General features: G+C 39.3%; 1 long non-coding RNA gene across 1 annotated transcript; it reads right to left on the bottom strand.

Annotated features, from left to right (window-relative positions):
- Positions 1-26,227: 26,227 nt before the first annotated feature.
- On the bottom strand, positions 26,228-30,389 carry LOC104007750 (uncharacterized). The gene is made up of 3 exons (XR_682031.3): positions 30,204-30,389; positions 28,375-28,505; positions 26,228-27,455 (listed from the first exon to the last, which is right to left on the bottom strand). It is a non-coding gene; the product is annotated as an uncharacterized LOC104007750 (long non-coding RNA).
- Positions 30,390-72,089: the final 41,700 nt, after the last annotated feature.

Raw genomic sequence — 72,089 nt, 5'->3', positions numbered from 1 at the left:
GGCTGGAAGCAGTGGCTCACGCCTGTAATTCCAGCACTTTGGGAGACCAAGGCAGGAGGATCACTCAAGCCCAGGAGTTAGAGACTAGCCTGGGCAACATATGGAGACCTGTCTCTACGAAAAATGAGGTGGAAGGATCCTTTGAGCCCAGGAGTTGGAGGCTGAAATGAGCCATGATTGTACCACTGATAGAAGTATCCTGTGTTTTGATTGGGGTATGACAACACAGATATAACATTTATCAAAACTCATCAGATTATACAATTAAGAGCTGTGCTTTTCACTGTGTGTAAATTTTATCTCAAAAATATCTAGCAGCTGATCATGACAGAGAGATGATAAGCATAGTCTGGACCATTACATGTAAGGGAAAAGTTCTCTAAATATTTCAATAATCCAAGTCCATACCATAATTATGAACTTAAGGAATCAAGAAATGGTTAATTCTTTCTCAGAATCTTCTTTTAATAATTCAGGACATCTATTTCAAAATATTATAAATGTAAAACTAATATTAAAGAAGTTTTTATATTTAAATATATTTATATTTTAAATTTTATATTTATACTTTACTTAGAATAATTTACATATAAGAAACCTCTAATAACTGACAATGTGTGATGTGTTTATATAAATACATAAATTCACAAAACAAATGCACATATGTATATGTGTCTGCCTCAGAGTCATAGAACAAAGCCACAGAAAACCATATAATTGCACTGTAAAAGACTGATATGTTTTCTTGGGCTTCATAGTCTTTTTTTTTTCTAATTACATCAAAATATACACCCAAAACCTCAGCTGGAGTTGCACATTGACAGCGGAATACTTGTGAGCATAGATTTATACCTGCTTTGGGATTTTTCTGAACAATCCTTTCGAGCTTCTCAGGCTCTGACAGAGGAAGTGTACAATCAGCCAGCCCTACTTCTGCCCTAGACCAGTCAGCAGAATCCTAAGCAACTCTATTTTATGCTCCCTGATTCTTTCTGCACCTTGCTATTGAAGCTCAGACCTGCTTATGTATTTATTACCCATGACAATCTTGCACTTCTATCAGCATTCAGTGGGGATACCAGGAGGAGAAATAGTGCTGCTCCTTGCTGTTGGAGGAATACATAGTTTCCAGAGAACCTGTCAAACCACCTTCTTCTGGATCATGAATAAGATTCAGAGTACTAGGCCAGGCACAGTGGCTCACGCCTGTAATCTCAACACTTTGGGAGGCCGAGGCGGGCGGATCACGAGGTCAGGAGATCGAGACCATCCTGGCTAACACGGTGAAACCCCGTCTCTACTAAAAATACAAAAAATTAGCTGGGCGTGGTGGCGGGCGCCTGTAGTCCCAGCTACTCGGGAGGCTGAGGCAGGAGAATGGCGTGAACCCGGAAGGCGGAGCTTGCAGCGAGTGGGGATCGTGCTACTGCACTCCAGCCTGGGCGACAGAGCCAGACTCCGTCTCAAAAACAAAACAAAACAAAAAAAAGATTCAGAGTACTGCATACTCCCCAGTGTTTTATGGGAAACGAGTTAGCACACTATGGACAGAATTTGGCAAGCCTACTTTGTTATTGGGGCACACTTATTTACTCTTCTGTTTCTATGTGAGGGTTTCCATTTGTGTAGCTCTGCTGGGTTTGCCCAACCGTCACTGCCCCTCACGAGGAGTGCCTTTTCTTTTTTTGTTTTTCCTATTTCAATAGGTGTTTGGGAAACAAGTGGTGTTTGGTTCCATGAATAAATTCTTTAGTGGTGATTTCTGAGATTTAGGTACACTCCTCACCCAAGCAGTGTACACTCTACTCAGTGTGTAGTCTTTTATCCCTCACCCCCTTTCTACCCTTTCCCCTGAGTTCCCAAAGTCCACTGTATCATTCTTAATGCCTTTGCGTCTTCACAGCTTAGCTCCCACTTATGAGTGAGAACATATGGTTTAGTTTTCCATTTCTGAGTTCACTTAGAATAATGGTCTCCAATTCTATCCAGGTTGCTGTGAATGCCGTTATTTTGTTCCTTTTGTGGCTGAGTAGTATTCCATGGTATGTGTATATACATTTATATCTCACATTTTCTTTATACACTCATTGATTGATGGGCATTTGGGCTGATGAGCAGTGCCTTTCCTGACTGGTGAGCTGGAAGAATGAAATGAACACAACTCAAATCCTTCTCACCATTTTGTAGCCATGTCACAAGCACAGATGAGCTGGATCTGTCACTGCGGAGTGGCCTGCAGTTTCAGGGAATTTTTTAATTCAGAATTTTAACAAGCCGATTTGCCCAAAGACTTAAGTCATAATTTTTATCTGATGTTTATGCTTATCTTTCAATTGGATCTGTAATCAAGTGGAAAGGAGAAGGTTGCCACTTTCAAAACGGAACCCTCTTGTCTGGGAGCTGTGAACTGCCACTTTCAATCTTATCTCCCTTACTTTGTAAACACGTGCATCTTCGTGAACTTTAGCACATGAATACAGTTAACTGCAATATCTTGAAAAGGAGGGATATTACATACTCCTGGTGATCTGAAATTTTAGTATGGCCATAATATCTGTATTCTGAAAGCCTTCTGATTTGCATGTAATTTAAGTGTTCAACTCGTTTCTCATAGAAATCTTGTATTAGTAATTAATAACTCCTATTAAGTAGAAGTAGTCTCACATCTCATCAATTCTTTTGAATTATTTTCCTTATAACTTTTCTAATGTTTACGTTTGCATTTTTTCTTATTATTGGTCATCTTCTGTAGACCAGACACTGTGGCTGATTAATATCTATGAGGAAGTCATCAAATACTAGAAGGAACATAGGCAAATATCACTCCCTAGTTGATGCCAGAATATTTGAAGTATCAAGAAAGAGGTATACACAAAGATCCTCAGGAGTACAGAGTAAGGAAATATCACCTTTTTGACTGTGGGTGTGGCCCCTCATAGGCTGAATATCAACTTCAAATGGTCAGAAAAAAATTTTTAATCCTGATCTCAGATATGCATCCTGCAATATAAAGGGTTACCTTAGAAATGTGTCTAGAAATATGCAGATAAATAAGTGAGCATCTGTAGGTTCCGAAGAAAGTTTCACACACTCCAAGACAGTCTCCCATTAGGCACTCTATGGGCCAATCCATTGGATTAAGCCATTGAAAGGCCATTACCTTTACCAAAAACAGCAGCCCAGTTGACAACATAGTGGATTACCTTGGATTGTCTACTCCTGGCCTATCAGAAAATAAAGTATGAGGCCACGCATGCTGGACAGTCAGGACTATAGAGAAGGCTTAGAACACTTTTCACTGGAAATGTTCTCCCAGGGGCTGAATGACCACCTGCCAAAGGTACTGGGGAGGACACAACTGTCCTTGGTAGAAAGCTGATAAGAGTACATATCTCTGAAGACCCTTTCCACTCTGAAAATTCTACAATTCTGTGCTATGACGGTGCATGTAAGAGCCCTTACCTGATGTCATTGGGTGTTTAGACTTTCTTGTAAATTTTTTTTTTTTTTTTTTTTTTTTTTTGAGACAGGGTCTTGCCATGTTATCTAGGCTGATCTAAAACTCCTCAGCTCAGGCAATCTTCCCACTTCGACCACTCAAACACTGGGAAAACAGGCATGAGCCACAGTGCTCGGCCACCTATAGAATTGTTGATGCTCATTTACATCCCTTTCCAGAATCAATCTTGATTCAAAGGACAACCCAACAAAAACAGAAATCAGCCCTGCACACTTACATTGTTCTAAATTGCAGAATCCCTACTCCATTCCCAGGATATTCTTCTAGAATTCTGATTCATTTCTCCTGAATATTTCATACAGAATTGTTTTAATCTCTGTTTCCCTGATTAGAGATCCTACATTCTATTTAATTACTTTAATAAGCTCTTCATTGTATAATGACATAGTTCAGAAAAAGCAAATACTTAAAGAAAATATAATAAAAATCCATGCATGCATCCCACATAGCTTAGCAAATAGAACAATATAGGTGAAGCCGTCCATTTCTTCTCCCCTGAATATACTTCACTCTGTCCCCACCCACCCACCCAGTGTTAACTACAACAAAATCTACTACAAAAAGTCCCTTTTCTTTTCTGTTCCATACAGCTATGCTATATTTACCAACTTCCCTTGAATGTAAATGAATTCTGACCAACAGAATGTGAACAAAATGAGGTACATAATTTCTTGATCTCACCCAGAAAAACCTCCTGAGTAATCTTCCTAGCTTTTTCCTTACTTGGCTGCATAAAGAAGGTCCTGAAGTTCTCAAGGAGGGGGAAATACAATGGACAATATTGGGTCCCTGAATGACCATATGGAGGAGTTTCTCACCACCAAGTTCACTGGACTATGATCTAAGTGAGAGAAAAACTTGTATTGAGTTAGCCTACTCTGACTTATATGATGATTATTTTTTCCGTGCAGTTCTTTAGACTTACCACATAAAAAGGAATCCCTAATCAATATATAATTTGCGTATTTTCCAACTTAATATAAGTGGTACCAAATTGCATGTTTTGGTACCACTTTTTTTTGCATCTTTTTTTTCATTTCTTATTGCCTATGAGATCCATCGATGGTAGTACATGTTGTTCTCTCTAGTTGAGAATTTCACTGCTGTAGAGTTCTCCATTGTATGATTATTATGCAGTTTGTGTATTTATTTATTGCTGACTATTTAAATTGTTTTATTACTAGCATAAACAGTACTGTTATGAACAGTCTAAAAGCATACATACCTGGTGTGGGCCGGGCGCGGTGGCTCACGCCTGTAATTCCAGCACTTTGGGAGGCCAAGGCAGGTGGATCATGAGGTCAAGAGATCGAGACCCTCCTGGCCAACATGGTGAAACCCCATCTTTATTAAAAATACAAAAATTAGCTGGGCATGGTGGCGCGCGCCTGTAGTCCCAGCTACTCGGGAGGCTGAGACAGGAGAATTGCTTGAACCTGGGAGGCAGAGGTTGTAGTGATCTGAGATTGTGCCACTGCACTCCAGCCTGGCAACAGAGTGACACTCCATCTCAAAAAAAAGAAAACAAAAAAAAATACACATCTGGTATATGTGTGTGTGTGTGTGTATATATATATATATACCCAATGTATTTAGTGAATTGTTTTTTGCTTCATGAAACCGTCTCAAAAAATTAGTGACTTAACACAACCACCATTTATATAGCTCACAATTCTGTGGGTTGGTACTTTGGCTTGAGCTCAAGCTCTGCTGGTTTGAGCTGGGCTTTTCATGCATCTGTGTTTCCTGCCAGGGAATCTGGGGGCTGGCTGGTCTAAGATGGCTAAGCTGGGATGGTTCATCTCTGTTCTACATGGTCTCTCATCTGCCAGCAACTTGGCACAGGGCTTATATGCAGCGTGGTGGGGTTCCAAGACCAGTAAGAACACAAACTATAAGGTCTCTTGAGGCCTAAGCTCAGAGCTGACACAACAACACTTCTACTTTACTTTCCTGGACGAAAATTATGAGAGCAACCCAGATTGACAGAATGGGAAAATAAACTGCACTTGTTAATGGGAGAATCTTGAAAGCATTGCACTGATTTTTTGCAATATGTCACATCCAAGATGCAATTTTTGGGTTGTATAGTATGCATATGTTCAATATTACTGTATTTTTTAGAGTTAAAAATATTTTCCTAAAGTGGTTGCATACATTCTTGCAAAAAAGCATGTTGAATACTGGTTAAGAGCAAGGACTCTGGAAGCCTACAGCCTTGCTAGAATCACAGCAGTGCCATCTATGACTGTCACTTTCTTTTTCTTTTTGGCTATTCTTTTTTTTTTTTTTTTTTTTGAGACGGAGTCTCGCTCTGTCGCCCAGGCTGGAGTGCAGTGGCGCTATCTCTGCTTACGCCACTCTCCTGCCTCAGCCTCCTGAGTAGCTGGACTACAGGTGCCCGTCACAGCGCCCAGCTAATTTTTTGTATTTTCAGTAGAGACTGGGTTTCACCATGGTCTCGATTTCCTGACCTTGTGATCCACCTGCCTCAGCCTCCCAGAGTGCTGGGATTACAGGCATGAGCCACCGCGCCTGGCCGACTATTCTTTTTTTAAACAATTTCAATAGTTTTGGGGGGACAGGTGGTTTTTTGTTATATAGATAAGTTATTTAGTGGTAATTACTGAGATTTTGTTGTACCCATCACCCAAGCTGTGCAGTGTATAATCTACCCAATGTGTAGTCTTTTATCCCTCACACCACCCTCCTCCCTTCCTCCCCTGTACCCAAAGTCCATTATACCATTCTTATGCCTATATGTCCTCATAGCCTAGCTCCTACTTATGAGTGAGAACATATGATATTTGGTTTTCCATTACTGTGTTACTCTACTTAAAATAATGGCCTCCAACTCCATCCAGTTTGCTGCGAATGCCATTATTTCATTCCTTTTTATGACTGAGTAGTATTTCATGGTGTATATATACCATAATTTCTTTATCCACCCATTGGTCAATGGTCATTTAGGCTGGTTCCATATTTTTGCAACTGAGAATTGTGCTGCTATAAACACGCATGTGCAAGTGTCTTTTTCATATAATGATTTCTTTTCCTCAGGGTAGATACCCAGTAGTGGGATTGCTGGACCAAATTGTAATTCTACTTTTAGTTCTGTAAGGAATCTCCATACGGTTTTCCATAGTGGTTGTACTAGATTACATTTCCACCTGCAGTGTAAAAGTGTTCCATTTCCATCACCCATGCCAATATCTATTCTTTTTTGATTTTTTAATTATGCCCATTCTTGCAGGAGTAAGGTGGTATCTTGTTGAGGTTTTAATTTGCATTTCTCTAATAATTAGTGATGTTGAGCATTTTTTTCATATGTTTCTTGGCCATTTGTATATCTTTTGAGAATTGTCCATTCATGTCCTTTGCCCACTTTTTGATGGGATTATTTGTGGGTTTTTTTTTTCACTGATTTGTTTGAGTTCCTTGTAGATTCCAAATATTAGTCCTTTGTCAGGTGCATAGTTTGGTGAATATTTTCTCCCATTCTGTGGGTTGTCTGTCTACTCTGTTGATTATTTCTTTTGCTTTGCAGAAGCTTTTTAGTTTAATTAGGTCTAATCTGTTTATTTTTTGTTGTTGTTGCATTTGCTTTAGGCTTCTAGATCATGAACCCTTTGCCTAAGCCAATGTCTAGAAGAGTTTTACCAATTTTATCTTCTAGGATATTTATGATTTCAGGTCTTAGATTTTAGTCTTTGATTCATCTTGAGTTGATTTTTGTATAACGTGGGAGTTGTAATTCAGTTTCATTCTTCTACATATGGTTTGCCAATTATTCCAGCACCATTTGTTGAATAGTGTGTCCTTTCCCCACTTTATGTTTTTGTTTGCTTTGTCAAAGGTCAGTTGGCTGTAAAGTGTCTGGCTTTATTTCTGGGTTCTCTATTCTTTTCCTTTTGGTTTATATGCCTATTTTTATACCAGAACCACAATATTTTGGTAACTGTAGCCTTGCAGTATAGTTTGCAGTGTGGTGATGTCATGCCTCCAGGTTTGTTCTTTTTGCTTAGTCTTGCTTTGGCTATGCCAGGTCTTTTTTGGTTTGATATGAATTTTAGGATTGTTTTTTCTAGTTCAGTGAAGAATGATGATGGTTCTTTGATGGGAATTGCATTCAATCTGTAGATGGCTTCTGGCAATATAGCAATTTTCATTATATTGATTTTTCCTATCCATGAGCATGGGATGTTTCCACTTGTTTGTGTTGTCAATTATTTATTTCAGCAGTGTTTTGTAGTTTTCCTTGTAGAGATCTTTCACCTCCCTGGTTAGCTGGATTCCTAGGTATTTTATTCTTTTTGTGGCAACTGTAAATGGGATTGCCTTTATGATTTGGCTCTTGGTTTGGCTGTTATTGGTGTATAGGAAGGCTAGTGATTTATTTTTTCATTGAGTTTGTATCCTGTAACTTTACTAGGAGCTTTTTGGATTAGTTTTTAGGGTTTTCCAGGTATACAATAATATCCATGGTGAGCAGTGACATTTTCACTTCCTCTTTACTGATTTGGATGCCCTTCCTTTCTTTCTCTTGTCTGATTGCTCTGGCTAGGACTTCCAGCACTATTTTCTTTTTATTTTATTTTATTTTATTTATTATTATTATACTTTAAGTTTTAGGCTACATGTGCACAATGTGCAGGTTAGTTACATATGTATACATGTGCCATGCTGGTGCACTGCACCCACCACCCACTAACTCATCATCTAGCATTAGGTATATCTCCCTGTGCTATGCCTCCCCCCTCCCCCCACCCCACAACAGTCCCCAGAGTGTGATGTTCCCCTTCCTATGTCCATGTGTTCTCATTGTTCAATTCCCACCTATGAGTGAGAATATGCGGTGTTTGGTTTTTTGTTCTTGCGATAGTTTACTGAGAATGATGATTTCCAATTTCATCCATGTCCCTACAAAGGACACGAACTCATCATTTTTTATGGCTGCATAGTATTCCATGGTGTATATGTGCCACATTTTCTTAATCCAGTCTATCATTGTTGAACATTTGGGTTGGTTCCAAGTCTTTGCTATTGTGAATAATGCCGCAATAAACATACGTGTGCATGTGTCTTTATAGCAGCATGATTTATAGTCCTTTGGGTATATACCCAGTAATAGGATTGCTGGGTCAAATGGTATTTCTAGTTCTAGGTCCCTGAGGAATCGCCACACTGACTTCCACAATGGTTGAACTAGTTTACAGTCCCACCAACAGTGTAAAAGTGTTCCTATTTCTCCACATCCTCTCCAGCACTTGTTGTTTCCTGACTTTTTAATGATTGCCATTCTAACTGGTGTGAGATGGTATCTCATTGTGGTTTTGATTTGCATTTCTCTGATGGCCAGTGATGATGAGCAGTTTTTCATGTCTTTTGGCTGCATAAATGTCTTCTTTTGAGAAGTGTCTGTTCATATCCTTTGCCCACTTTTTGATGGGGTTGTTTGTTTTTTTCTTGTAAATTTGTTTGAGTTCATTGTAGATTCTGGATATTAGCCCTTTGTCAGATGAGTAGGTTGCAAAAATTTTCTCCCATTTTGTAGGTTGCCTGTTCACTCTGATGGTAGTTTATTTGCTGTGCAGAAGCTTTTTAGTTTAATTAGATCCCATTTGTCAATTTTGGCTTTGGTTGCCATTGCTTTTGGTGTTTTAGACATGAAGTCATTGCCCATGCCTATGTCCTGAATGGGAATGCCTAGGTTTTCTTCTAGGGTTTTTATGGTTTTAGGTCTAACGTTTAAGTCTTTAATCCATCTTGAATTGATTTTTGTATAAGGTGTAAGGAAGGGATCCAGTTTCATCTTTCTACATATGGCTAGCCAGTTTTCCCAGCACCATTTATTAAATAGGGAATCCTTTCCCCATTGCTTGTTTTCCTCAGGTTTGTCAAAGATCAGATAGTTGTAGATATGCGGTGTTATTTCGGAGGGCTCTGTTCTGCTCCATTGATCTATATCTCTGTTTTGGTACCAGTACCATGCTGTTTTGGTTACTGTAGTCTTGTAGTATAGTTTGAAGTCAGGTAGTGTGATGCCTCTAGCTTTGTTCTTTTGGCTTAGGATTGACTTGGTGATGCGGGCTCTTTTTTGGTTTCATATGAACTTTAGATTTTCCAATTCTGTGAAGAAAGTCATTGGTAGCTTGATGGGGATGGCATTGAATCTGTAAATTACCTTGGGCAGTATGGCCATTTTCATGATATTGATTCTTCCTACCCATGAGCATGGAATGTTCTTCCATTTGTTTGTATCCTATTTTATTTCCTTGAGCAGTGGTTTGTAGTTCTCCTTGAAGAGGTCCTTCACATCCCTTGTAAGTTGGATTCCTAGGTATTTTATTCTCTTTGAAGCAATTGTGAATGGGAGTTCACTCATGATTTGGCTGTTTGTCTGTTGTTGGTATATAAGAATGCTTGCGATTTTTGCACATTGATTTTGTATCCTGAGACTTTGCTGAAGTTGCTTATCAGCTTAAGGAGATTTTGGGCTGAGACAATGGGGTTTTCTAGATATACAGTCATGTCGTCTGCAAACAGAGACAATTTGACTTCCTCTTTTCCTAATCGAATACCCTTTATTTCCTTCTCCTGCCTAAATGCTCTGGCCAGAACTTCCAACACTATGTTGAATAGGAGTGGTGAGAGAGGGCATCCCTGTCTTGTGCCAGTTTTCAAAGGGAATTCTTCCAGTTTTTGCCCATTCAGTATGATATTGGCTGTGGGTTTGTCATAGATAGCTCTTATTATTTTGAGATACGTCCCATCGATATCTAGTTTATTGAGAGTTTTTAGCATGAAGGGTTGTTGAATTTTGTCAAAGGCCTTTTCTGCATCTATTGAGATAATCATGTGGTTTTTGTCTTTGGTTCTGTTTATGTGCTGGATTACATTTATTGATTTGCATATATTGAACCAGCCTTGCATCCCAGGGATGAAGCCCACTTGATCATGGTGGATAAGCTTTTTGATGTGCTGCTGAATTCGGTTTGCCAATATTTTATTGAGGATTTTTGCATCAATGTTCGTCAAGGATATTGGTCTAAAATTCTATTTTTTGGTTGTGTCTCTGCCAGGCTTTGGTATCAGGATGATGCTGGCCTCATAAAATGAGTTAGGCAGGATTCCCTCTTTTTCTACTGATTGGAATAGTTTCAGAAGGAATGGTACCAGTTCCTCCTTGTACCTCTCGTAGAATTTGGCTGTGAATCCATCTGGTCCTGGACTCTTTTTGGTTGGTAAGCTATTGATTATCGCCACAATTTCAGCTCTTGTTATTGGTCTATTCAGAGGTTCAACTTCTTCCTGGTTTATTCTTGGGAGAGTGTATGTGTCGAGGAATTTATCCATTTCTTCTAGATTTTCTGGTTTATTTGCGTAGAGGTGTTTATAGTATTCTCTGATGGTAGTTTGTATTTCTGTGGGATCAGTGGTGATATCCCCTTTATCATATTTATTGCATCTATTTGATTCTTCTCTCTTTTTTTCTTTATTAGTCTTGCTAGTGGTCTGTCAATTTTGTTGATCCTTTCAAGAAACCAGCTCCTGGATTGATTAATTTTTTGAAGGGTTTTTTGTGTCTCTATTTCCTTCAGTTTTGCTCTGATTTTAGTTATTTCTTGCCTTCTGCTAACTTTTGAATGTGTTTGCTCTTGCTTTTCTAGTTCTTTTAATTGTGATGCTAGGGTGTCAATTTTGGATCTTTCCTGCTTTCTCTTGTGGGCATTTAGTGCTATAAATTTCCCTCTACACACTGCTTTGAATGTGTCCCAGAGATTCTGGTATGTTGTGTCTTTGTTCTCGTTGGTTTCAAAGAACATCTTTATTTCTGCCTTCATTTCGTTATGTATCCAGTAGTCATTCAGGAGCAGGTTGTTCAGTTTCCATGCAGTTGAGCGGTTTTGAGTGAGATTCTTAATCCTGAATTCTAGTTTGATTGCACTGTGGTCTGAGAGATAGTTTATTATAATTTCTGTTCTTTTACATTTGCTGAGGAGAGCTTTACTTCCAAGTATGTGGTCAATTTTGGAATAGGTGTGGTGTGGTGCTGAAAAAAATGTATATTCTGTTGATTTGGGGTGGAGAGTTCTGTAGATGTCTATTAGGTCCGCTTGGTGCAGAGCTGAGTTCAATTCCTGGGTATCCTTGTTGAGTTTCTGTCTCGTTGATCTAATGTTGACAGTGGGGTGTTAAAGTCTCCCATTATTAATGTGTGGGAGTCTAAGTCTCTTTGTAGTCACTCAGGACTTGCTTTATGAATCTGGGTGCTCCTGTATTGGGTGCATATATATTTAGGATAGTTAGCTCTTCTTGTTGAATTGATCCCTTTACCATTATGTAATGGCCTTCTTTGTCTCTTTTGATCTTTCTTGGTTTAAAATCTGTTTTATCAGAGACTAGGATTGCAACCCCTGCCTTTTTTTGTTTTCCATTTGCTTGGTAGATCTTCCTCCATCCTTTTATTTTCAGCCTATGTGTGTCTCTACACGTGAGATGGGTTTCCTGAATACAGCACACTGATGGGTCTTGACTCTTTATCCAATGTGCCAGTCTGTGTCTTTTAATTGGAGCATTTAGTCCATTTACATTTAAAGTTAATATTGTTATGTGTGAATTTGATGCTGTCTTTATGATGTTAGCTGGTTATTTTGCTCGTTAGTTGATGCAGTTTCTTCCTAGTCTTGATGGTCTTTACATTTTCGCATGATTTTGCAGCGGCTGGTACCGGTTGTTCCTTTCCATGTTTAGCGCTTCCTTCAGGAGCTCTTTTAGGGCAGGCCTGGTGGTGACAAAATCTCTCAGCATTTGCTTGTCTGTAAAGGATTTTATTTCTCCTTCACTTATGAAGCTTAGTTTGGCTGGATAAGAAATTCTGGGTTGAAAATTCTTTTCTTTAAGAATGTTGAATATTGGCCCCCACATTCTTCTGGCTTGTAGAATTTCTGCCGAGAGATCTGCTGTTAGTCTGATGGGCTTCCCTTTGAGGGTAACTCGACCTTTCTCTCTGGCTGCCCTTAACATTTTTTCCTTCATTTCAACTTTGGTGAATCTGACAATTATGTGTCTTGGAGTTGCTCTTCTCGGGGAGTATCTTTGTGGCATTATCTGTATTTCCTGAATCTGAATGTTGGCCTGCCTTGCTAGATTGGGGAAGTTCTCCTGGATAATATCCTGCAGAGTGTTTTCCAACTTGGTTCCATTCTCCCTGTCACTTTCAGGTACACCAATCAAACGTAGATTTGGTCTTTTCACATATTCCCATATTTCTTGGAGGCTTTGTTTGTTTCTTTTTATTCTTTTTTCTCTAAACTTCCCTTTTCGCTGCATTTCATTCATTTCATCTTCCATCGCTGATACCCTTTCTTCCAGTTGATCGCATCGGCTCCTGAGGCTTCTGCATTCTTCACGTAGTTCTCGAGCCTTGGTTTTCAGCTCCATCAGCTCCTTTAAGCACTTCTCTGTATTGGTTATTCTAGTTATCCATTCATCTAAATTTTTTTCAAAGTTTTCAACTTCTTTGCCTTTGGTTTGAATTTCCTCCTGTAGCTCGGAGTAATTTGATCGTCTGAAGCCTTCTTCTCTCAGCTCGTCAAAGTCATTCTCCATCCAGCTTTGTTCCATTGCTGGTGAGGAACTGTGTTCCTTTGGAGGAGGAGAGGCGCTCTGCTTTTTAGAGTTTCCAGTTTTTCTGCTCTGTTTTTTCCCCATCTTTGTGGTTTTATCTACTTTTGGTCTTTGATGATGGTGATGTACAGATGGGTTTTTGGTGTGGATGTCCTTTCTGTTTGTTAGTTTTCCTTCTAACAGACAGGACCCTCAGCTGCAGATCTGTTGGAATACCCTGCCGTGTGAGGTGTCAGTGTGCCCCTGCTGGGGGGTGCCTCCCAGTTAGGCTGCTCGGGGGTCAGGGGTCAGGGACCCACTTGAGGAGGCAGTCTGCCCGTTCTCAGATCTCCAGCTGAGTGCTGGGAGAACTACTGCTCTCTTCAAAGCTGTCAGACAGGGACATTTAAGTCTGCAGAGGTTACTGCTGTCTTTTTGTTTGTCTGTGCCCTGCCCCCAGAGGTGGAGCCTACAGAGGCAGGCAGGCCTCCTTGAGCTGTTGTGGGCTCCACCCAGTTCCAGCTTCCCAGCTGCTTTGTTTACCTAAGCAAGCCTGAGCAATGGCGGGCGCCCCTCCCCCAGCCTCGCTGCTGCCTTGCAGTTTGATCTCAGACTGCTGTGCTAGCAATCAGTGAGACTCTGTGGGCGTAGGACCCTCCGAGCCAGGTGCGGGATATAATTTCCTGGTGCGCCGTTTTTTAAGCCCGTCGGAAAAGTGCAGTATTCGGGTGGGAGTGGCCTGATTTTCCAGGTGCCGTCTGTCACCCCTTTCTTTGACTAGGAAAGAGAACTCCCTGACCCCTTGCACTTCCCAAGTGAGGCAATGCCTCGCCCTGCTTTGGCTCGCACACAGTGCATGCACCCACTGACCTGCACCCACTGTCTGGCACTCCCTAGTGAGATGAACTCGGTACCTCAGACGCAAATGCAGAAATCACCTGTCTTCTGCGTCGCTCACACTGGGAGCTGTAGACCGGAGCTGTTCCTATTCGGCCATCTTGGCTCCTCCCTCCCACTGTTTTCAATAGAAGTGGTGAAAGTGGTCATCCTTGTCTTGTTTTGACTCTTGGGGGAATGTTTTCAAGTTTTCCTCATTTAGTATAATGTCAGCTGTGATTTTGTCATAGATGGCTTTTATTACCTTTAGATATGTCCATTCTACACCAATTTTGCTGAAGGTTTTAATCATAAAGAGATGCTGGATTTTGTCAAATACTTTTTCTGCATCTATTGAGATGATCACGTTTTTGTTTTTAATTCTGTTTATGTGATGTATCACATTTATTGAGTTGCACATGTTAAATTATCTCAGCATTCCTTATATGAAACTCACTTGATCATGGAGTAGTCTTTTTAATATGCTTTTGAAGTTGGTTAGATAGTATTTTGTTGAGGATTTTTACATCTATGTGTTCATCAGGGATATTGATCTGTAGTTTTATTGTTTTTTTTTTTTTCTTTGTCATGTTCTTTCCTGGTTTTGGAATTAAGGTGATACTGGCTTCACAGAATGATTTAGGAAGGAGTCCTTCTTTATCTTTTGGAATAGTTTCAGTAAGATTGGCACCAATTCTTCCTTGAATGTCTGAGAGCATTCAGCTGTGAATCCATCTGGTCCTGGACTTTTTTTGTTGTTGTTAATTTTTTTTATTATAATTTCAATCTCGCTGCTTGTTATTGGTCTCTTTAGAGTTTCTATTTCTTCCTGATTTAATCTGGGAGGATTGTATATTTTCAGAAATGTATCCATTTCTTCTAGATTTTCTAGTTTGTTTTCATAAAGCTGTTCATAGTAGCCTTGAATGATCTTTTGTATTTCTGTGGTATTGGTTGTAATATCTCCCATTTCATTTCTTTCTTTTCTTTTCTTTTCTTTCTTTCTTTCTTTCTTTCTTTCTTTCTTTCTTTTTTTTTTTTTTTTTTTTTGAGACAGAGTCTTGCTCTGTCGCCCAGGCTGGAATGCAGTGGTGCCATCTTGGCTCACTGCAAGCTCTGCCTCCCAAGTTCACACCATTCTCCTTCCTCAGCCTCCCAAGTAGCTGGGACTACAGGCGCCTGCCACCATGCCCAGCTAAGTTTTTGTATTTTTGGTAGAGACGGGGTTTCACCATATTAGCCAGGATGGTCTCAATCTCCTGACCTTGTGATCTGCCTGCCTCAGCCTCCCAAAGTGCTGGGATTACAGGTGTGAGCCACTGTGCCTGGCCATCTCCCATTTCATTTCTAATTGAGCTTATTTGGATCTTCTCTCTTCTTGGTTAATCTCACCAATGGTCTATCAATTTTGTTTACCTTTCAAAGAATCAGCTTTTTGTTTCATTTACTTTTGTACTTTTTTTTTTTCATTTATATTTACTTCTGCTCTGATCTTTGTTATGTCTTTTCTTCTGCTGGGTTTGGACTTGGTTTGTTCTGGTTCCTTGAGTTCCTTGAGGTGTGACCTTAGATTGTCCATTTGCACTCTTTCAGACTTTGTGATGTAGGTCTTTGAGCTTTCCTCTTAGCATTGCTTTTGCTGTATCCCAGAAGTTTTGATAAGTTGTGTCATTATTGTTATTCAGCTCAAAGAATTTTTACATTTCCATCTTCGTTTCATTGTTGACCCAAAGGTCATTCAGGAGCAGACGATTTAATTTCCATGTGTTTCTATAGTTGTGGGGGTTCTTTTGGAGTTAATTTCCAGTTTTATTTCACTGTGGTCTGGGAGGGTACTTGATATAATTTTGATTTTCTTAAATTTATTGAGACTTCTTTTTTAACCCATCATATGGTCTATCTTGGAGAACATTCCATGTGCTGAAGAAAAGAATGTATATTCTGTAGTTGTTGGTAGAATGTCCTGTAAATATCTGTTAAGTCCATTTGTTCTAGGATGTAGTTTAAGTCCACTGTTTCTTTGTTGACTTTCTGTCTTGATGACCTGTCTAGTGCTGTCAGTGGAGTATTGAAGTCCCCCACTATTATTGTGTTGCTGTCTATCTCATTTCTTAGGTCAAGCAGTCATTGTTTTGTAAATTTGGGAGCACCAGTGTTAGGAGCATACACATTTAGGATTGTGATATTTTCCTGTTGGACTATTCCTTTTATCGCTATATATATAGCATCCCTCCTTGTCTTTTTTTACTGTTATATATAATGTCCCTCCATGTCTTTTTTTAGTGTTGTTGCTGTGAAGTCTGTTTTGAAAAAAAAAAAAACAAACAACAACTCCATTAAAAAGTGGGCAAAGGACATAAACAGACACTTCTCAAAAGAAGACATACATGTGGCCAACAATCATATGAATAAAAGCTCAACATCACTGATCATTAGAGAAATGCAAATCAAAACCACAGTGAGATGCCATCTCACACCAGTCAAAATGGCTGTTATTTAAAAGTAAAAAATAACATATACTGGTGGAGAAAAAGAAATACTTATACACTGTTGGCAGGAGCATAAATTAGGTCAAGTATTGTGGAAGACAGCATGGCGATTCCTTAAAGACCTAAAGACAGAAATACTATTTAACCCAGCAATCCAGTTACTGGCTTAAATGGTATTGATATTACCCAAAGGAATATAAATTGTTCTATTATAAAGACACATGCATGCATATGCATTATTGACAATAACAAAGACATGGAATCAACCTAAATGCTCATTAATGATTGACTAGATAAAAGTTGTACATATACATCATGGAATACTATGCAGCCATAAAAAATAATGAGAATATGTTTTTTGCAGAGACATGAGTGCAGCTGGAGGCCATTATCCTTAGCAAACTGACACAGAAATGGAAAACCAAATATGGCATGTTCTCACTTGTAAGTGGGAGCTAAATGATGAGAACACATGAGCACACAGAAGGGAACAACAGACACTGGGACCTATCAGAGAATGGAAGGTGGGAAGAGGGAGAGGATCAGAAAAAATAACTAATGGATACTAGCCTTAATACCTCAGTGATAAAATAATCTGTATAACAAACCCCCCATGACACTCATCTACCTATGTAACAAACCTGCATGTCCTGCACGTGTACCCCTCAACTTAAAATAAAAGTTAAAAAAAGTCTGTTTCATCTGATATAAGAATAGCTACTCCTGCTCACTTTTGGTTTTCATTTGTGGGGAATATCTTTTTCCATCCCTTTACCTTAAGTTTATGTGAGTCCTTATGCATTAGATGAGTGTCTTGAAGACAGCAGATACTTGGTTGGTGGATTTTCACCCATTCTGCCATTCTGTATCTTTAAGTGGAGCATTTAGGCCATTTACATTCAATATTAGTATTGAGATGTGAGGTACTGTTCCATTCATCATGTTAGTTGTTACCTTAATACCTTATTGTTATTGTTGTTTTCCATTGTGTTATTGTTTTATATGCCCTGTGAGACTTATGCTTTAAGAAGGTTCTATTTTGGTGTATTTTGAGCTTTGGTTTCAAGATTTAGAACTCCTTTTAGCATTTTTTGTAGTGCTGGTTTAGTAGTGGTGAATTGTCTCAGCATTTGTCTGTCTGAAAAAGAGTCTATCTGTCCTTTGTATGTGAAGCTTAGCTTTGCTGGATACAAAATGTTTGGCTGACAATTATTTTGTTTCAGGAGGCTGAAAATGGGACCCCAATCCTTTCTGGCTTGTAAGGTTTCTGCTGAGAGGTCTGCCTTTAATCTGATAGGTTTTCCTTTATAGGTTATCTGATGCTTTTGTCTCACAGCTCTTAAGATTCTTTCCTTCATCTTGACTTTAGATAACCTGATGACCATGTGCCTAGGTGATTATCTTTTTATGGTGAATTTCCCAGGTGTTCTTTGAGCTTCTTGTATTTGGATATCTAGATGTCTAGCAAGGCCAGGGAAGTTTTCCTCAATTATTCTGTCAAATAAATTTTTCAAACTTTTAGATTTTTCTTCTTCCTCAGGAACACCAATTATTCTTAGGTTTGGCTATTTAACATAATTCCAAATTTCTTGAAGCCTTTGTTCATGTTTTTAAATTCCTTTTTTCTTTGTCTTTGTCTGATTGGGTTAATTTTAATTTGAAAGACTTGTCTTTGAGCTCTGAAATTCTTTCTTCTGCTCATTCTAGTCTGGTGTTGAAGTTTTCCAGTGCATTTTTTATTTCTTTAAGTGTGCTTTTCACTTCCAGAAATTGTGATTGTTTTTTCTTTATGATGCCTATTTTTCTGGAGAATTTTTTATCCATATCCTGTGTTTTTTAAAATTTCTTTGTTTTTTTATCTTTCTCCGATATCTCCTTGAGTAGCTTAAAAACTAACCTTCTGAATTCTTTATCCAGCAATTCAGAAATTTTTTTTATTGGTTTGGATCCATTGCTGGGAAGCTGGTATGATTTTTGGGGAGTGTTACAGAACCTTGTTTTGTCATATTACCAGCATTACTTTTCTGGTTCTTTCTTACTTGGGTAGACTACTTTAGTGGAGAGGTCTGGAGCTCAAGGCCTGCTGTTCAGATTCTCTTGTCCCATGGGGTGATCCCTGAATGTGATGCTCTTCCTGTTCCTGTGGGGATGGGCTTCCTGAGAGCTAGACTACAGTGACTGTTATTGCCCTTCTGGATCTAGCCACCCAGCAGGAATACCAGGCTCCGTGATGGCGCTGGAGGATGTCTGCAAAGAGTCCTGTTATGTGACCCATCTTCAGGTTTCCCAGCCATGGATACCAGCACCTGCTCTGGTAGATGTGGCAGGGAAATGAAGTAGACTCTGTGAGAATCCTTGGTTATAGATATGTTTAGTGTACTGGCTTTCTCTAATACTGGTTATGCTAGCAGTGAAGTTGTCACATGGCCACCCTCAGGGCCTCTGGTTAGCCAGGATTTTGCAGACAGTTGAATTAGGTGTTGTCTTCTCCTTCTTGGGATAGGAGTTATTCTGTCATGAGTTGCTGTAATGACCTGAGTTTGTTGGCCTCCAGCCAGGAGGTAGCACTTTCAAGCAAGCACCAGCTGTTGTAATAGTAGGGGGCTCTAAGCTTGCCCTAAGATAGCCAGGGTAAGTATTTTGGTTTCTCACTTGATAGGCATGGATATAAAGCTCCCAGAGTTTTTATGTTTTGTGTTCAGCTACCAGGGTGAGTAGGGGAATACTATCAGGGAAGGGAGGGTTAGGAGGGTCTGATCTCAGAGTCTCCTGGGGTGGGGCTTGCCACAGCCACTATGGGGGATGGGAGAGTGGTTCTCAAGCCAATGGGATTAAGTTCCAGAGGATATCTTGGCTGCCTCTGCTGTGTTATATAGTTTACCAGGGAAGTAGGGGATAACCAGCAGTGAGAAGGCTTACCCAGCTCCCACACAGTTGGTGAGGCTGGTATTGCTCCCACAGTGCCCCACTCAAACCTTGCCCCAGGCTGTGAGCTACCCTGCTAAGAAAGCAAGTACAGCTTTTGGACCTTGCCCCTCCCTATCTGCCCACTCCATCCGTGGCAGCTCCTGCACTCCTGTGCTTGCATACTGGCTTGCACATATTCACAGCAGCTCCTTCTAGTCTCCTAGACTCCACTCAAGAAAAGTTGTGCCCAGTCAAACCACTACCAATTTCAGTTGGGAACTTCCTTTGCCCCATGGTACCTCCCCAGTTCTGTTGGCTGCCTTTCCCAAGGGCCCCTGTGAGATATAGGCAGGGTTGGCTTCCCTGGGCTCAAGCTGGAGACTGGGAGTGTGTTCAAGGCACTTCCCACTTCTACTCGTACCTATATATTTCTTGTGACTCCCTAACCCATTTCATCTCTAGGTAAGGTTAAATCTTTCTCCCATGATCTGCATTTTCAGATTCTCCAGTGGGGATGTGTGTTCAGAGGCAGGATTTTTTCCCCCACTCACAATTTGGGAACTCATTTTTTTCACGTGTTTTATGGAATTTTCAGCAGCATGCCACTTCTTTCAAAGAATCCGTGAATTCTTTCAGTTTTCTTGGTATGTTCTTTTGGTGGTTCTTGGAGCAAAAATCACAGTGTTAGTCTCCACACACTCTTCTGTCCATTCACGTGGTAGCTACATATTAGCCCTGTCTCCTATCTGCCATTTTCCCTGTCATTTTTAGTAAGTGTTTTTTTTTTTTTGTTTGTTTTTTTAACATCTTTACTTTTTTTTTTGAGACAGAGTCTCGCTCTTTCACCCAGGCTGGAGTGCAGTGGTGCAATCTCTGCTCACTGCAAACTCTGCCCCCTGGGTTCACGCCATTCTCCTGCCTCAGCCTCCCAAGTAGCTGGGACTACAGGCATCTGCCACCAGGCCCCGGCTAATTTTTTCTATTTTTAGTAGAGATGGGGTTTCACCCTGTTAGCCAGGATGGTCTCAATCTCCTGACCTCGTGATCTGCCCGCCTCAGCCTCTCAAAGTCCTGGGATTACAGGCATGAGCCACCGAGCCTGGCCTTTAAACATCTTTACTTCTTAGTTTTCCAATTTGTGAAGGATCTTGGTTGCAAGACTCTGTCCAACTTAGGCATACAACGACTTTATTGGGAGGCTACTGATTAGCTCTCATAATCAATTGGAATTCTGAAGAACAAGGCATGGGATGTGGGCAGAAACAAAGTTAGGAGGTGTGTAAATTTGGCAGTAAGGAAAGAACCCAGCCAAGTTCAGCTCTTATGAGAAGAAAACTCCCTAAGCAATGATCAACACTGTGGAGTCTAGAATTATGAACGATTTCACCTCTTGAAGTAGCCTCTCCAGAAACAACCTCTGTAATTAGGTCACTTCTGTAAACTTCTGTCTTACCCTACTTGATAGCCACCCCCACTTCCCACTCTGAATTCTCTGTTTTTGTGTGTGTGTGTGTGGAGATTCATACACAAATCTGAATTTAGCTTATCAGAAATCTATGTAAGTTCTGTCTTTTAGGTTTTAATTGACATTGTACCCTCTTTATATACCTTTTCCCAGAAAAACTTGGTTGCACTGGGTCTCTTTCTATCAGATAAAGAGTCAGAGTAGAAAGAATACCTAGAAAGAAACCTAACCCACAAGCAAGTCTATGGCCAGAAAGGAAAAGCTATATGCCAATGGGTAGATAGCTTGCTAGTAGAGAGCTGAAGACAAAATAGAAATAGAAAAAAAAAATAGATAAAAAAGAGTGAAAACACCAAGGACTAACTAGATTTTCCTATTTCCAGTTTGCCAGATGGCCATCCTGGAATATCATGTTTGTATGCATATGTGTGTGCATATGTGTGTGTGTGTGTGTGTGTGTGTGCTGTGGATCGACAAGGTTGCCCTATTTTTGTAAGAGAAGTTGTTAAGGAATTATTATATATAATGCTTGATGGTAGTTGGAGACCAGTTTGGAAAGTCAATGCATCCAAGAAGTGCTTGCTGAGGGTCAGTTAATGTGCCAGGTGCTAGGAACCCAGAGCTTTACAGGAGTTCGCCCAGCTAAGTGAGGATGCAGTGGAGTATTAAAGGAAATCCTAGTCTGGAGTGGAGTTAGTGGGAGATCGTGAAATAAATAAATGTGCTCAATCAGTGCAGAAACTAGCATAAAAGGACTAATAAGAACTGATTGTTGAGTTTTTTTAGGCTGTAAGACCATTGATAATACCTAACAGATCATAACAATTGCAAAAGATATTCTGTAGCTATTCCCTTTATTACATTGTATAATGGGGACTCATTTGCAAGTGAATATCTGTCTCAAATAGCAGTCTGAAATGAGGACAAGCTGTATGTTCAAGCATTAGGCAAAATTCACCCCAGAATGACCCATATTCATTTAGGTAGTTGGTTTTACTCTCCATATACACCTCTAAGGCTGGGAAACATGGATGTTTACCCCAGGCAGATGCAAAGGTCATCCTTCTGTCCTTCTGAAGGAGCCAATACTGGTCCAGTCACTGGCTCTAAATGTATGTTTCCTACAATTACCCTTCCAAGAGCTGTTCACTTTGTCCTCTGGTGATTCTTCATCCACTATTGGGTGTTTGGAAGGAACTAAATGACATTAATTGTGTTTCTTAAAAACAGACGCCTTTTCATAAAGCCATAAAATAGCAGCTGCAGCATCTTGGAACTTTTCCTTGAGATGGTTGTTTTGGGTTTTCAATTTCTAAAGAAACAGGACAAGTTTTGGGTTTCGGATTAGTAAAGAAACCATGCCAATTGCACTAGAATCCCCTCATAAAACTGCTTTTCTTAAAGGACAATAACTGTGGAAGATGCCGTCTCCTAGAGCTGTCAAAATTCAGGGCTATCAGCAAGGTATTTGTTACTGATATATTAATAGACATTGGGGGTGGGGTGGAGACAGGCTTAATGTTTCTTTTGAAAATTACAGCTGCTGCTGTGGGCACTCATAATAATGAGAGCTCTGCTGTGAAGATGACTGCAGCCACAGTTGTGAAACTTTGCAGGAAACGCAGGCATGAAATCAGAGTCCCTAATTCTTCAAAAAGAGCTCTTCTGTTACTTTGTTCACAGGAGCAGTCTATTTAAACTAGCTTCCTTAGAGGACAGGGAGTTAAAACTTCTTCCTATTACAACTTTGCTGATGACCAGAAACACTGAAACCTTTGGGAAGATAAAGGACAAATAGTAAATCAAAATTGTATTTACTCTGCAAAATCCTCAAGGGGGTTTAGCCGTCTTTAAAGCCAGAGATCTCATTTTCAACTGAGATTCTTTTACCACAGTTGAGTCATGTGATGTGACTTTGGCTCAACTTTAATTTGCTTATCTATAAAATGTCGATAACCATGGCTTCTCATTTTTTTGTTGTAAGCAGTAAACGGGACCTCATGTGTAAAGTGCCTAGTATTTTGTAAATGCACAAAATACATTTATATGTGTGTTCGCATGTGAGTATCTACATCAAAGATAGGGTTGGAAATGACTTTCTTTGTACTTAATTTCTGTCTCTCCTTCCAGTTTCTCATTATTTTTACACTACTCTCCGTGTTTGGATCTTCTCTCTCTGCTCATTTCTTTTTTCAATCATTTACATTAAAACACTAAAACAAATACTGTTTTCCCAGCTATCCAGGTATCCCTTAGCATAGTTAAGTTGACACATAAAATTAACATAAAGCTCACACACCTCATCACGATGGAATAAAATCAACTTCTTGGTTCTCTCAAGGCTATGTAATACCTGTGTTGCCAAAGAATAAAACAAAAGCCAGAGGCGTTTTTTGTTTTTAAAAGAAGCTTAGTCGATATATTTTCCCAATAAAAAACACTACCCGTGAAGAGGCTCTCCAAGTAGTTCTCTGACAAGTCAAGGCGATGGTGGTGCCTGTGGTGTGCTAGAAAAGCCCTGGTGGATGGTGGGGAGGTTCATGGTGCTGATGTTAATTTAGGATTAAAAACTGGAACTCTTGATAAAACAATATGATTCATAAGTCAGTCCATGGTGGATCAAAATGAGTCCCAGAATTCATAAATCAGGAAAAGCCTTCCTTTGAGTCCAGGAGGGATGTGGTTTCCTTGGTCTAACTCAAAATTCAAGGTTGTTTCACAGCATTAGCTGATTGGAACCATGGTGGTGGACACAGCAGTTAGTGTTCATGTAGCCTAAGGCAAGCACTGCTGTAAGTGGAACCTATCAGAGCTAAGACCAGTGTGATCAGGCTTGGTGCCTAGGGAGCAAAATTTAGAGAGGCGCTTACTCCTGGCACCATGCTGGTGTGGGGTTCACATCTGAAAGTGAGTGTCTCATTAAATATTCTGTCCTAGGCATCCCACATATCTCATCCTCATCTTGGTCCTGCTCTGAACACATGTGCAGAGATTTTAGAGTCTCATTTCAGGAAATGAGACCTAGTGTATTTCAAAGCTGACGGGGACCTTAGATGCCATCTTTATACTATCCCTCCCATTTGAGAGAAAAGCAAACAAAATCCAGAGAAGAGAAATAAATTGTTCAAGTCACAAAAATGACCCAAGTCTCCTGAATCTCAGTGTGAGGCCAGCTGGGGATCACTCCCCTCCTCAGCATGGAGTCTGGTATACTGATCATGGGGCTTCCATGTTCATTTTCCCTGACTTTATCAATGACAGAATGCACTCAGTGTACATGTCCCTTTCCTGGGCTGCTATGTGCTCAGAGGAAGCCAGTGTGGAGGGCAGAGAGGAGGGTGGGGACAGGGAGAAAAGGAGTTAACTTTTATGGATTTCTACATTTGGGTCAGATATTGTGTAGAGGATTTTGCGTATATCATTTTATTTCTTCACAACACCCTGTCAGAGGGATATTTTGTCCCCATTGAAAAGATGAAACTGAACTTAAAAAACTGAACTAGCAAAAGGCAGGACTGGGATTTATAGACGGGTCTGTCAGGTTCTGTATCAGTTAGAGATCTTTTAGTTGCAAGTGACAGAAAACCTAACTAAACTGTCAGAAGCCAAAAGTGGTCTGTTGTTTCATGAAACTACCAAGGCCAGAAGGATCCCTAACTTTTCTCAGCTGGATTTGTCATCTAGTCTCAGCCTCCCTTTCTCTCTTAGTTCTGCTCCTCTTCCTTTTATCATTGTTCTTAGGCTTGGGTTTGACAGTAAGACGGCTGCCAGCAGTTCCTGGAAGATTTCTGCCAGGTTCAAGTTCAGAAGAAAAGAAGAAAATGTATTCTCAGTAGTTCTAGGAAATATCATATTGTATTTCACAGATTCTGAATGGGTCACATGCACACACAGTGGCCAAAAACAATATGATGCTCTGATTGGTCAGGCATGAATCACATGCTTGCTGCTACAGCCACAGATGGTATTAATGCCACCTGACACACATGTTTTGGGAGTGGACAGATTAGTGCTTTTTTCTGTTAGCAGAAAATGGGTAATATGGCTAAGAGGAAAAAACTTCAGCTGGCACCATAGGCTCCTACATCTGATGCCATTTATAAAACCCAGAAAGAGGATGTAAAATCAAACCACTGGGAAAATATATTTGAGGCTTAGGAGTTATAGTAAAACCTCCCTAATATTACAGGATTGTGCACAATTGGGGCAGAGAAGAGGCAATGTAATATAACCCCCTGAGTGTAGCATGATGATATAATTGAATCAAAATATGTCGGCTTAGAAAGAAAAAAAGAGAAATCTCCTCTCACAGTTTCACCAATTACCAGAGGAATAGGAAGTAATATCAATGTGGGCCTATAGATAAAATAAGTAGTTCGTGTAAAATCATCTCAGTTTCATTTCAGGATCGTGTTAAAATAAATTCACCAGGTAGCCCATTGGATTTGAGTCATCAGATAGAATTCAACAAACATTTTCTAAGTACTTCACTGTGTGCTATACTGGAGTAGCTGGTGGGGAGGGAAGCTTCAGTTGAAGGAAAACCCCAAACACAGAACAGGAGAGTGAATCAGCAAAGTCAGACTCTGGGACAGCAGGGCTGGTGTGGTAGGGGGCAGGCAAAGGGATGAAGGCTTTCTGTGGGGCATGTGGCACCCTTGCGGCCCTCTGCTGAAACCACCCCCGACCCCACCAAGGCTTCCAGGTGCCAGCTCCTGCATTTCTTTGCCTCAGGACTTTCTGTTGCTGTAAGAGACCCTTTTTCCACCTACAGCAGGCAGGAAGAGCCAGGGAAGTAACTTCTGTACCATCCCAGCACTAGCAGCCCTCAGCCAATGACTAGTGGAAATGGATGCCTGCATACCAAGCTCCCTTGCCCTTCTAGGGGTAGGGGTGGGTGGGTAACTCAGGGATTTGTGTTTCACACTGACTCCCAGGGATTCCTCAAGGGAGTAAGCTACAGTTGTCCACACTGATAGCTGGCTTGATCACGCACCCTGCGTTGATGGCCTTCCCTTCTTTGTCTCACTTCTCCACTCCCCTACTGGTCTTCACATCCCAAATAAACTACTTGCATTCAATTTCTTGCTTCAGGATCTGCTTCTGGGGAAAGCAAAGACTGGAGATGGAAATTGCTGCTATTAAAGATGTGGATGTGTGATTGTGGACTAGGAAACGCCTAAGGACCAGGCAAGTAACGACTTCAATATTGTGTCAGCTCAGAGCTTCTGTGCCTACCTTCAGAGACTAGATTGTGTTTTTCCAAAATTCCAAATAGGGCTTTGTCTATTTTAGGTATTGAAAGAGGTTGTATTAGTCTGTCTTCATGCTGCTAATAAAGACATGCCAAAGACTGGGTAATTTTGTAAAGGAAAGAGGTTTAATGCACTCACAATTCCACATAGCTAGGGAGGCCTCACAATTGTGGCAGAAAATAAAGGAAGGGCAAAGGGGTGTCTTCCATGGTGGCAGGCAAAAAGGGCCTGTGCAGGGGAACTCCCATTTATAAAACCATCAGAGCTCATGAGACTTATTTACTACCATGTGAACAGTATGTGGGAAACTGCCCCCATGATTCAATTATCTCCACCTGGTCCCATTCTTGACACATGCAGATGATTACAAACCAAGGTGAGATTTGGGCGGGGACACAGATAAACCATATCAGAGGGTATCCAAGCCTTGAGCCCTTGAGAAAATGTCAGAGAAGCTCAGCAGCAGGAGTCAGGTGACGTCAGCCTCATCTTTTGACACTCTCTATCTTGCTCTTTATGCCTTAGCAACATCTCAAGGATTTCCCTTTTCCCCAAGTCCAGTGCTGTTTCCTCTTTCCTTGCTGTACTATTCCTTGTGATTTTTCCTTCCTATCTGGAGATAACCCATTTCTTTGTCAATCTTGTAAAATCCTTCTTTAAGACTCAGCTGTTGAGTCCTTTCAGAGCAGTGAATGTTTCCCTCCATAATAGCAGCTCCATATTATATTAAGTTACTGTGTTGCACTCCTGCTGTCCCCCGCTGTGCCTGCAACCAGATTGGAAAAGTGAAGAGGGCAAGAACTGTGTTCATCAGAATCCTCAGAGTGAAAGTGTTCCAGCAGCCTGCAAAAGTAGCAGCAAATACGACTAGGGAAAGAAGGAATTGAGCATCTACTCTTGAAGTGGGCCGGGCAACACAACAGAGTAGAAAGCATTTTTGAGCTTGCTGCTGGAGGCTTATGCTTGGGGGTCATGGAGAATTTTTAGAGGAGAAGTTGAAAGAGGCAGACACATGGGAACATGGGAACACAATGCCTATTTAGAAGAGAGCAAGTGGCTTGGGTACAGGAGAGTTTCCAGAGGGTGGGGAGATGAAGCTGGGCATGGTGGATCTTCAGGAGTAGACCATGGACCACTGGAAGCAAACATCATGTCCCCTAAGACCTTATAAGAATTGCAGAATTTGGGCTCACTGAAAAAGAATATGCATCGTAACAAGATTCCCAGGTGACTGGTATGCACATGAAAGTTCCTGAAGCCCTAGGAAGTTCTTGCAGATTTTGAGATCCAGCAGTGATGTGCTCAGGCAGAGTAGCCGAGGTCTCCTCTATCACCTGAGCAAAGCAATACAGAATTATTTGAATTAATTTTAAATTATCAACGACCCTAAGCTTCTGTTTTCCATTTCTCTTCTTGACAAAGCCAGAGATGAACTTGACTATTATTGTCAACAACTTGCTTTACTACCTCCTCCCCTTTACAGATGGTTTTTATGTGGGAAGCTGCTTGACAGAGGGGAATGACGCTACATAGCAAAGTCTTTTGGATATAAGAAGAGGTGTGTCTATTCCCATTTTTCCCTTCCTTTCTCCCTCCTTCCCTCCCTCTTTTCCTTTATTCCTTCTTTCCTCATGAAACACATGATGAATTCACCTCCTTGCATTCCAGGGATCCAGAGAGGCTAAAGATCAGGTGAAATGAATATGTCAATAAGAAGAAAAAATTCAAATTGACCTATCATTTTACATTTAAGATGTTTGAATGTATATTCTTGTTTCAGAGACTAGGCTACCAAATAAAAGTTCTAACATTGAATTTTTATATTAGAAATTATTTCAAAACTGTGTTTTAAAATTTACTGTTACCCAAAATCTAAACCTACTCCTGGCTTCCCCCTATTGCTGGACAATTTCCACCTTGCCACAGCTGTTTTACATATGGATAAGTATATGTCTCAGAAAATTTACTAGCAGAAAAATAACAGGCAATATTATGACAAAATCCTGACAGATTTTTTACACTGACGTATTAATCATAGGGCTTATGTAGCATCTCAATGTGACCAAATAGTAATTATAGTTTGGACGTTTTGGTGGTTACCTGAATAATGTCAAGCATGACTGCAAATATCTTTTCCTTAGCAGCATAAAAAAATATCTATTACTTCATTGTTTGTCAAAATAGCATTGGGCTATGTCTCTAGGATGCCAACTATAAGTCAATTACCAGCTACCAGGAAATAGATATACTCACTTAGACTTGAGTAATTGAATTCTTTAATTTGCATCCAGATGTTCTTGTGTGGAAGCTGCCTATGACCAGGAAATATGTACAGTGCAGATCAATAACTTGACAGGTTAGCATTATTTTGAATGCGTGGTTTCCTGTGTACAGCAAAAAGAATGAAATGCATTATTTAGTATCTTGCACATAGTAGGTGCCCAATGAGCCTTATTGGGATGTTGCCATAAATACAGCAGGCTTTAAAACAGCACATCTTCTGTCCATTCTATATGTCTATTCAGTGCTTTTCTATAAATAGCCTGCACTGATTCCAATCCATAACCATTGTGTGACTTGATTTTAAGTGCCTTTAAACTTAAATAATGATGCTCTACAGGAATATTTAGATGAGGTTCAGTTGGACAACATGAATGCTGATAATAGGAGAGTTAATGAAGTCATAGGAACTATCTTGCCACTAATTCAATGTGATAGACTTGGGCTGATTACCCTATCCGAGCATATTGCTGGAATTTCTCTTTTAATGCAGGCAGAGTTTTCTAATCTGAGATAGAGAAACTCTTTCCAATACAAGCTAGACAAGTGTAGCTGGTATTTGCAAAAGGAATGGACTCAAGAGGGAGATGCTGAGTGAGTTCTTCCAAGAAGGGGAGGCTTTCTGGATAGAACTGTGCTGAAGAGGTAGCAATGTTTAGCCAAACAAAGAAGAAAACAGTGCTTAGAGGCTAACAAAATAGTGTACTTAGAAATTGAACTTATTACATTCCTACCCTGTGGGTTAGGGCTTTCAAATCCAAAATGAAGCCTTTTTTCTTGCGTGTGTATAATCTCAATTAATCAAAACTCTTAATTAAGCCTTCATGTCTAGAGGGGAAATCATATAAGCTTTGAATCAGACAGAAAAGTGTTCTAACTACATTCATACAAACAACATAGTCTCTCTGAACCTTTGTCACAGTATTTGTAAAGTGGGTTGATTGTAAAAATTAAATGAGACAATGTAGGCAAACATTAGTCACTGCAAATTCCTGGCACACGGTAATAACAATGCAAATATTTGTTTCCCAAAAGGAAACTTCTAAGATTTGAGCTAGGATTACTTAAGTCTTCAATACTTTCTTGTGCGAGCCATGTGGTATTGCTCTGCTTTTATTTTCTTATCTATAAAATGTGGAAAATGGTAGTACCAATATTATAAAGTTTTTTTAGGAATAGCTGAGAAAATACATGTAAAATAATGATACCAATGTCAGGCACAAAGTAAGTGATTGAAAATATTGGGTGTTTTAATTATTATTACATATTTTTTACAACCTCCACTATGTGAAAATATAAATCTAGAGAAATCTTAATAGAGATAGTTGCTATTAGTTGAATGTCTCCTATGTTTGAGGCACTATGCTAAAAGTTAATAAGTATATTTCAATTTAATCTTTACAACTACATAGCAAAAGAGGTGTTATTATTCCCACTTCAGATATAAGAATACAGGGCTCAGAGATGTTATGTAATTTGCCAGAAACTACAGAGTTAGTTAAGTTAGAGTGACAATGTTGAGATTGTAGATCTTCATCTAATTCTGTAGCTAGAACTCTTTCTGCTGTACCACACTACCACCAAGTCCAAGTGTAACTCTGACTGGATAAGGACGCACAAATGACTCTGAGTTGTACATAACGGGTCGCAGATAATTTTTGGAAAGAATATTTTCAATAGGACAGAGATGAGAACTTGTTAGATCTATGCATAGGGAAGGTGTATTAGTCCATTCTCACGCTGCTATAAAGAACTGCCTGAGACTGCGTAATTTCTATAGGAAAGAGGTTTAATTGACTCACAGTTCCACATCGCTGGGAAGGCCTCAGGAAACTTAACAACCATGGCAGAAGGCAAAGGAAAAGCAGGCACCCTCTTCACAGGGCGGCAGAATGGAGTAAGTGCAAGCAGGGGAAATGCCAGATGCTTATAAAACCCTCAGATATCGCGAGACTCACTCATTATCACGAGAACAACATGGGGAAAATCGCCCCCACGTTCCTGCCCTTGGTCCTGCCCTTGAAACATGGGGATTATTACAATTCAAGGTGAGATTTGGTCAGGGGCACGGCCAAACTATGTCAGAAGACATGTGTGTGAGTTTGAAATTGGTGAGGATGGGAACAAGAAAAGGAAAAGGTGAGAATTCTGAAAACAAACTTACCATATATATATTATATATGTATTATACCATATATATATAATATATACCATATATATTATATATATATACACACACACACACATATAAAATTACGTTGGACTAAATATACCATGGTGTTTCTTACTGTGTCTTTCAAATTATGGTGCAGTTTAGTTATTAAGAAGAGGGCAGACTCTGAACTCAAGGTGGGTTTAAATCTTTGCTTTGCCTCTCACCAGTGGTATAGTCTTGAGCACATTAACTTCTCTGTGCCTTAGCTTCCTTCTCTGCAAAATGAAAAGAGGACCCCAGCATTTCATTAGAATTACTCCAATAAATACTGATGTCTGTCTCACCCCAAGAAATTCTTATTTAACTTGTCTGGCATGGAGCCCCAGCATCGGAATGTTTAAAAACTACCAGAAGTGACTGTAATATGCAATCAGGGTTGACACTCATCAGTTAAACACTAGAATGTAAGTTCTCTGCAGGGAAGACCAGCCTCATGATGGCCCCAGAGTCTAGTTCATTGCCCAGTACACAATACACACTCAATAAAAATTCAGTGAGTTAATAATTACACAAATACAAGAATGTATGACTGGGCTTAGATTCAGCTCCGAGGCCTGATTCTACATCCAGTGATCCTTCTACATTCTATAATGCTGCTACTTGGATATTTACAGAAGACTGCTAGTTTCTTTGGACAATGTGACTCACCCTTAGTTATTCAGATAATCCAAACCAACTGGCTTAAGCAAAATACAAATTTTTGACTCATTAAATTAAAGAGTCCACGGGTGGCCTACCTTTAGGCATGGTAGAATTCCAGAACATAGATGGTGTCCTCAGGGCTGTGATTCTCCCCCTTCTTCTCTTGACTCCTCTTCTCTATTAGACACTTTTCCCAGATGTGCTGTTCCCTTGAGGTGTCAGGATGGCACCCACTGTGTCTGCTTGACTCGGAGCTCTGTGTTAGCTGTCCCGTCCTAGGAGCCAGGGATGGGAGCTCACTCAAAGGCCACGGACTGGGAACAGGAGGAGTTCACTCCCTGCCGAAAAGAATCAGAATTCCACTGTCAAAGAAGTATGGCTTCTTGATTACCAAATCCAACGTAATAGATGGAAATATCTAGAACTTGTCTATCCATATGGTTTTAGGAGAAAAAAAGTCATTGTAAGAGGAGTCTATCCTTCTTCTGAGGAGCCCTGCCCCCACAGGCAGTGCACCTGTTGTGTTGCACAAGGACAAATGGTTGCTTTCAGTGGGAATTCACTTTCATTCAGTGTCCTTGGTATCTGACTCATTCTCTCATCCTAATAACCATCTTATTTGATTATAGTTTATTACTCATTGCCTGGATCAGTGATTCTCAATGGAGGGTAATTTTGTCCCTCGGGGGACATTTGGCAATGTCTTATACAATTTTGGTGTCCACCTTAGGGACAAATACTATAGGCATCAAGTGAGTAGAGGCCAGGGATGCTGCTAAACATCCTACAGTGCAAATAAACAGCTACCCACAACCCACAAATAAATAATTGTCCAGCCCAAAGTGTTAATAGCATAGAGGCTGAAAAACTGTGAACTAGATAATTCTAGTAGCTTCTTAAAAGTTCTACACACCTTTATTCTCCTCCCATGCTGTGATCTTTCCACTACCTGGCAACTGAAGTGACTTTCATAAAGCACAAATCTAATGCTACCATCCCCCTGATTAAGAAACTTATGGTTCCTCTTGATGACAGAAAGGAAAAAGTACGCACTATGATTCAAGGCCCTTGAAAATCTGGCTCCAGTGGCTTTGAAACTTCTCTTTGATGATGTCTCCTGTGTATAAGATACACTTAACCATTCAAATGTCGCCTCTATGTACACTTGGTGTACCCACCTGATTCTCCTTTCTTTTATGTCTTTTGGTGTTTCTCCACACCGTCATTCTGTTTCCAATTTTTTTAAATTTTTGAGACTTGATTTTAGAGCAGTTTAGGTATTTCCTCTTTTGCCCCCCACTTTTCTATCATTCATTCATTATTGATTGATTGAATTCCTTGTGTCAGGTACTGTGCTAAACCATGAAGATGTAATGCTGAGTAAAGGAGTTCCTTTTACTATGGGGCTTAGAGTGTATAGCAAGGCAGGCAATTAAAAGATGTGATAATAGGAAAAGGACATTGGGAGCATGTTGGGGGATTGCATCAGAGAAGATGTGCAAGAGGAAGTGACCTTTAGGCTGACCTGCAAAGGTGGTTAGAGTTAGCCAGAATTGGCCAAAGGAACAGGGTGGACACTGACTTTGCAACCTACCTAAACTTCAAGGCCCGGTTCAAAACTTTCACATAAGCCCTTCCCAGATTGCCCCAATAGAAATTAATCTCCTATTTGGTTCTCATAACACTGTTGAGGTCTATTATAATGGTTATTACCATCTTTCTTGCGTTATGTATTTATGGCAAATATGATAATTGAACTCCTGGTAAATATTTAAATTGAAAATTGCCAAACTTTGCAGAAGATTCACAAGCATTGTTCTCTTATCTCAGAAAGGCAGCTTGAATACTGAGGATTACATTTTTCTCCCTCATCAGCAAAACAGCTCTACAAAGCACCATAAATATATCTTTAGAAGGAAGTTATTTTGGTGTGTGGCAGTAAAACTGGACACAGCAAGATGTGACAGGGACAACAGGCACATCAAGGGTCAGGCTTTGCTGTAATTAAAAGGTAAAGCCCCAATGTACATATGCCTTTATTCATTTAGTGGGTCTTTTTTGAGCACCTAGTACGAACTAACTGCCAATATTTGGTACTGAGAGTAGAGCACTGAGCCAGACTTAACATAGTTCTTATCCCATGTATAGTTGAAAACAGACATTAAGTGAAGAATCACACAAATAGATGCAGACTTGTTGACTGTGAAGAGTCCAGTGAAGGACCCGTAAGGTGACAAATAGATGGGTCTCTGAAGGGTGCTTTGAAAGAGTCTGACTAAGGGATTAGCCTGGTGTGAGCAGTGCAGGAGGAAGTGCCATCAGAACTGGGGTCTGAACGTTAGTGGCTACTGAAGGGAAGGGAAAGAAAGAGACTACCAGAGAGAGGAAACAATATGAGCTAAAGGAGCACTCACGGAAAGCAGTGAGTTAGGGAAACTGAAAGACAGCCAGTGTGTTCAATGCAAGAAACTCAAGGAGTGCTGCAGGAGAGAAGCCTGGGAAGATGGTGGAAGGCAAAATGCAAGGTCTTTTAAGCCATGTTAAGAATTGCCATTAAAAAAAAAGATGAGTTCATGTCCTTTGCAGGGACATGGATGAAGCTGGAAACCATCATTCTCAGCAAACTAAGACAAGAACAGAAAACCAAACACCGCATGTTCTCACTCATAAGTGGGAGTTGAACAATGAGAAGACATGGGTACAGGGAGGGGAACATCACACACCAGGGCCTGTTGGGGGGTCGGGGGCTAGGGAAGGGATAGCATTCGGAGAAATACCTAATGTAGATGTTGGGTTGATGGGTGCAGCAAACCACCATGGCACGTGTATACTTATGTAACAAACCTGCACATTCTGCACATGTATCCCAGAACTTAAAGTATTAAAAAAACAAAAACAAAAAAAAACAAAAAACGAACAATCAGAATGTCTGAAAATAAAAGACACGATTTAAAAAAAGAATTTTGTTTTTTATTCTAGGAGCAGTGGGAAACCATTGGATAGTTTTAAGCAGACAGTGACATGATCAGATTTGCATTTTAAAAGCACTCTGATTACAGCATGTGAAGAACCAGAAATTATACCAGTAATGGACCCTGAAAACTTGCTTCGTTAATGATTCTCATAGGTGACAAACACCAGAACATGGCATGTTTGATAAATTAGCTGTAGGTCATTCAATAGGGTCATAGCGGTAGCAAACCCTAACCTTTTTGGTTGAAGAAAAAAGAACAACCAACAGGAGTCTGGAGCGTGAGAAATTAAAAGGCTAACTGGAGAGTTGTTTAACTCTTTGATTCACATCTCTCTGGCAGGCTCACTAAAAATGTCTAAGCCCCTAATTTGCAAGCAAAAGACAATAAAAAGACTCAAAGATGACATTGTTGTTTGAATGTGTTTTTGCCAGATCCTTAGGGAACTTCAAATAGCCGTGCATCTTGAGAGTGTTATCAGTGCAGGGGTTGACCATGGAGTTTAAGGTTCGTACAGGTATGTCTGCACCCCAGGATAATGTGGCCTTTAAGCTCAAAGGTTCCTCAAGAGCCTCAAACCACATTACCAGACAAATCATGACAACAGCTGGAAACTTGTCACTTAAAAGAATCCATTAGAAGGAAATAAAGAAAACCTCTGAGGGAGAGAAGGTAGAGAAATGTGCTTCTTTCAACTTGGTGTGACTATTCCAGCAGGAGACCCCAAAGATTGCACTCACCAAATGATTGTTGCTGAAACCATTGTCAGGAAACAAGGCTGGGGCCCAGAAAGCAAAGACAAGGTCATCAACAACGGGTAATGGAAAGGGGCCCTGAGTCCCGACCTGGGAAGCAGTTGGGGATGAATTACCAGACTCCATTTGTGGCCCAGCTGGGAGTAAAGATGAAATCAGCAGTGATCCTGCCCTGATCTCATGCTCCATTTCAGTTCATTTAAATTTGCATCAAATGGAGGACCACAGGATAGTCAAGGGAAACCAAAGCCACTTAAATATCTGTGGCTCTTTCTTGATACATATAAGCCAGAAGGGAGGCCACGCAGAAAATGTAAGTGACAAATTGGCTGCATCTCACATGCGTACCCATAGAATGTAGCTAAATGTACAGGAGTTAGAGAATGAACACACATACGTATATGTATAAACATGCCTCTGCACATATCAACATACATATTCATATATATTGTTATATAACTATCTTAGCCCATTTTCTGTTGTTTATAACAGAATACCTGAATCTGGTAATTTATAAAGAAACAGAAATTATTTCTTACTGCTATGGAGGCTAAGGAGTCCAAGGTTAAGGGGCTGCCTTTGGTGAGGGCCTTCTTGCTGGTGAGGACTCTCTGTAGAGTCCCCAGGCAGGGCAGGGTATCACATGGCAAAGGGGCTGAGTGTGCTAATGTGCTAGTTCAGATCCATTTCTGTTCTAATAAAGCCATCAGCTCCTTTCACATGATCCATTAACCCACGAATGGAATAATTTATTCATGAAGGCAGATCTCTCATGATCCAATCACCTCTTAAAGGCCTTGCCTTTCAATACTGTTATATTGGGAATTAAATTTCAACATGGGAGGGAACAAATATTCAAGCCATCTCACTATTCATACTTGTTCATAAACCATATGCATGTGCACACTCATATACATTTGTGCCCATACGTAGGTACATCTAACAGTGAATACACAGAAATGTACACATACTGGAACATACAAAATTTTACATAGCTAATATAGATGTACAGATACATATCCATGTGCACATACACACATACGCATACATGCACACATACGCATACATGCCCATATACACATACATGGAAATAGCCCAGTGTATGAAAACTCAAGAACTGAGCTGAGTAGGCTTGGATCTAATCCAAATGGAAAAGAATTGGATCTGAAAGAATACTAGAGTTAGATTTGGTTTCAGGCCCTGGCTCACATGCACCCAGTAATCAGCACAGGTCTTCTTCCTCTGAACCTAAGTTCCACATTATTGTTGTTTATTTTTTAATTTTGCATGTAATAAATTCTATCAGGTCGTTACAGAAATGCAAAGAGATTCCCAGAAGAGGTGACATTTAGTTTGGGCCTTGAAGTGGGTGAAGGGAATGAATAGAAAAGAAAATAGCATCAGAAAAGAGGTGGGCATTGCCTGTAATCCCAGCACTTTGAGAGGCTGAGGTGGGTGGATCACCTGAGGTCAGGAGTCTGAGATCACCCTAGCCAACATGATGAAACTGTCTCTACTAAAAATACGAAAATTAGCTAGGCATGGTGGCACACGCCTGTAATCCCAGCTACTCAGAAGGCTGAGGCAGGAGAATCACTTGAACCCAGGAGGTGGAGGTTGCAGTAAGCCGAGATCACACCACCTTACTCCATCCTGGGTGACAGAGTAAAACTCTGTTTCAAAAAAAAAAAAAAAAGAAAAGAAAAAAGAAAAAAAGAAATTGATAATGGCTGCTGCTTAGAATGCCTGAGAGTTAAAGGAGAAAAGAAAACTGTGGGCCATATGTTGAATGGTCTTAACTGCGAGGCTGAGGAATTTGGCCTTTGTCTTTAGGGAATGGGTTGTGTTGGAGGGTTTTAATATTCAATACTGCTATATTGGGAATTAAATTTCAACATGGGAGGAAAAAATATTCAAACCATCTCACTATTCATACTTGTTCATAGACCATATGCATACATATCCATGTGCACATACACTATTAATATTGACAGTATTGAACAGTCAATAGCAGATTTGTGTTTTAGGAATAATGGCCTGGACATAGCGTGGTAATTGTAGGGATATCCCTGAAAGAGATAAGAAGGTTTTAAAAGTCTTTTGTAGTCATCCTAGTGGGATGTAAAAAAAAAAAAAAAAAAAAAAAAATTCTGAACTCCAGCAGTGTCTGTGGGGAAAGAGACACAGAAGCCCCTCAACTAAGATAGAAGTATGAGCTACTTGTACTCTGCACACGTGAGTCAGCCTCTGCCATTATCCTGGACACCTGATGAAGTCTTCCTTTATGTCCAATGTTGTATGTAGTACATATTTGTCAAAAGACTGTTGGATGACTTGTGATTCAGGCCTCTTTTTTTTCAGGCCTCTTTTTATTGAGACTTGGGAGATTGCTAATAGGCCAGGCCTCTTTTTATTGAGACTTGGGAGATTGCTAATAGGCCAGGCCTCTTTTTATTGAGACCTGGGCAGCACTTTGTTTTGTCAACCTGTAGAGTCCTAAAGCCCTATCTAAAGCTAAGAGTAAATGAAGAAATTACCAGTAATCCCAACAGGTAGAATCCAAAGGAGTTATTCAGATAATGGTGCAAAGGAAATAAATAGAAAAAAGTGAAAGATATGTTGGTTACACAGATCCAACTTGATATCAATCAAAGAAGAATAAATATAATATTGATAATAACTTGAATATTAAAATGTTACACTAATCACCTACTGTTTTCACCATCATGAATGTTGTGGCAGTTAATTTTATGTGTCCATTTGACTTCACCATGAGATGCCCAGATATTTAGTTCAATATCATCCCTGGGTGAGCCTTGAAGGGTGTTTCTGAATGAGATCAGGATTTGAATTAGTAGATTGAGTAAAGTAAATTTGCCTCCCCAGTGGAGTGGGTCTCATGCAATCCATTGAAAGCCTGGATCAAATAAGAGGCTGAATAAAAAAATTATTCTTACTACTGCCTGTCTTTGAGCTGGGACTTTATTTTTCTCCTGTCTTCAGACTCAGATGTGGCCTGGAAGTTACACTATCAGTTCCCCTGGTTGTCAGGCCTTCAGTCTCAGCTTAGAAGTATGCTATTAACTCACCTGCATCTCCAGCTTGCTTGCCAACTGCAGAGCTTAGACTTTCAGCCTCTATAACAATATGAGCCAATTCCTTTATCTATAATTATAACTATATCTATATTTACCTATAGCTACGTCTATATATCCTATTGGTTCTATTTCTCTGGAAAGCCCAGACTAATACATATGTCATGAGGTTTATGAGATTTGGGCCTAAATAATGTCCACTCAGCCCTCTAGACTAATATATACGTCATGAGGTTTATGAGATTTGGGCCTAGATGTCCACTCAGCCCTCTTATAGCAGCTGGTGGAGTATGACTTTTTACTGTGGACATTTGTTTTTAAATCAGCACAGCTTCTTGTATTTATTTATTTATTTTTGAGACAAGGTCTCACTATGTTGCCTAGAGTTGTTTCAAACTCCTGGGCTCAAGTGATCTTCCCATTTCAGCCTGAGTAGTTTGGACTACAGACATGTGCCACCATACTGAGCTACATTTTTTAATAAATGAGATAGCAATCATTGTGTAATTTCAAGTTGACAGTACTCCCGGAGGCAGAATGTGTTAGTATTCTTTTGCTGCATAACAAATGACCACAAATTTAGTGCCTTAAAACAACATACATTTATTATCCCTCCCTCCCTCCCTCCCTCCCTTCCTTCCTTCCTTCCTTCCTTCCTTCCTTCCTTCCTTCCTTCCTTCCATCCTTCCTTCCTCCCTTTTGTGTTAGGGTCTCACTTTGTCACTGAGGCTGGAGTGCAGTGGCACAATAACTCACACCAGCCTCGAACTCCTAGGCTTAAGCAATCCTCCTACCTCAGCTTCCTGAGTAACTGGGACTAAAGACGCACGCCACCATGTCAGGCTACTTTTTTATTTTTTAAACTTTTTTGTAAAGACAAGGGTCTTACTCTGTCACCCAGGCTGGTCTTGAACTCTTGGCCCTAAGCAATCCTCCTACTTCAGCCTCCCAAAGTGCTGGGATTACAGGCGTGAGCCACTGCACCCAACTGTCCCACTGTTTCTATGGGTCAGAAATTCATGCGTAGCTTAGCTGAGTCCTCTGCTCAATGTCTCACAAGGGTGCAACCAAAGTGTCAGCTGGTCTGGAGGCTCATATGAGGCCCAGGGTCCTCTTTTATGCTCACATGGTTATTGATAGAATTCATTTCATCAAAGCTGTAGGACTCATGGTAGCCTGTTTCTTCTCTTTTCTGGCCTCAAATGATTCTCCCCCTTGGCCTCCCAAAGCACTAGGATTATAGGCATGAGTCACCATGCCCAGTCAGCCTGTTTCTTGGGGGTCTTAAATAAAATATCTTTTATTTATTTCATTTCTGATCTCTAGATCCTCTTCTAAATGGGACACCTAGTTAGATAAGACTCACCTCTAACAATCTTCCTTTAAACTGAACTGATTAAGCACCTTAATTACATCTGCAAAATCCCTTCACCTTTGACATATAGCATAACATAATCATGAGAGTGATATCTCATCACCGTTGCCACAAACTATTGGTTAGAAACAAGGCATAGGTTTAACCCACACTCAGAGGGAGATTACACAAGGATATGGGTCATTGGTGATCATATTAGAATTCTGCCTGCTACAGAGAAGAGTGGACCAGTTTGTCACAGTGACTTGACTTCATTACATGGAAGTCTGAGCTGGTAGCAAATCAATAAACTCACACGGAAGGTTAGCACTTGCATACAGAGCATTTTGAATTAAGTCTGTCTATGTTGTTTTGCTATATTTTGATTACTTGTGTCCACCACAATTTCCATGATGTCATGAGCTACTTTAAATTAAGATAATTAGTATCTATATTTATAAGGTAACTATTCCTTGGAAAAATATCACTAAGACAGTCCAAGATATCACTAAGATCTAGCTGGTCAAGTTGCTTGTTGAAGGATAGTTCTACTTCTTGAGCTGGTTTCTGAAGGTTTTTTTTCCCCTATTGATAGCTAGTGTTTTGTTAACTATCTGAAACAAGATTTATTCCTTCTTGAGCTATAAATTTCTCAGCTTTGCTTGGCAAGCCTTGGAGATCAATGCTGCTTTATTTAAGAGCCCCTCAATCCATTCCTTTTCTTGAGAAGAAAAGGGAAAATGGTGGAAATATGGTTGTCAAGGTTGGCAGACTGTGGTGGACATTTGATGCACCACACAGATCCCCCTTCCAGGGATGAAGAACATATTGTCTCAACAGCTGGCAGTGCTGCTAGTGGATGACCCTTGTCTCCCACCTTTCTCGAGGATTCTGTTGGTTAAGAAAATTGCCTCACTTATATGGTTTGGCTGTGTCCTCACCCAAATCTCATCTTGAATTATAGCTCCCATAATCCCCATGTGTCATGGTAGGGAGCCAGTGGGAGTTAATTGAATCTTGGGGGTGAGTTTTTTCCTGTGCTGCTCTTGTGACAGTGGCTAAGTCTCATGAGATCTGATGGTTTTATAAAGGGGAGTTCCCCTGCACATGCTCTCTTGCCTGCTGCCATGTAAGATGTGCCTTTACTCCTTCTTTGCCTTCCACCATGATTGTGAGGTCTCCCTCCAACCCCCCATGTAGAACAGTGAGTCCATTAAACCTCTATTTCTTTATAAATTACCCAGTCTCAGGTATTTCTTCATAGCAGTATGAAAATGGACTAATACACTCAGCCAATGTTATATCTCATTCTAGGAAGAGCCCACATCCAGTGACTGATAAAGGCTGGAGTATAAAAGTATGTGGGGTCATCTCAGCTCCAGAGCTACTTATGGTGTGATCTAATCCAATCACTGGGGTTGCATAGAAATTCAACATCTCCCTTTCCCTAATCCTGTTTCCTTTCCCTCCTTTCTACAGGTGTTAATTCCAAGAGCACGTCCCAATAAATGCCCACATGCCAATCTCTGATTCCATCTGCTTTCCACAGAATCCAACCTGCACCTGCAGACAGAGAGGATTTGGACAGGGTAAGTACCTGGACCCTATCCTTTGCCTAGCCACTCCATGCTACTCACTGTTCTATAAGCATGCAGCGCTACACTTCTTGACTTTACACAGGCTGCTTCTTCTGTCCAGGTTTCTTCATTTTGTGACTGAACTTCTACTCATTCTTTGAGGCCTATATGAAATATGAACGTTTCTGTATATCCTTTTCTTATCTGTTGGGTGAAATTATTTCCCCCTCTTCTACAATTCCATTGCACTTTGTGCATACCTGTGTTACATGTAGAGTACCTATCACATTATATTCTGTTTATTTGTTCGTGTGTTATTTTCCTTGCTTGATTGTACAATCCCTCAACACCTAGAATATGTAAGAAGTTTCAGTTAACAGGCATCAAAAAGCTTCATAGAAATGATTGGTTTAACAAAGAGCCTTTCTTGGGTTAGTAGAATTTAAAGAGGTGAAAGGAAGGTATGTGCAAAGTTATCAGCAAGAATGAGCATAGCATATATAGAGGGGGCAGTGAGGTCATTAATCCAGCTGTAACAGAGGATGCAAATTATGGGAGATAAGAAAGGACCAGGAGGCTAAGACGAGCTTATGAAAATATTTTAATGTCATGTTAAGGTATAGGCCAAGAATTTCAGACTCCCGTGACTCAGGAGCCAAGCAGATAACATGAATAAAGATGTTGTGGAATAAAAATTTTTTTGACACTGGAAATTAGATTTGAGTATTATTTTACCTTTTCTTTGTCATTAGAAAAACAATGCATTTGTGATGATAAATGACAGCTACCATTCATCCTTGGGGTTACAAAATAGAATTGCTAAGATTTATTACAGTAGTGTTTTTTGGTCCCATTGTACAAATAAAAAACTTGAAGTTTAGGGGTTTTACTGATTAGATTATTGTTTTCTATTTTCTATTGCATTGATTTCTGTTCTAATCTTTATTATTTCCTTTCTTCTGCTTACTCTGGGTATAATTTGCTCTTGTTTATCTGCTTTATTAAAGGTGAAATCTAGGCCAATTATTTATGACTATATTTTGTCTAATATAGTCTTTTAGTGCTATAACTTTCTATCTAAAAACTCTTTTAGTTGCATCTCACAAGTTTTGATATATTGTGTTTTTATTTTCATTTTGTTTAAAGTACCTTCAGAGGTTGTACTTAATTTCTTCTTTGACTTTTGATGATTTAGAAGTGTGTTATTCTGATTTAAAATATTTGGGACTTTTATAGATATCTTTCTGTTATTGATTTCTTATTTATTTTCCATTGTTGCTAGAGATTACACCTTGGATAACTTGTATTTACAAAAATTTATTGAGATATTTTTATGGCCATAATATGGTCTATCTAGGTAGTTGTTTTATGTGTGCTTGAAAAAATAAATGTATATTTTGCTATTTTGGGGTAGATCTATCTATAAATGTCAATTATATCAACTTGGTTGCATTGTGTTATTCATGTCTTCTATATTCTTACTGATTTTCTGTCCACTTATTCTATGAGTAATTGAGAATGAGTTAAAATCTCTAAGTAAAATTTTGAATTGGTCTATTTCTCTTCGCAGTTTTATCAGTTTTTACTTTATGTATTCTGCAGTCTTATTATTAGGTCCATGAGTGTTATTGTAATTTCTTCTTAATGAGTTACCCCTTTATGTTATAAAATAATGTTCTTTATCTTGAGTAATACTCTTTGCTCTGAATTCTACGTTTTCTGATATTAATATAGACAGTTCAGGTTACTTTTGGTCAGTGTTATCATAGTACATCTTCTTCCCTCTTTTTATTTTTAATACATTTGTGTCTATATATTTAAGGTAGGTATCTTCTAGGTTGCATATAGTGAAGTCCTGCTTTTGAAGCCAATTTGAGAATCTATGCCTTTTAATTATGATGTTTATTTGTGTTTCATATGATTATTGAAATAGTTTGTTTAAACTTGCAATGTTGCCATTTTTTCCTGTTTGTTCTATTGTGGTGTTCCCACTTTCTTTTTATGCTTCTTTTGGATGAATTTTGTATTTTTATGATTTTGTTTTATCTCTTTGTTGGTTTATTAGTTTTAACTCTTCATTGTGTTCTTTCAATAATTGCTTTAGGGTTTAGAGTATTTTGGACTTATGACAATCTACTTTCAAGTGGTATTATATATTATATACTATAAAAACATTACAAGGGTATAGTTTCACTTTTTCGCTTCTGGTATTTGTGTTACTGTCAGAAATTTTACATTTACATATGTGATAATCTCACAATGTATTGTGGTTATTATTGATTTAAGCAGATAATTATCTTTTAAAGGTAATTAAATAATACAAAAAGTAGTTTTATGTTTACTTACGTGTTTACAGTTTCTGCGCTTTTTATTTCTTTGTAGATTCAGGTTTCTATCTGGTACAATTTTCTTTCTATTTGAAGTATAAGTACTTCCTTTAATATTTCTTACAATGCAGGTTTGCTGGATATAAACTTGAAGAAGTTTTTCCTTCATCTTTGTTATAGAAAAATATTTTTGCTGGGAAAGAATACTAAGTTGGTTTTATGTTTTCTTTCAGCAGTTTAAAGATTTTGTACCACTTTCTCCTGGCTTCCCCTATATCCTATGAGAAATTTACTATTATCATTATTTTTGTTCACTGTATGTTATACACTTCCTTTGCATGGCTGATTGGAAGCTCTTTTTCTTTCATTTGTTTTAATAACTGATTATGATGTGCCTTGATATAATTTTCTCCACATTTATTTTTCATGGGGTATGTTGATATCCTTGGATCTATGGCTTTAAAGTTTTCTTCACATTTTGAAAATTTTCAGCCACTGTGTTATAAAATATTTTTATGTCCTCCTTTCAGGACCAATTACACATACGTTGGGCTCCTTGAAGTTATCCTATGACTCACTGATGATCTGTTCTCTTCTTCTTTTTTCTATCTCTTTTTTTCTCTTGTGTGGTTTATTTTATTTTATTTCTTTGCATACTTTAAAAGTTTAAAGTTTGTACATAAACTTCACAAATCTTTTCTTCTACAATATCTAGTCTATTTTAAATCCAATTTAGCATATTTTTCATCTTATACATTATAATTTTTATTTCTTGAAGTTTAATTTTTATTTCTTGAAGTTTAATTTTTAATTTTTATAGTCTTTATTTCTCTTCTTAACATACTTAATCTTTACCTTCTTGTATAGTATCCTGCTATAATAGCTGTTTTAAAGTCCTTTTCTATTAATTCTATAATCTTTTCTAGTTCGGGGTCAGTTTTGACTAATTGATTTGTTTCTTAATTATCGGTAGTATTTCCCTACTGCTTTGCATGCTTGAAACTTTTTTATTGGATGCCAGGCTATTTAAATTTTACCTTGCTGCATGCTGGATATTTTGGTGTCTCTATAAATATTTTTGAGTTTTGTCTTGGAATGTGGTTAAGTTACTTTGAAACAGGTTGATCTTTTCAAAGTGTGTTTGCTGGTACCAGAACATTTAGTCTAGGGCTAATTTTCCAGCACTACTAAGACAAAATTCGCCATGTATAATACATGATGCTATATGAATTATGTGGTTCTCTCCTCTAGCTAGTGGGTATAGCCTATGTGTGCTTTGCATATATTCCCTCTAATATTTGGGGGTATTTCTTTCACTAGACTTGGGGAGTCTTCTCACATGCCTTCACTGATTTGTACTTAGTTGAATATTTGAGAGGCACCCTCTGTAGATACCCCAAAACCGCTCTCTCTTTGCAGATCTCTTATCTCAAACACTCTCCCCTGTAAACTTCAGTTGTCTTTGCTCCTGTAGATTCTCTTATCTGCTTCCTTAACCCAGGAAGTTCACCGGTCTCTGCATGGGTTTGCACTCCATGTACCACCTCCTGGAAACTTTCTTCAAGTAGTAATATGAAGCATTAGTGGAGAATCATCTTTTTTTTTTTTTGTCTCAGAATCACCGTCCTTCTTTGCTTGAGGTCCAATGATTTGAGAATGATTGTTGCATATATTTTGTTTGAATTTTTAATTGTTTCAGGCAGCTGGATAAATGCAGTCCTTGTTACTCCACATTGGCTAGAAGGGAAATTTCTCCACTTGAACTATTCAAAAGTTAATTTTTAAAAAGCAATTCTAATTAGGAGGACTGACTGGCTGGGTCCGTTTCACTGACTTTAATTACCTTGCTTATTTGTTTGATTACTTTTGTTGTTGTTCTGCCTCTTCTTCTGGAGTGCCCACATTTTCTCTGTTACCCCAGCACCTGCAGGGCAATGGCAACTGTAACAATGTAACAGCTTCTTCTCCCCTTTGCCTGTAGCCCTAGGACTGGCACTGGCTTCCTAATCGTTGGTTATCTCTGTGTTTCTTCACCTTGGCAGCTATGGAACAGTGCTAATTAGATGTTCCTTTAACTGCAAGGGTGACATAGTCGACTGATCATCCAAGCTGCTTCACCACTGTATGGATTCATTTGGAGTTGGAGGAGATCACGTTTCCTCCAGGCTGCTCCCAGGCAATGACTGCTCGTGGCAGGGAATTAGATCCAGTTCACTCTTGCCTAATTCAGGACTCTTCTATTGATCAACTATTTCTTGGAAACTCCCCACCCATCTGTTTGAGAGGCCAGACTGTGCTGCAACCTGAGGCTCTTCCTATTCTGTCCTTCCTTCCATTGGTGTCAGATCTGACTTTCTGAAGGCTCCAGTTTCCTCCTTCTTCACCCTCCTGCTTTATACTTTACAGGTGCTTCCCCCAATAAATATTTTGCATACCTAATCCCACCTTGATGTCTGCTTCTTGGAGGACTCAAACTTATATACTGACCTTCTCCTGATTGGCTTTGTAGTCATCTCAGCACACTCATAACCAGGCATAACTTTTTTTTTTTTTTCCTGACTAAACCCTAATTAATACAAAGCGTATCTGTTCCAAGAAAATACTTTAGGAATAACACATGGGCATTTCATCAGTTAGAGCTGCGCCCCTTATCTCTGTTGCTACCAGAGGAGGCGCACATCTCAATTTTGCTATTGGGCTACAACAGCGAAGTTCTGAGCACTACAGGGCCCCTGGCTCTCACCTGCATTCATAATGCTCAACAGGCATCCTCACATCTCTTGCTTGCAGCCAGGGTCTGCCATTCATGCAGCATGTCCTAATAAAATCCTAAAGCCACCAGTTAGAAGGCTTGAGGATAATTTCCAGTGAATTTCTGGAAACACCAAGAAAAGTCTACAGGCTCTAGACTTGAAGCTTGTCCTGCTTCCCTGAAATGGTGTATAAATAGTGGAGGGTTTATTTGGCATCATGGGGTCTGGAATTATTTATAAATAGCACATACTGAGTTTGAGACATGAATGATGGTGTCCCACTGGCTGAACAGGGGTAGGGGGTTGACTTGATTGTCTTTTTATTCCCCTTTCTCTCTGGAAATTCAATCGATTGGGGCTAATTTGCAAGCTGTCTGTTTGAGGCAGGTGCAAGCTCTCAGGCACTGCTGTTAATGTAGTTCTTTATTCTGCTCTGAACTCTTGCTTCCTTGAAAAATAAAAAGAGATTTGCCAAGTAAAGCAAGTTGTGTTTATAACAGGCAGCATGTTTAAACATATGACCACAGTCCTAGATGCCACCAACCTCAAGTTCCAACACAACATCTTCCAAAGATGTCTGCGTTGAGGGGCTTGCACATTGTCTCAAGCCTCATGGAGTGAGGGAAGAATTGTGTAAAATTCTTGGCCTTGCCCATGGAGGCACTTCATTGCTCATGCGGGTGTTTTCTTTTCTTCCAACCAAACCTTCCAACCACAGTGTTAGTGACTTAGGGGTGCCATGTATTTGCTAACTGAAGTTCCATTCAAATTTCTAAAATTAAAATTACAATGACATTGGCTGTTCCTAATTTCACAGAACGGTTGTAAAGATAACATTCAAAACCAGATAACATATGCAAATATGCCATTAATGTAAATTGCTGTCCAAGTTAAAACAGCCTTAGGTGTGAGGTGATAATAGTAGTGTTGCAGGACTTTCTCCTTAGTTCAGCGATGGGTCCTTGTCACACAGCCATGAAAGATTGGGCTTGCAGACACTTTGAAGGGTGAGAAAAATGGAATTTATTGGGGGAAAAGGAAGAAAAGGGAAACAGGGGCTCTCCACAAAGTGAGAGTCCTGCTAGCTGGTTTCCCGCCTCACAGATTGAATCCCAGGTACCACCCCAGAACAAGAGTGTCCAGGCTCCTCCCCACTGCAAACGGGGCGAACTTCCCACCCCAGAACAGGAGTGTCCAGGCTCCTCCTCACTGCGAACGGGGTGAACTTCCCACCAACCCCAGAACAGGAGTGTCCAAACTCCTCCCCACTGTGAACAGTGCAAAATTCCCGAGGCTCCACCCCACTGTGCATTCTTCCCAGTATGCAGCCCGGTCAGAGGCTCTGCCAGGGAGCTTTTTACTTGGCTGTCTCCATAGAAGAGTAAACAAGTGTAGCTGTAGCGTCAGACAGACCTGGATTCAAATTCTTCCAGCCACATTCATTTATCAGTCATGTAACTTTGGGCAAGTTCCCTAACTTCTCAACAGTCCCCCGTCTGAATATCATAGATAAGTGAATTTGTCTTGAAGGATTAACCGACATATCAATTTCGCATTCCACTGTCCTATATGATCTTTGTTAACTCACATAAGTTGTATTTCTTTATCTGTGCAATAGAAATAATAATAGCTAATCTGCCACCTTGCCGAAATTGTTATAAGATTGAATAAAGAAAATCTGAATCTAAAATCTTAGAGAAGTTCAATTGTAAGACATTATTATGTTATAAATAATAAATACCACCTTTATTAATTAAAAAGATAATGATAGCAGTAAATGGCGAATGAACTCTATTGCGATGAAACAATGGGATCAACAATGTTCCTAAAAATGGGCTTTTAAAGCAAAATTTTACCTAGTCAAAATTTTTTTTTTTCCCTCTTGGTGCCCAGGGTGGAGTACAGTGGCGCGATCTCTGCTCGCTAAAACCTCTGCCTCCCGGGTTCAAGTGATTCTCCTGCCTCAACCTCTCAAATAGCTGGGATTACAGGCACCCACCACCACGCCTGGCTAGTTTTTTGTTTTGTTTTTTTTTTTTGTATTTTTAGTAGAGACGGGGTTTTGCCATGTTGGCCAGGCTGGTCTCAAACTCCTGGCCTCAAGTGATCCACCCGCCTCAGCCTCCCAAAGTGCTAGAATTACAAGCATGAGCCGCTGCGCCCAGCCCACATATATATTAAAATAAATATATGTGTGGAGACTCTGTGTGTGTGTGTGTGTATGTGTCTGTGTCTGCATTTAAAAGATTTATGATGTGTGATTTATTTCCTCAGTAAGTTTTCACCCTTTCTAAAAAATTTCAGTATTCACAAGACTTGAAATTTTTAGCATTGAAAAGTCATTCTTTTTTTTTTTTAAAGACCTAAAGTGGGAAAATTAACTAATATCTATGTTATGTCTATTATGTGGTAGCCACTTCTTAACTGTTAGGTAATTTAATCTTGAAAAGTATTTTATGATACCAGACTTCACATTATCACCAATTTACAGATAAGGAAATGAAGACAGAGTGTTTAAGTCATTTGCCCAAGGACACAGTCACAGCCAGTAAATGATGGATTCTTGTACTTAAAGCTAGATCTATCTAACTCGAAAGCCCATGCTCATTTTTTAAAGCCCTCTCTTGAGGTTACAACTGCAGTATCAGGAATCTTTAGTTAGAATAAAAATATAAGCATTTGTTTAAATGCTAACACTCATTTTTATAATCACATAGCACAGAAGCATTTCTGGAAGCTCTTACATCCCTCACAGTGGTCCGAAGTCCATTTCTTCCAACCTGTGGATGTCACCTAGTGGACAGAGCGAGAAATTGGCAAAGCTAGCATTTCTTCTCTTCCTCACATTTCCTCCTTCCCTCAGGGTGTTTATGCTCTTTCCCTAGCTTGATTTCTATTGATGATAGGGTAGTTTGCTTTCAATAAGCAATCTTACTCATGGTTGGGAAATATGAGACTGTTGTATTTAATAAATGAGGAAGGTATTTTTGAAATGGATTCAATAACACATGAAGAAAAGATGGTGTAGGAGGCCCATAGGAAGAAGCCAGCCTAAGGATGGCTTTGGAGGAAAAAAGGACTTTTGCCTGAGTCCCTATCAACTTCCTGAAGTCTAGAGGCAGGAACTTGATGTTCAAACCATGGTTAACTGTGAAGGACAATGGTTATGAGAAGGATGAAAAATACAAATGTAAGCTGAACTTGTTAGATAAGTGATTCAACTGTCAGATGAGATATAAGCAAAGAGGGTTTCTTTGTTATTATGAACTGTATTTATGATAACGGGCAAGCAGATGAACATTTATTAGCTATTGATGGGAAGTTAGTCAATGGCACAAAATTGGCACTTAGAAGATAGAAGTGAAGATGATTACTATTGTTATTGCATGTGTGTGTCTAATCAGAATCTATGATGATTAGTTCATTACTTTTGGAGTACAAGAAAAGAATGTGGCACTTCATGAAGAGCAGGATTTGCTCATGAGACACATGCAGATTTACGTCTGTCACCCAAAGATGCACATGCTGAGAGACTAGACTAGGTCCTTGAAACTCAAACTGTGGTTCAAACACCTGCAGCATCAGCATCACCTAGGAACCTTCAAAAAGCAGAATCTCAGGACTACCCATGACTTACCGAGTCAGAATCTTCAATTTAACAAGATCCCTAGGTGATTTTTATGCAAATTAAAATAGAAAAGAACTGCTTTAGAAGGAATTATGCCTTCCTCTCTATGGGTGGGTCTTCTCGGGGAATACCTGCATGGGAGAGCATTGCTGCCTCTAGAATATGACTCATTCTGTGTCTTATGAAAACAGTGTGTCTATTAGCAATGAAAGCCCCCTGGGAAAACTTTCTTACTAAATCATGGGTGGGGACTCTTCTAATTCTGGACTCCAGGAAGAGGAACATTTATCATATTTGGATGATTAGTCTCTTAGCCTGGGAATCACAAAACACACATCATCTCAACACCAGTCCTTTCCCTCAACTCATTCTTAAATTTCTCTTACATTCTGTCCTTCTGCCTCTGTTTCTTCTCTCTCTCCTCACTCTTTCCCAGTGGTGTTCTACAGCCAACTTATAAGACTCCTGTCGCTTGCAAGAGCAGTTGGGCACTTCTCTTTGTAATTCCACACTTAGCGCTATCATGCTAGTAGTATGAAATCAACCATGGTGAGAATATTACACTGTGGAAATTGGCAAAAAATTCAAATTCAGCTTCCCCTCACCCCAGACAGCTCGCCAGCATATTACTACCTCTTCTTACCTCTTTCTCAGGACCTTTTCATCTTCTTCTTCTTTCTGTTGTTCTTAGGCCTTTCTCATTCTCTCCCACTTTTAAAAAAAATTTTTTCCTCTCCCTGATTTCCTCTGGAAAACCACCACCACCACAACCACCACCATGACAACACCTACAATGAAGTAAAGAACAACCAACATTCTCTTAACCCAAACAAAATTTAAAAGCATAGAAATCAACCTAAGAAAAAAAGCATGCAAAAAATTGTGATGAGGATAATGCCACCTGCTTAATGAAAAATTTTAAAATGAAATTGGATACAGTTCAGTATCAGGCTTCTCTAAGCAAGCACAGGTCAAAGTACTCAGAAGTACTCTGCAATTTATCAGATTTATCTTTCTGCTCTATTGACCCATTTATGCCCAGTGTTTCATTATTGAAAAGACAAGCATGTGGGAGTTATTTATATCCTACTGCTCAAGGTCATTGCCAAGGTCTGATTGCAAAAATTCAAAAAATTGCAACCTCAGGAATAAATGGGTTAAAGCCACCTTCCCCCTCAAATATCCATATTTAAAATAATGGGAAAGCAATATTTCAACCAATAAGATTATTTCCTTTAAATCCTATTTGTTAGGATTTAATACTTTTCACTGAAGATACCCAGAAAGCTTTGCTTTATTTCAAAACTTTTCATAATTTTTTCCTACAATGTAAACTTAATTCTGAATACTATATGTTTAATAGAATAATGACATAAATGGAAGACTATTTTATATATCACTTTGTGCTCACTTAATGATCCTAAGTATTAGTATGTGTCGGGACACTGTGCTACTGTACTAGGACCTCTGACGCATGTGTGACCTTCTTTTTTTTTTTTTTTTTTTGAGACAGAGTCTCATTCTGTTGTCCAGGCTGGAGTGCAGTGGTGGGATCTCGGCTCACTGCAACATCCACCTCCCAGGTTCAAGAGATTCTCCTACCTCAGCCTCCTGAGTAGCTGGGATTACAGGCACGTGCCATCACGCCCTGCTAATTTTTGTATTTTTAGTAGAGATGGGTTTTTATCATGTTGGCCAGGCTGGTCACGAATTCATGACCTCAAGTGATCCGCCTGCCTCAGCCTCCCAAAGTGCTGGGATTACAGGCGTGAGCCACCCCGCCTGGCCTTGTGACCTTCTTTTCTACTCTATCATCGCACATAGATATAGTCTCGAATATTTTGTATGCTAAAGAGGCTTTGGTGGGCTGGGCTGGGAAACTAAACACATTGCGTGATGCTGTCACTATGAGCCAGCAGGCCTGAAATTCTAATAAACCAGTTTACAAATTAACTTTGAGACCAAAGCATATTTAGGAGTTTGGGATTTTATATTTATTCCTTTTCTTTGATATTCACGTTGGTTTTATTTTTTCCTTTGGTATTGGCTTCCAATTTGTATTCTGATGTTTATAAATGTATTTTCTTGTAGTTAGTGGTGTCCAACTTCCCATACTGACTGTCTATCACAATGCATTAATTGAACTAAATGAGTATGCAGTGGATTAGGAACGTGACAGTAATGATGAGAATTTTAATTGTTCATTAATTCAAACACTTCATTATTCATTCACTGTAAAACATGTGGTGAACATTGACTATGTGCCAGGTTTTAAGCAAGTTATGTGGATGCAAAAATGAATGAGACATGCCCTCCAGGAGCTTACTGTTTATGTTTAACAAGGGAGACAGGCGCACATGCAATCATTATTATGCAACAGGGTGGGTATTATACCGGTGGAATTGATGAGGAGCTGGGAGAGCATAGAGGAAAGAAAATTTAGTTTGACCTAATCAGGGAGATGTTCACACAAGATTTTTGAATTAAGTCTTGATAAATGAGTAAAACACCTAAGTTATGAAGTGAAAACAGTTTGTATGGTATACAACACTAACATAAATAACAACAGTGACATGGGAAAGTGCATGATGTGCTCAGTGAATATATATTCATGTAGAGAGATTGAAGACATGTGTGTGCATGTGTATGTGCATTTGCATGTGTGGCTCAAGCTTGTCCAACCCATGGCCCATGGGCCACATGCAGCCCAGGACGGCTTTGAATGTGGCCTGACACAAATTTATAAACTTTCTGAAAACATGATAAGATTTTTTTTTAATGATTTTTTTTTAGCTCATCAGCTATTGTTAGTGTTAGTGTATTTTATGTGTGGTCCAAGACAATTCTTCCAATGTGGCTCAAGGAGGCAAAAATATTGAAAGCCCCTGGTAGATGAAGGATGTTGGGGAATGAGAAAATGCTGACAATTTTTTTTTTTTTTTTCTGAGATGGAGTCTTGCTTTGTCACCCAGGCTGAAGTGCAGCGGCACGATCTTGGCTCACTGTAACCTCGACCTCCTAGGTTCAAGCGATTCTCCTTCCTCAGTCTTCCAAGTCGCTGGGATTACAGGAGTATGCCACCACATCCAGTTAATTTTTGTGTTTTTAGTAGAGATGGGGTTTCACCATGGTGGCCAGGCTGGTCTCAAACTCAAGTGATCCACCTGCCTTGGCCTCCCAAAGTGCTGGGATAACAAGCATGAGCCACCGCTCCCAGCCTAATATGGATAAATGTTGAGGCTGTTTTGAAAGTTTGTTGCCTGCTTTAAAGTATTGTGACAGTTGTTAAAAGTTTTTTTTTTTTAAGATATAATCATGACTTTCATACAAATAAACGTGTCAAAGATTTTATTGAACTCATCAATTAATGAGGGGGCTAATAAGATATAATGAGTTCAAAAGGCAGATTCAAAGAACCACATATATGAGCAGTAAATAGTGCTGAAATGAATTTAAAATATATGCAAAGCTGACTTATGGCTGGGAATGGGGGAGTGGTGGGGTGAGGGGTGAGGTTGAGAAGCTTGGAACGGTTATGTTGGAGAATCAGTTGTATTTCTCCTAAATAAAATACATTTTTTTTGGTCTATGGACAAGAACAATTTGCATTACCATCAGTTATAAGCAAATTGTAGAGTTGTAAAATGTCTCAAAGACAATGAAAGATTCAGAGACTCCATAGCATCAAATAACCTAGAAAAGTATACTTTGTTAGACTATGGTTAGCTTTTCACTGAAGACACCCAGCAAGATTTTGCTTCCTTTCAAAGCTTTTCACAATTTTTTACATACAATGTGAGCTCAATTCTGAATACTATACATTTAATAGAGTAATGACATAAATGGAAGACTATTTTGTATATCATGTTCCACTCACTTAAGCTCTTTAAGGGAGAAAATCAGCCTTGTGTCCTTGGAGCCTAGTATAGTGTTGCATACATAGTAAACTCTCACTAAATGTTGACTGAATGAAAATGGAGAAGGTTGATTTGGGGATGAGGGCAGATCTACCTAGCAATGATATTGGAATTGGTCATTATGTTATGTTGCGAGTGGAAATATTTGAATATATTAAAATACATGCACTAATTGCCTAATAATAGTAACTATAAATATTCCATGAGAGTAATATCATAAAATAAACTTCAGTAACAGAAAATTCATTCAAATCTACTATAAGGCATGAAGAAATACATTTCAATTGGATATACACACAGGAATAGCCTGAAAAAGTAGTTGCAACTTAGGTTAGGCTGCTGTTAAATTCTGTTTCATGTACGTCAAACTGTCAAGGTTGTTTGACCTTGACTTTCCCTCTGGTGTTAGCTTTTGTTCTTGCCCCTTGTTGGTGTCTTGAGTAAAACTGATTGACAGGTGTGGCAAATCCTATTGTGGCAGCTCTCTTTAAAGAAGATTGATGACCATGTAAGAACAGGCATTAACCTTAAACACGGCTTATTAACCCAGATGCCTTGAGGCCATATGTTGAGGTGCCAGTGTGCCCTTGAGGCGCAGTTCATTGGTCCCATGGCCATTAGTGTTTTCAGCGGAGACCTGGGCCTACTAGGAAATACAATAATGTTTCTTTTATTTGAAAAGAAAATTGTTACTGAGTTTGAAAAGTAATGCTCATTAACAAATAATGCTTTTATTCAGATACAATATATTTAGAAAAAAATATTTGAGAAACTGGCTAGCATCTTTTCTTGAATAAAAGCTTAGAAAAATGTAGGCAAACAGTAAGAGTTAGAAATTTTATGGTAATTTGGAATTGAGATTAAAGAGTTGAGATTTATTATCTAAGCACTTCTTCCAGTTTTTAAAAATACTTAAGCTCTGTTTTTCCATGCCAAGTAGTTTGCTATCACAGGAAGAGTTATCTAGTCTACTAATATTTGGGTGGAGCTATCAAATGTCCTATTTAGAAGGCACAAGGCATCCTGAAATAACTCTTCAGAAATTTAGATGCTTCTGAAATTCAATTTCCATATACCATAGATTCATTAATGAGAAATATTTTTATTATAAGTTTTATATTATATATCATATATATTATAACATTATATCATTAGTATTAATAGTAATATGGAAATGATTACTCAAAAAGCCAGTCTCTTTCTTTTTCTAATTGAACATGATGAAAACAAAGAAAAAAGGGTATCTGAATCACCTGTCTGAAAGAAGGTAATAGAAATTCTGCATTTACATAAAATAGGATTCCACATGGCTTTAGAGGAGCTAGAGTCTGCATGGTGGAGGATGCCAGACTTATAATGCTGGTCCCAAACGGTCCCAGGTGTCTGTTTTCTGGTGAAATTGTAGAAATGTGCATTTAAAGTAGGCATAGTGTTTAATGTGATAGCTACAGTCAAGGCTGGGAGATTATTCAGATGAAGAATATCATATTCTGACCTCCAACAAATCTGTAGCAGAAGTGCCAATGGGGAAAATTACAAAAATGAAGCAAACTCAACTCTACACTTAAAATTTAGAAAACTCTTCTCAGTGTGATGACGGTGGCTGGCCTGACATGACTGAAGAGGTCCTGGGTAATAGTTGTTTTTCTCCAAATAAATGTTGGTCAGTTCTGTATACTATTAAATACCATTGCTTCACAGCTCTTAGAGACAGCCCTATGCTCTAGGCATGATTCATAGATATAATTCTCTAAATCTGCTATGGGTTCTATGACATGCTTGAATACAGAACATTTTCCGACACAGATGAAAGCTTAAGTATTGTTTGGACATGGTCAGGGTAGCAAGTTAGCATGACTTCTCCCTCCCAATCAGCACTGGAGGAACTGTAGAAGCAATATAGAAGCACGAACTAGAGAACCAAACAAGCAAAAGACAATCGCCTGATATAAATTCCTGGGACACTGAAAGCTTTCTGAGTACAACAGCCTGGATGGAGGTGTCCTGACTTGAAGGTGGGGGTAAGGGTTGAAGGAGAGCCTTTGCATTGTTATCGCCACATTGTCTCAGAGCAATAGTTACTCCCTCCTCTTTCAGACATTGTCCACCACATCCCAGGCCACTGAACTTCATGGGGTTGATGTTAGGGCAGAGCAAAGACCTGCTGGGGCAAAAAAAATGGATGAAAATAGATGGGAATAAAATAGCCACCTTTGAACAATTTCTGGTTCACCTCATTCCCCTCCAAACTCCTAGGACTGAAAGATTGCAATTTTGGAGACTGCCTCATTCCAGCGTTGCTTATTTCTAAGAGTTTACATGTGCCTTCCAGAACAGGTGAGTGTTAGAATGGCAGCAAATAGGAGGGATCAACTCTGCAGGACCTGGGCTCACTCTGGGCCCCTCCTCCTTCTTAAATTCACATAGGGGAATGTAGACCAGGACCTAGCTTTTGGATCCTCCCCAGTACACTTTACAAGATAGAGAAGCTTACTAATGTCTCCAGGGAAACACGAGCTCACAGGCTAACATAATGAGAACAGCGATCAATATAACTACTACAAATCACACACATACACATGGAAAAGCATACAACTAAAGAGGAATTGCTACTCGGGAGGCTGAGGTAGAAGAATCGTTTGAACCCGGGAGGCGGAGGTTGCAGTGAGCAGAGATCGCGCCACTGCACTCCAACCTGGGTGAGAGAGAGAGACTCCGTCCCCCCCCGCCCCAAAAACAAGAATTATTGGAACAGATGGCTCAATAATTTAAAATAAGCAAAACAACTAAAAAGAGGTTGGTATGAGAAAAACTTAAAACTGTAACATGCCCCCCCAACTCCCAAACTGGGAAGGTGCAGGAGACCAAAGAACAATTTAAACAAGTCCAGCTTGATGAGAAGGTGAATTTGTGTGTGTGTGTGTGTGTGTGTGTGTGTGAGAGAGAGAGAGAGAGAGAGAGAGAGAGAGAGAGAGAGAGAGAGAGAGAGAGAGACAGCCCAGGCTGGAGTGCAGTGGTAAGAACTCGGCTTACCTCAATCTCCTCTTCCCGGGTTCAAATGATTCTCCTGCCTCAGCCTCCCAAGTAGCTGGGATTACAGGCATGCACCACCACCCCCGGCTAATTTGTATTTTTAGTAGAGACGGGGTTTCCCCATGTTGGTCAGGCTGGTCTCGAACTCCCAACCTCAGGTGATCCACCCGCCTGGGCCTCCCAAAGTGCTGGCATTACAGGAGTGAGCCACTGCACAGGGCATTCCTGGGTGGCAGTGAGATAGCTCCAGAGATACACCCCATCTCCCATCTCTTAGCTGTTTTTAAGCTAATTTTAAGCTATTTTTCTGGCATTTTGCCTACCGTATGTGTGCAATGAGACTGTTCTTGTTGATACGTTTGCAGCTTTGCCCTGGAATATTTGGGTTCTTAGGGACACCTGCTCCTCGGCTAGGCACCTTGGCCTTGGCTCACTGCCCAGCCTTCGGGGTTCAAGCAGCAAACATACACTCTTTTTTTTTTTTTTTTTTTGAGACGGAGCCTTGCTCTGTCTCCCAGGCTGGAGTGCAGTGGCGTGATCTCTGCTCACTGCAAGCTCCGCCTCCCGGGTTCGCGCCATTTTCCTGCCTCAGCCTGCCGAGTAGCTGGGACTACAGGCGCCCGCCACTATGACCCGGCTAATTTTTTGTATTTTTAGTAGAGACGAGGTTTCACCGTGTTAGCCAGGATGGTCTTCGTCTCCTGACCTCGTGATCCGCCCGCCTCTGTCCCCCAAAGTGCTGGGATTACAGGCATACACTCTTAAGTAACCTGGTGGGGACCCATCAAACTACAAAGGTAAGGGATAATACGAACTTATAACTCAAGGAAATATTAGGTATGACATTATAAATTTGATATAAAGCATAATTCATGGAATAAATAGCTGAAGAATGAATTAATGAGTTGGAATTCAGATTTAACAACTCCTTCAAGAAGCAGCGGAAAGGAAGGAAATTATACTATAGTAAAAGGAACAATCGAACAAGAAGGTAGAGCCATCATAACAAATATATTCTCTGTCATATAAAAAGCCCAAACTGACAGAATTGAAGAGAGAATAGAGAAGTCAATAACTGCAGTAGGAGATATTAAAACACTCTTTTCAGTAACTGATAAATCAAAAAATGAAACAGATGAATAAAACCAGGGATATCATAGATCCAAATACATTTGAGTTGTATGTATCTCTATGCATGGACACATATTTATCTATATATCTGTATCTTCTATATTTGTTTATATTTATATAAACTTTTTGTCCAGCAGAGCACATATTTTATTATTGAGAAAATACAGAATATATTTTAAAAATAGACTATATATTGGGCCAGAAAGGAAATCTCAGTATTAAACTTCAAAGGACCAATTTTATACAGACTGTATTTCCTAAAGATAGTGCCATAAATTTAATAATGTACCACAGAAATAGCTAAAATTTCCTTAGATTTGGAATGTAAATAACATATTAAATGAAGAATTGTTCTGTCTAAAAAAGAAATTACAAAGAATCTTATAAAATCCTTAAAAGTGAGAGTTAGTGCACACTACATGTTGATGTCTGTGGGGCAAAACTACAGTAGTATTCAGAGAAAAATGTTTTGCTTCAAATACATCTATTGGGGCACACATGAGATGTAAAACAAACAAGCTAAACATTCAAATCAAGCAGGTAGAAAAAAGAAAACAGCAAAATTTAAAAAAAAGGAAGAAGGAAATATAAGGAAAAGAGAGATAGAAACCCAGAGGGAGAAAACAAATACAGTAATAAAACTAAAAACTGATTCTTTGTGAAGATTGATAAGATAGATGGTAGACCATGCTGATCAAGGAAAAAATGAGATGCAAATAAATAAAATATAGAATAAAAGGGAAAAATACAGAAACAATAGATTTTAAAATGATATAAATTAGTTTCAATAAATATATGCTTATAAATATGAAAATGCAGGTGCAAAGAATAAATTTTTGGCAATGTGTAGATGCCAAAATTGGTACAAGAAGGAAAAAGAAATGAATGCAAAATTCAGCCATAAATGATTCATGGCAGTAGTCAAACTCCTCTTCTCCCGATAATTCTCAATCCCAGATTGTTCTTCCAAACATTGGTACAATACATGCCTCTCTTAGGCAAGTTGTTCCAGAGGCAGGAAAAAAGTGACAGCTGCCCAGTTCACTTTATAAAGCTAGTGTCATGTGGTTTCCAAACAAGAAAAAGAAAATTGTTTGCTTATTTCTTCATAATATAAATGTGAAGATATGAAATATGACATTTGCTAATTGAAAAAGGAAAAATATATTTTTAAATAATCCAACATGATCAAGTAAGGGTTCAACATTTTAAACTTCCATCAATGTAATGAGCTACAAAAATATATTGAATAAAAAGAAAATGCAATTGTTTTCTCAATAGATGCCAAAAAATGGCAAAATCCAATATTTACCGTTTTAAATAACTAAAAACTTGTAAAATAATAAATGTTATAAACAACAACAAAAACCCGCAGCCAACAATGCAGAAATTGTAGATAAATTTATTTAAATTTATTTGCAAGGTAAGATTGCTACCACTCCCACTATTCAACATATTATTGAAGGCCTTGTATAATAAATACTCAAAAAAGCAAAACAAGTAAGGCTTTAAAAATTGGAAGAGAAGAACTAAAACCATTATTATCTAAAAATGATATGATTATTTACAGAAAATTTTAGCAACAGACAAACTATTGGACCAAACAGAGAGTATAGAGAGCTTAACAAATCTGTTGGACCTGAGGTCAATTTATTTAGCTCTACCCTTTGCATCTGAGGCATATAAATATGCAAGTGAATGAATGAATAAATGAACTAATGTGTGTATAGATTCACATATATTACATACTATATATATGTGTGTGTGTGTATTACACTATATAGGACATTTTCAGGCTGTATATATTCATATATGTGTTTTTTATATATATGTGTATGTGTGTGTGTATATATGTATCCTGTAGTATATATGCTATATATTGCACCTTCCTTCACTTTTATCTTCTATCTCTTGTTACTGCCTGCAAAATAAAGGCAAACATTTCCCAATGTTCCCTCTTTTTTCATTTCTTCCTTTGGTGATCTGTCATACAGTTTAACTATCCTATCAATGATGAAAGGTTTCAAAATCAGTAACTTTATTCTTGAATTCTCCCTTGATTTCCTAATTTTTAAATTAATTTATTCACTAATACAAAACGTATTTATTGAGCATCCGTTGTGCCTGGCAAGGTTCTATGCACTGAGGCTACAGCAGTGAATAAAACAAATACTTCCACTGTCTTTGTGGAACTCACATTCTAGTTGGGGTAAACAAACAAGAAAAATATGTAAGAAGGTGATAATGTCTGTGGTGGGGTGGGAGAGGGTGATATCAAAACAGAAGGAGGTTGAGGAGTGGCTGAGTGTGGAAGGACTGCAAGAACCATCACAGAAAGCTTCTCTAAAACAGTGGACCCAAATCTAAAGGGAGTGAGAAAGAGAAGGATGAGGTTATCAGGACATTTTAAAAACTACCTCTGATTGCTGTGTTGTGACTACAGCAAAAGATAGAATCAGTAAGACATATTAAAAGGCCATTGTAATAATCCAGGTAAAAGACGATGGTGCTTAAAACCATAGTTTAGTATGACGGTGGTGAAAAGTGTGTTCAATTTAAAATATACTTTGGGCCGGGCGCGGTGACTCATGCCTGTAATCCCAGCACTTTGGGAGGCCAAGACGGGTGGATCACTTGAGGCCAGGAGTTTGAGACCAGCCTGGCCAACATGGTGAAATCCTGTCTCTACTAAAAATACAAAAATTAGCTGGGAATGTTGGTGTGGGCCTGTAATCCCAGTTACTCGAGCGGCTGAGGCAGGAGAATCGCTTGAACCCGGAAGGCGGAGGTTGCAGTGAGTCAAGATCACACCACTGCACTCCAGCCTGGGTGACACAGCGAGCCTCGATCTCAAAAAAATGTGTATATATATATATACACTTCAAAGTGTATATCTATACTTTGAAGGCAGAGCCAACAAGATTGGCTAGTGCATTGCCATGCGTGGTGTGAGCAAAATAGAGGCATCAAGGTTAGCTCCATAGTATTTAGACCCAGCAATTGGAAGAATGACTCTCAGAACCAACATGACCAGTATGTTCAAAGCTATGCTTGTCAACTCCTTCAAACCACTTCTCATTCTTCTTAATCTTAGTTAATAACCAGATTATCCAATTTGTCTGAAACTTCAGAGCCATCTTTAGGTCTTCGTTGACTTTTTTGCTCCTGACTTGTTTCCCTCTTTCTTCCTGTTTTTCTCCATTCTGCGAGTGTTACTTCTGACGCCATCTTTACATATTACAGCCTTATTCATTCTTCAGGGTTTCTTTGACATTGCTGCCTTCTTTGATCGTGTCAACTGGATTTCAGTTCTATCTTCTTTTTTTGTTATAGAGTAGGAACAAAAATAGTCTTTAGATCATTTATTTTCCACAATAGTACTTTGGTAATAGATGGATAGCTAGCTGAATAATTTAGAGATCACTGTTGTGTTCAAGAAATGCACAGGCCTGATGAAAAATATGGAACCTTCGTCAAGCCCAGATTTCCAGTAGGGCAGATAGTAGTCAACACCTATATCCAACTGGTAGGTGTGTTTGAGGGTAGGAGTAGAGGAGGGTTAAATGTAACACTGTGAAAGGAGGGAACTTTCTTTCTGGGCTCTGTCAGTGACAGTGTTGTGTAATTGAGCCATAATGGGCTTTAGTAGCAGAAAAATCTGTGTTCAAATGTAGCTCTGCTACTTGTGTTTGTGACCATAAAAACATTCTGTCATCTCTCCATCCTCCATTGTCTTATCTATAAACTGAAGGTATTAATACCTATTTTTGGATGGTAGTGAGGACTAAATAAGAAGATATATAAATGTGTATTTCACAGTGCCAGAACCATAATATGCTCATATATGCTCAGTAGATATAAGTTCCACTCCTCTGTAAGCCATAGGTCAATTCTTTTCAGTAAATTAAGCTTTCAGAAAAGTGAATAAAATCACTCATACCTCTCTGGGATACTTTAGTGCAAGGCAGCAATAATATGTTTTTCTGAGGGCCTGAAAGTTAGTGTCACTTCCTGAAACACCACAAGAAGTGATTTGGACCCCAAAGAGAATTTGCCTCTTTGAGTTGCACACTCCCTCCTTTCCTTCAATGAGATCATTGTGCTGTATTTTATGACTGAAACTAATCATCCTTGTGGAAATTGCAAAGCTTGAGGATTTCTCTGTAAGATAGCCTTAAGATATAAAATCTTTAAGAATTTCCCATGCAGTTTACATTGTCATTGCAGCTATAGAATTTAGCAAGAATCATTTCTGGTTCTTTTGATATTCTAAGGGTGCAAGATCAGCAGTCACTTTAATCAAACGCCTACACCCTCATTGACTGTCTATAGGCTACTGACTTTTCAGTGATGGAATGAAATTACATGCAAGCTGATGGAGCCATAATGGATATTTTCTAGGTAATATGCATAAGTTAAACCATCGTGATCACCAGGGAGCCTGTAAGATAATATCTTCTCCCACAGAGAGGACAGACCAAGAATGATCCTTTTTCCTTGCTTTCCTTTACAAAGTATATCTTTCTCTTTGATAACACAGAGACTCACAGCATGATGGATAAGTTATATTCATCATGTATTTAATTTTCAAATAGAAAATATAATGAAAATTATAAAATGATAATAACATAATAATATCTTAAAATGTTATGCTATATTTTCCCATAGGAATTCAGAAGATAAATTCTCTACTTTATCATTTTTATCCATTTTGAAGTCTTGTTGGTATAAAATGCAAATAAAAAATTAAGAGTATTTTATGGGGATTCTGTTGATATATTTATGACTTACCAAGCAGCTAATATTTTCCAACTTTAAAATGGTACAATTTTAGAAGTATAATTCTAAAGATTACTTGTGCATACAACTTTGCCTGTCCCCCTCCCCCATTTCTTAGCTTTATTGGTAGAGTAACTGTTACTTACATGTTATATATTCAGTTTTTGCAAAGACCTGTACAACTACAGTATTTCATCTGATCATTTTGGTCAAGGCAGATATTTTCTCAATTTTACACATGAGAATTTGAGGCACAATGAAATTCAAAGATTTGCTCAAGCTCATGGAAACAGGTCTTCTCACTTCAAAATCTTAAGATTTTAGTGACTTTAATCCCTTACTTAGTAATGAGTATCTTAGTAATAGACACTTTACTTAGTAATGGGTATAGTAATACTAAGGCAGTGAAATAGCATTAAATGCTCAAGATCACAGAGTTATCAAATTCTAAAGTTTAAAATAGAAAGTAAGAGGAGGAATAAACTAAGATTGTTGCATATCTATTATGTACACATATATTCCCCTTAAATTAATCCTTTATAATTTCCATGCTACCACCATATTGCCTCAAATACTTTTGGGAACAAGGTAAAGCAAAAATACACGTATGCATTTAAAAGAATGAAGAAAAGCAGTTATCCCAGAGAGGTTGGTATTCTATTTCTATTATCACTATTTAATCTCAGATGAGAAAATTAAGACATGGTGAAGCCGAACCATTTTTCCAGGGTCAGCCATCTAGCAAAGAATGGAATCAAAGTTTATGCCATGTCATCCTGACTCTAGCACCTGGGTTCTTGCCTTGGTAACTCTCATCTGTCTTAAGGACAGGTGAACCAAAATTTAATCTTTCTTTCTAAGAGAATGTTTGGTGATAGAATAAAAATGAGCTCTTCTTTATTACCATCTAAGTTTTTCCATTTAGAACTCATTTTTTTGTGTCTACAGTGTGGTAAAAAAAAATGTTGGGCCCCAAATAATCCTACATTCTACATAGTCTCTAAACCAAACAAACACTGTGCCTCATTCACATTGGAATTCTCAATGCACACATTTACGTAAATGTTCTTGTGCTTAATGACATAGAAATTCATTTTAAAGTGTTTCTTGAATTCATGAGTACATTTGCCATTATGTATTTTTTATCAATGATAATAAAAATTAACAACCATAATATTGGCAACTTTTTTCATATTAAAAAGACATCTTTTGGTAGAAAATGTTTGGACCCCCTGGGATAAGGGAAGCCTGACATCAAGGCCAAACAGAGGTTATTCTTTGATGTTGACAAATATCTCATGGCTAACAACTCATTCTTTAAGTCTCTCTGTCTCTCTCTTTCATATCTGACTCTTTCTCTCATATCTGACTCTCTCTTTGTATCTCACTATCATCCGTTAATGTATTTTTATAGCTACATATTTAATGTATATTATCTTCTTTAAACTGATTTTTGTAAGCATTATTTTGTTCGAAGAGCTTTTTTTAGCTTTTCAACTGTTTTTATGTTAAAAATTTAAAATCTATAAAAATTTGAAAGAATGGTTTAATAAATGTCTGTGTATCTTTTATGTAGATTCACCAATATTAACCTGTTTGATCAATTTGCTTTCTGTATATGTATTTTATCATTGTTTTCCTGAGAAAATTGAAGTATGCAGACATAATTACATGTCAACTCTAAATACTTCAGCATGTATTACCAAAGAATAATGATTTTTCCTGTTTACCTTCGTAGCCATAGAACCATTATCAGAGCTAAGAATATTAGCACTGATGCAACAATATCACCTACTATGTGATATTAATTAATCACCTACTATATATTAATTTTTCTGAATAACCTCTCAAATATCTTTTATAGCTTTGGTTAAATTTAGGATCCAGCCAAGGATTATTAACCTTATTTAGTCATTATGCCTCTTATTTTATTATTATTGAGGACATTCCTGTTACCTTTTTATAGTTTTTCAGGCCAGGCATGGTGGCTCATGCCTGTAATCCCAGCACTTTGGGAGGCCAAGGCGGGTGGATCACCTGAGGTCGGGAGTTCGAGACCAGCCTGACCAACATGGAGAAACCCCGTCTCTACTAAAAATACAAAAAATTAGCTGGGCATGGTGGCACATGCCTGTAATCCCAGCTACTCGGGAGGCTGAGGTGGGAGAATCACTTGAACCCAGGAGGCAGAGGTTGTGGTGAGTTGAAATTGTGCCATTGCAATCCAGCCTGGGCAACAAGAGTGAAACAAAATCTCAAAAAAAAAAAAAAAAAGAGAATAAATAAAAAAATATATATAGTTTTTCATGGTATCCAATTTTTTGAGAGAGTCCAGACTAGTTACAGAATGTGCTATATTCTAGTTTTGTCTAAGTTCAGGTTAAACATTTTTGGCAAAAACATTATATAATTGATATTTTGTATTTCTTATTACATCTCATTTAAATTTTGTGCTTCAGTGAAACACTTTCGTTATCTAGAGGACTCCCTCTGGGTTATCTGACTCTGATTCTATGGAAGCTGTGTTACAACTCTGTAAGTTGTAGATAACTGAGGGCAGTGCCACTTAATTCTTGTCTATAGACTTGTAAATTCTATCCTGTGCCATGGAGTTTCAACTGACTCTCTTCTCTCCTCCTCTCTATTCCCCCAGTGGAAAAACCAGCTTTGTTCTCCTTTGTACCATTTTCACTTCAATAATCACCTATAAATGTGTCTGTTGTTTGAATTCTCTTTTGAACCAGTTATGACGTCTAACTGGTTCTCTCATGCGTTAATGAGTTAACTAAAATCTTTGTAATGTGTTTATTTTATATCTGTATGAGAGTCATTTTCACACGCGTCTGTGTGAAGAGACCACCAAACAGGCTTTGTGTGAGCAATAAAGCTTTTTAATCACATGGGTGCAGGCGGGCTGAGTCCGAAAAGAGAGTCAGCGAAGGGAGATGGGGTGGGGCTGTTTTATAGCATTTGGGTAGGTAGTGGAAAATTACAAGTCAAAGGGGGTCGTTCTCTGGCTGGCAGGGGTGGGGGTCACAAGGTGCTCAGTGGGGGAGCTTTTGAGCCAGGATGAGCCAGGAGAAGGAATTTCACAAGGTAATGTCATCAGTTAAGGCAGGAACTGGCCATTTTCACTTCTTTTGTGATTCTTCACTTGCTTCAGGCCATCTGGATGCATAGGTGCAGGCTTGGGCTCAAAGGCCTGACAGTCATAATTTGATCTCTTTTTGAAAATTATCTTCTCACACTCCCATCAAGAGGCATATAATGACAGAGTTTTGTTTCTTTGTGATTTTCCCAGTATTGATTTTAAGTCTGATCACTTGGTAGAGTTATCCCTTTCATTATAAGGAGACATTTTCCCCTTGTAATTAATAAGTTATCTGTAGGATGACACTTTGAATTTCATGTGAATATCTTGTTCTTCAAAATATTTTACCTGAAAATCACCATTTTTGATCATTTACTGAATCTCTTATTACATTGGGGGCGGGGGTACAATTTTGAGAAAATAATATATATTAGTCTGTTTTCACACTGCTAATAAAGACATACCTGAGACTGGGTAATTTATGGAGAAAAAGAGGTTTAATAGACTGACAGTTCCACTTGGCTAGGGTGGCCTCATAATCATGGTAGAAGGTGAAAGGCAGGTCTTAACATGGTGGCAGGCAAGAGAAAATTAGACCAAGTGAAATGGGAAACCCCTTATAAAACCATCAGATCTCACTGGACTTATTCACTACCATGAGAACAGTAGGGGGAAACTGCCCCGATGATTTGATTCTCTCCCACTGGGTCCCTCCCACAACACATGACTTTTATGAGAGCTACAATTTAAGATGAGATTTGGGTGGGGACACAGCCAAACCATAGCATTTCCACCCCTGGCCTCTCCCAAATCTCAAGTCTTCACATTTCAAAAGCAGTCTTGCCTTCCCAACAGTCCCCCAAAGTCTTAACTCATTTCAGCATTAACTCAAAAGTCCACAGTCCAAAGTCTCATCTGAGACGAGGCAAGTCCTTTCAGCCTATAAGCCTGTAAAATAAAAAGCAAGTTAGTTGCTTCCTAGATACAATGGGGGCACATTCATTGGATAAATATGCCCATTCCAAATGGGAGAAATTGGCCAAAACAAAGGGGCTAAAGGCCCCATGAAAGTCCAAAATCCAGTGGGGCAGTCAAATCTTAAAGCTCCAAAATGATCTCCTTTGATTCCATGTTGTACATCCAGGTTACACTGATGCAAGAGGTGGGCTCCCATGGTCTTAGTCAGCTCTGGCCCTGCAGCTTTGCAAGTTACAGACTTCCTCCCAGCTGCTTTCATGGACTGGAGTTGAGTGCCTGTGGGTTTTCCAGGTGCGTGGTGCAAACTATCAGTGGATCTATCATTCTGGGGTTGTTGGATGGTGGCCTTCTTCTCACAGCTCCACTAGGCAGGGCCCCAGTGAGGACTCTGTGTGGGGTCTTCAACTTCACATTTCTCTTCTGCACTGTCCTAGCAGAGGTTCTCCATGAGGGCCCCGCCCCTGAAACAAACTTCTGACTGGACATCCACATGTTTCTACACATCCTCTGAAATGTAGGTGGAGGTTCCTAAACTCAATTCTTGACTCCTGTGCACCCACAGGCTCAACACCATGTGGAAGCTTCCAGGCCTTGGGTCTTGCAACTTCTGAAACCACAGCCCAAGCTGTACCTTGGCCCCTTTTAACCATAGCTAGTGGGATGCAGGTCACCAAGTCCCTAGGCTGCACACAGTAGGGGGGCCTGGGCCTGGCCCACAAAACCTTTTTTTTCCTCCTAGGCCTCCAGGCCTGTAATGGGAGGGGCTGCTGCAAAGGTCTCTGACATGCCTTGGAGACAATTTTCCCATTGTCTTGATGATTAACATTTGGCTCCTTGTTACTTATGCAAATTTCTGCAGCTGGCTTGAATTTCTTCTCAGAAACTGGGTTTTTCTTTTTTATCACATCATCAGGCTGCAAATTTTCCAAACTTTTAAGCTCTGTTTCCCTTTCAAACCTGAATGCTTTTAACAGCATCCAAGTCACCATTTGAATGCTTGCTGCTTAGAAATTTCTTCTACCAGATACCCTAAAGCAACTCCCTCAATTTCAAAGTTTCATAAATCTCTAGGGCAGGGGCAAAATGCTGCCAGTCTCTTTGCTAAAACATAACAATAGTCACCTTTACTCCAATTGCCAACAAGTTTCTCATATCCATCTGAGACCACCTCAGCCTAGATTTCATTGTCCATGTAACTATCCACATTTTGGTCAAAGCCATTCAACAAGTCTCTAGGAAGTTCCAAACTTTACCACATTTTCCTGTCTTCTTCTGAGCCCTCCAAACTCTTCCAACCTCTGCCTGTTATTCCATTTCAAAGTTGCTTCCACATCAGCAGCACCTCACTCTACTGGTACCAATTTACTGTATTAGTCTGTTTTCACTCTGCTGATAAAGACATCCCTGAGACTGGGTAATTTATAAAGAAAAAGAGGTTTAATGGATTCACAGTTCCAGGTGGCTGGGGAGACCTCACAATCATGGTGGAAGGCGAAAGGCATGTCTTACATGGTGGCAGACAAGAGAGTGAGAGTCAAGCAAAAGGAGAAACCCCTTATCAAGCCATCAGATCTCTTGATACTTATTCACTACCTCAAGAACAGTATGGGGGAAAATGCCCCCATGATTCAATTATCTCCCGCCAGGTCCTTCCCACAATACATGAGAATTATAGGAGCTGCAATTCAAGATGAGATTTGGGTGGGGACACAGCCAAACCATATTATAATATAATAGCTTATACATTTATTTTGCAGTCATTAAGAAGAGCTTTGTCTTCTCTTTTTTCCTCTTTTTTTCCTCTCTCACTAAGAAAAGAGACTTTAAAAAATATAATGTGTTATCTTTTTGTGAATGCTTAAATTATCTAATATTTTAGTCTTGCCTTCAAACTGGTTCCCATGTGCTTTGACGTGACACTGTTAGCCTGTGGCACATCCTTTTTTTTTTTTTTTTTTTTAATTGAGACAGAGTCTCTATTGCCCAGGCTGGGGTGCAGTGGTGTGATCATGACTCACTGCAACCTCCACCTCCAGGACTCAAGCGATCTTCCCACTTCAGCCTCCTGAGTAGCTGGGACCACAGGTATGTACCACCATACCCAGCTAAGTTTTTTTTATTTTTTGTAGAGATGGGGTTTTGCCATGTTGCCCAGGCTGGTCTTGAACTCTTGAACTTAAGGGATCCACCTGCCTCAGCCTCCCAAAGTTCTAGGATTACCAGCGTGAGCCACTGCACCCAATCTGGGCACTTCCTTGCTCTCAGGCACAACCAGATGTTCCAGGCTCTTGCTGTATTCCCATCCCCCAACACACCTGGAATAAACCATTTCTCCCAGAAATCCCAATTCCTTTTAGTAGGGAATGATAAAATAAGGCATGTTTACTGTGGAAAATTTGTTAGGTTTTCATAAGTAAACTGTTGTTTGAAATAAAAAATCTGCCAAAGTAACCAGTGTTAATTATTCTGATGGAGTAAAGTAGATATCATTCTCCTCTCCCTAGTGCTTCTAGTGGCAATTAGAATAAAACCTGAACTCCTTACCATGACCTACCAATCTCTACCAGATAGGATCCTGCCTATTTTCTGTCTTGTGTGTGAGTTTTGCTCATCATGCTATTGTCACACTGTTCTTTTCATTCTTGAACACATCTAGCCCAACCAGTCCTACAATTTTTGCAGTTAGTCCTACTCCCAATACCCGTGGCTGATCAATTGCAACCTTCTCAGAGAAGCTTTCCTTGAACAATTTGAATGCAGCACCCCTTCTAAGACCCTGGCAACCACCCCATCATATCACCCTGTTTCGCTTTCAGGTCACTCTCAGAAATTATTCATTTGTTTCTTTGTTTGATTTTGCCTGTCTCCCAACTAGGATATCAGCCCCATGAGAGTGAGGGTTATTGATATTATCTGTCCTATTTACTGCACTTAACACTGATTGGCATGTAGTGAGCATTTAATAAATATGTATTGAATGAATGAATGTCCTCCCTCAGATAGGAAACTGGAACAGGGTTGGGAGGAGGCAGGGTTTGAGTACTCATTCCTTTAGCTTTTGCTTGAAGGAAATTGAGTAAATTAAAGTTATCTTTCAAGTGACAGAGCACAGACTGATACTAGAGAATTCAAAAGCAATAAGCAGCATACCTATTAACTTTTTGGGGGGGTAAAAATATGGTAATCTTAACAAAGATGATAAAGACTGTATTTAAAGAGCTTTACTGCATTTATCCTTATTATGATTCATTTGCATATCTTCCTTATGCTCTCTCTACTACTCAGTAAAGAAACAGGAGAAGTTTCTTTATCCCCCTCACAGGGTGTGCAACAGGGATGTGGCTCACTTCTTGAGTACCGGGCTGCTCAAACCCCTACAGGGAGCATGCAGACGGGCAGGTCGTGGGGAGCATTTTTGGTTTCCAAACCCACAGCAGCATCTAGGGTTGCGTGTTAACAGCTCCTGAAGCCCCAGTGGGCATGTGTTACAGTGTGCTCTTTCAGTTTTGCAGTCAGCAGGCAGCTTGTGTCAACCAGCTCATTTAGACCCTCTGCCTTATCCCAAGGACAGAGGGCTTTCTGTATCCTGGGTCCTTGCCCTAGTGTACTGGAAAAATCAGATCACATGTGGGCTTGGAGGATGGGTGCAAGAGTTTATTGAGTGGTAGAAGTAGCTCTCAGTGAGGTGGATGGGGAGCCAGAAGGGAGATGGAGTGTGAAGGTGGTCTTCCTCTGGAGTCAGGCTGCCCAGCAGCCGGACTCTCCTCTGACCACCCCTGGCCGATTTCCCCTCGGCATCTGCGTCATTCTGCTGTCAACACTGTCTGCCAGTGTCTGCTGGTGTCTGTTTGTGTGCTCTCCTGCTCCTCTCAAGGTCCCGCCACTTGCGTTCGTGCCCACTACAGTTTCAGGTTTTTATGGGCACAGGATATGGGGGTGTGGTGGGCTAAAGTGGTCTTGGAAAATGCAACATTTGAGCATGAAAATAGGAGTGCCTATTCTCACTTAGGTCCGTGGGCACAGGCCCAAGGGTGGAGCCCTTGCCAGAGACCTTGATCTTCTCTACCCAGCACTTCCCTGCCCCCTCCATCCCGTATCAGTAACATCATTATGGTTTTTAAAATACTGGTTACCAGTGTTAGGGGGAATCAAAGGAAGGGTTCCCTGCCTTGAAAAATTAGGCCAGAACATTAAAGTAAAGAAATTGACTTAAGGGTCAACAAGATGGTAAATAATAATTAAAGCATATGAAAAGCAAAGAAAATATCAAATGGGAAAAAATATCAGGCTACTGCTCTAAAGCATCCATGAAGATTCTTCTTGTATTTGAAATAGGGAAAGTTTTATTTTGTTTATGACAGCAATTCCAGAACATGGAACACATTAAAATTTGGAAGACTATTTCTATCTCTTCCCCAAACCAACTTGTTTGCATGACCAGAATGCTACCTTGAGTAAAGTCATAAATAAAATTAGTCTTATATTTTTCAAAATTATATTTGAAATTCAATTTTTAATCATAGATTAGAAATTAAGAATAATAGGTAAGTTTTTAACTTAATTAAAATAAAATATTTTATTAAAACTAATGCACAAATTGCCTTGAAGATGAAAATGTAAGTAAAAACACAATATGATTCCTTTTCTCCCTTGCAAAGTGTATAAGTATATAAATAATATTTACGTAAACACATAAATGGCAAATGTGAATGTGACCTGTTAATAGTTAATGGATCCTAGGAAATAGATAAGAATTTAGAATTATACAGTTGTGTTTTTTTTTTCAGCTTAGGTAGTAGAAAAATGAAACTTTTCTTTTTGAAACCAAACATAAAATAATAAGAAATTCATGAGTCCCAAGACACAACACCTACTTTCTCAATCATAATAAACTTGCTTCAGTTTCTATATATTTCCACCCAAATACAAGTTATCCAATTCTATCACCAGTATTACTCCAGTGTTTAAGCACATTAGAAAAATTCCCCATTTGAAGCAAAAATGACAAAAGACCCAAAGTAATACTGCTCAAAGCTTTCTAGACAGTGGAACAGGACACTGGGTCTTGGCCTCTCTCCTTCCAGCCCTACCCCTACCCCTACCCCCACCCCCATCCAACAACTTGCTTTTTGAAAAGAATCAAAGGCTGTTATTCAGGCTTTGCACTTCTGCCTGGTTCTAAAGAAGTTGGCACTTTGGTGTTTGATTCTGTCACCAAGGATTCTACTCAGAAGGTACCCAATGGACAGATAAAAAGACAAATATCCCACTGAATGCCAGGCTTTTGATAATATTTGTTCAATGTTTTTAGAGTCAATAGAATCACTTGCAGAAACTCCCTATGCCCCAAGTCTCCAAAGGCCTAAGGCCCACAGCCTGGTATCTCCCTTTGAATGCTAAATTCTTATTAGCACATCTTCCTTAAAGTAATAATAAAAAGT

The sequence above is a fragment of the Pan troglodytes genome, chromosome 7 (assembly GCF_028858775.2).
Source record: "Pan troglodytes isolate AG18354 chromosome 7, NHGRI_mPanTro3-v2.0_pri, whole genome shotgun sequence".
In the NCBI taxonomy this organism is placed as follows: domain Eukaryota; kingdom Metazoa; phylum Chordata; class Mammalia; order Primates; family Hominidae; genus Pan; species Pan troglodytes.
This window is presented reverse-complemented; position numbering and strand designations above follow the sequence as displayed.